At 45.7% G+C, this 72089-nt stretch overlaps 1 protein-coding gene across 1 annotated transcript; it reads left to right on the top strand.

The window, feature by feature from the left end:
- The first annotated feature begins 22969 nt into the window (after positions 1 to 22969).
- On the top strand, positions 22970 to 55440 carry OSGIN1 (oxidative stress induced growth inhibitor 1). The gene is made up of 6 exons (XM_069215573.1): positions 22970 to 23116; positions 37886 to 37991; positions 44486 to 44622; positions 49088 to 49279; positions 50249 to 50340; positions 52055 to 55440. Exons 2-6 carry the CDS (start codon positions 37925 to 37927, stop codon positions 53073 to 53075), a joined length of 1509 nt encoding a protein of 502 aa, XP_069071674.1. The 5' UTR covers positions 22970 to 23116; positions 37886 to 37924; the 3' UTR covers positions 53076 to 55440.
- The last annotated feature ends 16649 nt before the right edge of the window (positions 55441 to 72089 follow it).

Raw genomic sequence — 72089 nt, forward strand, 5'->3', positions numbered from 1 at the left:
ATTACATGTAGGGAAGCTTAGTATATATAAGCCAAAGTTGCGCACTGACACTTTATTTGTGGGTACGAGTGAATGTAGGCATGTGTTTTTGTTTCAGAGTAAATGGACATTTATGTTGAATGGGCAGGACCCTGCGATTCTGGGGATCTATTACATTTGTGGACTTAATGCTGATTACCGTCTTCCAAGAGGATGGTATGGAACATGTTATCTGGAGATAGTATTCCCAAAGATTTACTAGATGGAGGATTTGAAAATGTTTCCGAAAGTGACTGAATTACATCATAAGAGACAGAGGAGGGAGTCCTCTTCTGCGATAGTGGGAGATATATTTGGTGAGGTTATTTATTCAGTGGGAGTTATCCTAAATTCGATCAAGATTCTTAAGTTGTCTACTATTGTGGATAACATGCTGACAAATTTTTCAGGGGCAATACTCCTGATAGATACTGAATTGGCTGCAGATAGAGCTATGACACTTCAAAATCGTCTTGCTTTAGACATTCTTTTAGCGAAGGACGGCGTAGTCTGTAAAATGATTAACTGTAGACATTGCTGCTCTTACATACCTAATAACAGTAAAGAGATAAGAGACTTACTTACTAATCTGACTAACGCGAGTAGTGATTTGAAGGAGTTGAGAGAAACAGGTGTCTGGGAAAAGGATGATAAGGGGTTTACTTCAGTGGGAAATTGGCTTAGTAGTATTTGGAATGGGGTGCTATTGAAAATTATACAGGGAATATTAATTGTTATAGGTTGTATATTAGGAATATGGGGGATATGCAAATTATGCAAAAGAATTAAATTGAAAAGGTCTAAAAATAAGGAGAGGAGGGAAGAAAGAAAGAGGGAAAGAATTTATAGTGAAAACTCGAGGAGAAGACAAAATGTTGAAGAAATAGAACTGTAAAATTATGGGTGGTACATTTGGTGTGATGACATATTTAGTCATCAGAGGAGGGATTGCTGAAGCAGATGTCTTAATTAGAAATTATTGAGTGTTTACGTATTTTTAATGATGACTTATGTAGAAAAATGAATAACATAGAGAAAAGTAATGTGCACGTTTGAAAATGTGACCTCGAAGAATAGCCACCAGTGTTTACGAAATGTACTAATTCATGATTCATAATTTTGAAATATTGAAAATGTATTAGAGTAATGTAGTAATATGTCATACTAAGGGTTATGAATTATGCTTTACCCACGGGCCCAGGACTCCAGCACAGGAGGGCCCCGCAAGCGAAAGGTCGGATGGCGACTGAGCGGAAAATATTGGCCTGATCTGGTTCCCTGGGAACACATGTCAAGCACCGCTGAACAGGGCCCCGCCGTGACAAGCACCGCTGAACAGGGCCCCGCCGTGACAAGCACCGCCGAACTGGGCCCCACCGTGACAAGCACCGCTGAACAGGGCCCCGCCGTGACAAGCACCGCCGAACTGGGCCCTTCAAGACAAGCAGCGCTGAACAGGGCACCGCCGTGACAAGCACCGCTGAACAGGGCCCCGCCGTGAGCACCGCTGAACAGGGCCCTTCAAGACAAGCACCGCTGAACAGGGCCCCGCCGTGACAAGCACCGCTGAACAGGGTCCTTCAAGACAAGCACCGCTGAACAGGGCCCTTCCTGTCAAGCACCGCTCCGCTGGGCCCTTCCTGTCAAGCACCGCTCCGCTGGGCCCTTCCTGTCAAGTACCGCTCCGCTGGGCCCTTCCTGTCATGCACTGCTCCGCTGGGCCCTTCCTGTCAAGCACCGCTCCGCTGGGCACCGCCGTCTCTGAACTGCTCCGCTGGGCCCTTCCTGTCAAGCACCGCTCCGCTGGTCCCTTCCTGTCAAGCACCGCTCCGCTGGGCCCTTCCTGTCAAGCACCGCTCCGCTGGGCACCGCCGTCTCTGAACTGCTCCGCTGGGCCCTTCCTGTCAAGCACCGCTCCGCTGGGCCCTTCATCTCAAGCACCGCTCCGCTGGGCACCGCCGTCTCTGAACTGCTCCGCTGGGCCCTTCCTGTCAAGCACCGCTCCGCTGGGCCCTTCATCTCAAGCACCGCTCCGCTGGGCCCTTCATCTCAAGCACCGCTCCGCTGGGCCCTTCCTGTCAAGCACTGCTCCGCTGGGCCCTTCCTGTCAAGCACCACTCCGCTGGGCCCTTCCTGTCATGCACTGCTCTGCTGGGCCCTTCCTGTCAAGCACCGCTCCGCTGGGCACCGCCGTCTCTGAACTGCTCCGCTGGGCCCTTCCTGTCAAGCACCGCTCCGCTGGTCCCTTCCTGTCAAGCACCGCTCCGCTGGGCCCTTCCTGTCAAGCACCGCTCCGCTGGGCCCTTCCTGTCATGCACCGCTCCGCTGGGCCCTTCCTGTCAAGCACCGCTCCGCTGGGCACCGCCGTCTCTGAACTGCTCCGCTGGGCCCTTCCTGTCAAGCACCGCTCCGCTGGGCCCTTCATCTCAAGCACCGCTCCGCTGGGCCCTTCCTGTCAAGCACCGCTCCGCTGGGCCCTTCTTGTCAAGCACCGCTCCGCTGGGCCCTTTCTGTCATGCACCGCTCCGCTGGGCCCTTCCTGTCAAGCACCGCTCCGCTGGGCACCGCCGTCTCTGAACTGCTCCGCTGGGCCCTTCCTGTCAAGCACCGCTCCGCTGGGCCCTTCATCTGAAGCACCGCTCCGCTGGGCCCTTCCTGTCAAGCACCGCTCCGCTGGGCCCTTCCTGTCAAGCACCACTCCTCTGGGCCCTTCCTGTCATGCACCGCTCCGCTGGGCCCTTGCTGTCAAGCACCGCTCCGCTGGGCACCGCCGTCTCTGAACTGCTCCGCTGGGCCCTTCCTGTCAAGCACCGCTTCGCTGGGCCCTTCCTGTCAAGCACCGCTCCGCTGGGCCCTTCCTGTCAAGCACCGCTCCGCTGGGCCCTTCCTGTCATGCACCGCTCCGCTGGGCCCTTCCTGTCAAGCACCGCTCCGCTGGGCACCGCCGTCTCTGAACTGCTCCGCTGGGCCCTTCCTGTCAAGCACCGCTCCGCTGGGCCCTTCATCTCAAGCACCGCTCCGCTGGGCCCTTCATCTCAAGCACCGCTCCGCTGGGCCCTTCCTGTCAAGCACCGCTCCGCTGGGCCCTTCCTGTCATGCACCGCTCCGCTGGGCCCTTCCTGTCAAGCACCGCTCCCCTGGGCACCGCCGTCTCTGAACTGCTCCGCTGGGCCCTTCCTGTCAAGCACCGCTCCGCTGGGCCCTTCATCTCAAGCACCGCTCCGCTGGGCACTGCCGTCTCTGAACTGCTCCGCTGGGCCCTTCCTGTCAAGCACCGCTCCGCTGGGTCCTTCTTCTCAAGCACCGCTCCGCTGGGCCCTTCCTGTCAAGTACCGCTCTGCTGGGCCCTTCCTGTCAAGCACCGCTCCCCTGGGCCCTTCCTGTCAAGCACCGCTCCGCTGGGCCCTTCATTTCAAGCACCGCTCCGCTGGGCCCTTCCTGTCAAGCACCGCTCCGCTGGGCCCTTCATCTCAAGCACCGCTCCGCTGGGCACCGCCGTCTCTGAACTGCTCCGCTGGGCCCTTCCTGTCAAGCACCGCACCGCTGGGCCCTTCATCTCAAGCACCGCTCCGCTGGGCCCTTCCTGTCAAGCACCGCTCTGCTGGGCCCTTCCTGTCAAGCACCGCTCCGCTGGGCCCTTCCTGTCAAGCACCGCTCCGCTGGGCCCTTCATCTCAAGCACCGCTCCGCTGGGCCCTTCCTGTCAAGCACCGCTCCGCTGGGCCCTTCCTGTCATGCACCGCTCCGCTGGGCCCTTCCTGTCAAGCACCGCTCCGCTGGGCACCGCCGTCTCTGAACTGCTCCGCTGGGCCCTTCCTGTCAAGCACCGCTCCGCTGGGCCCTTCATCTCAAGCACCGCTCCGCTGGGCCCTTCATCTCAAGCACCGCTCCGCTGGGCCCTTCCTGTCAAGCACCGCTCCGCTGGACCCTCCCTGTCATGCACCGCTCCGCTGGGCCCTCCCTGTCATGCACCGCTCCGCTGGGCCCTTCCTGTCAAGCACCGCTCCGCTGGGCACCGCCGTCTCTGAACTGCTCCGCTGGGCCCTTCTTGTCAAGCACCGCTCCGCTGGACCCTTCATCACAAGCACGGCTCCGCTGGGCCCTTCCTGTCAAGCACCGCTCCGCTGGGCCCTTCATCTCAAGCACCGCTGGCCCATTGGCAGGGCCGGATCTGTGTCGGCCAGGGCTTCATGAAGCACTCTGGGCACCATGCCTCCTCCAGAGCCAGTGGAGTCTGTAATCCACTTGATGGACTGTGGCTTTGCACTCCCCAGGATGGATCAGTGGGCAAGCCACCCACTGTAGAGACTTGAGAGACTGTGGCTTTGCACTCCCCAGGATGGTACAGTGGGCAACCCACCCACTGTAGAGACTTGTGAGACTGTGGCTTTGCACTCCCCAGGATGGTACAGTGGGCATGGAGCCCCCTCGTGGATCTGGCGTCGTGGACTCAACTGGCTGAGGTGCCCCCCCTTCCCTTCCCCCTGAGGTGCCTGTAGTTTTACTATCGGATGCCCCTGCAGTGTTCTCTCCAATGGAATCGGGTCTCGTGTGTGGGCTTTGCCCATGTGTTTAGGCCCATTGGCCCACGAACAATGGATGATAACCAATATGGGCCGGACTTTTGACCTATGTATATATTGTTCATGATGTAATATATTTTATTTATATATTTCATATTTCACTTAACTTCAATTATGCTATAATATACTTATTTTTTAATGATCATTTTATTTTGTCTTTGAATTCTTCTGGGGGGGTTGGGGGTGTCACTCTGACTTGTTGCTCTGCATTGATGTGTGTGTTGTAGTGAGTGAGGGTGGAGGTGGGTGTGTGGCGTATGTGTGTCCCCGTAATTTTTTGCCTCCCCCCTCCCCTGTGTCGTAGGTGCAGTACTCAACGTTGTCTTCTGCGCCGGCGTTCGTGCTCCTAGTAGAGGAGCAGGTAGACAATAGCTGGGAGGATGTGCAGTTCTGGTTCCATGCTGTCCAGATTCCTCGTGGAGTGTGTAGAGGTGAGTGTTTTCCCGTTCGTAGTCTGTTTCCGCCGTGTTTTTATCGGCGGGGCTCCCGCCCCGGAAAAGGTGGCGGATTGGTGAGTTGTGATAGGGTGGGCGGTACATTGTCTGCCGCCTGTCTGTTGGCGGTGACCGCCGCGCTGCTTGTCTGTACCGCCGTGGCGGTCGGAGTGTTAAAGTGGCGGGCTGTGTTGGCGGTTCCCGCCAGGGTCGGAATTCCATTTTTTTGGCCGCCTGCCTGTTTGCGGGTTGGCCGCCGCTTTTACACCGACCGCCAGGGTTGGAATGACCCCCTATGTCTTTTTGTTTTGATAGGGAAGTTCTGAGTCAATATTTTGAGGTGACCTGGAGGAGATTGATGAACTGAACTGTCGAAACATTCTGAGAAATATTTTTGAGAAGGAGACTGAGGAAAGTAACTGGAAAAGACATTGATAACCTGATTTGACTTTTTGAAACCTGATTTTGACAAGCTGCTAACTGATTTTGACAAGGGAGAAGGGTTCCTGGAAGTGAAACTGAACTGCTGAAAGAAGAGTTGTCCATTTTTTATTTTTGCTGCACGTTTTCTAAGTTACCTCTGCTTTCTGATTCTTTACAGATCATGGTTGATTTTGATAAGCAGGTTAAGGATGCGAGGTGCTGTAAATATATGAGCATTGGTTTGGCAATTATGTGCGGAATTTTGTTTATAGTATTGATTGTGGGTATGTCTGTTCTTGATGTGAAAGGAGCCAACCATACTTCTGCTTCTGAGACTACTACGCTAATGGCCTTGGAGAGATTTCAGTTAGATGAGAAGTATTTGCATGATTATACTAATGCTCAAGGAGAACTTTTTTCTAATGTTTACCATCGCTCATTGAGTGAGTATGTTGAGACGATGGATGCATAGGATTGTCTTGTGTGTACGCAGATTCCTTCATCAGTCGAGGAAAGAGTCACTAATCATAGTCTTCCATTAACATACGGAATAAGTTGTAGTCTGTTACTAACAAGGTTCTAGAACCAGGACTACATTCAGTATTTCTACTTCAGTCATGACCTCATGTTTTCGTTTGTTCCTATTATTAGGTATATGAATAGAGTAGCTAAAGATAATGACATAGTATTAGTTAGAGGATTCTTTGAACCTACACTTACATTTGGCACAGAATATGCGCACAGAAATAACCTCACATGCTTGCTTACACCTTTAGAGAAAAGCTTCTTAGATCATACTGATGACAGGAGGAAGGCGCTGAAGAAGAAATTAGAAAAAGGCTTAGAGAAAAGGACTTATAAGAATGATTATGCTTACACTGCAATAAAAATGCAAGGGAAACTAGCTTTAGATGCATTACATGTAGGGAAGCTTAGTATATATAAGCCAAAGTTGCGCACTGACACTTTATTTGTGGGTACGAGTGAATGTAGGCATGTGTTTTTGTTTCAGAGTAAATGGACATTTATGTTGAATGGGCAGGACCCTGCGATTCTGGGGATCTATTACATTTGTGGACTTAATGCTGATTACCGTCTTCCAAGAGGATGGTATGGAACATGTTATCTGGAGATAGTATTCCCAAAGATTTACTAGATGGAGGATTTGAAAATGTTTCCGAAAGTGACTGAATTACATCATAAGAGACAGAGGAGGGAGTCCTCTTCTGCGATAGTGGGAGATATATTTGGTGTGGTTATTTATTCAGTGGGAGTTATCCTAAATTCGATCAAGATTCTTAAGTTGTCTACTATTGTGGATAACATGCTGACAAATTTTTCAGGGGCAATACTCCTGATAGATACTGAATTGGCTGCAGATAGAGCTATGACACTTCAAAATCGTCTTGCTTTAGACATTCTTTTAGCGAAGGACGGCGTAGTCTGTAAAATGATTAACTGTAGACATTGCTGCTCTTACATACCTAATAACAGTAAAGAGATAAGAGACTTACTTACTAATCTGACTAACGCGAGTAGTGATTTGAAGGAGTTGAGAGAAACAGGTGTCTGGGAAAAGGATGATAAGGGGTTTGCTTCAGTGGGAAATTGGCTTAGTAGTATTTGGAATGGGGTGCTATTGAAAATTATACAGGGAATATTAATTGTTATAGGTTGTATATTAGGAATATGGGGGATATGCAAATTATGCAAAAGAATTAAATTGAAAAGGTCTAAAAATAAGGAGAGGAGGGAAGAAAGAAAGAGGGAAAGAATTTATAGTGAAAACTCGAGGAGAAGACAAAATGTTGAAGAAATAGAACTGTAAAATTATGGGTGGTACATTTGGTGTGATGACATATTTAGTCATCAGAGGAGGGATTGCTCAAGCAGATGTCTTAATTAGAAATTATTGAGTGTTTACATATTTTTAATGATGACTTATGTAGAAAAATGAATAACATAGAGAAAAGTAATGTGCACGTTTGAAAATGTGACCTCGAAGAATAGCCACCAGTGTTTACGAAATGTACTAATTCATGATTCATAATTTTGAAATATTGAAAATGTATTAGAGTAATGTAGTAATATGTCATACTAAGGGTTATGAATTATGCTTTACCCACGGGCCCAGGACTCCAGCACAGGAGGGCCCCGCAAGCGAAAGGTCGGATGGCGACTGAGCGGAAAATATTGGCCTGATCTGGTTCCCTGGGAACACATGTCAAGCACCGCTGAACAGGGCCCCGCCGTGACAAGCACCGCTGAACAGGGCCCCGCCGTGACAAGCACCGCCGAACTGGGCCCCACCGTGACAAGCACCGCTGAACAGGGCCCCGCCGTGACAAGCACCGCCGAACTGGGCCCTTCAAGACAAGCAGCGCTGAACAGGGCACCGCCGTGACAAGCACCGCTGAACAGGGCCCCGCCGTGAGCACCGCTGAACAGGGCCCTTCAAGACAAGCACCGCTGAACAGGGCCCCGCCGTGACAAGCACCGCTGAACAGGGTCCTTCAAGACAAGCACCGCTGAACAGGGCCCTTCCTGTCAAGCACCGCTCCGCTGGGCCCTTCCTGTCAAGCACCGCTCCGCTGGGCCCTTCCTGTCAAGTACCGCTCCGCTGGGCCCTTCCTGTCATGCACTGCTCCGCTGGGCCCTTCCTGTCAAGCACCGCTCCGCTGGGCACCGCCGTCTCTGAACTGCTCCGCTGGGCCCTTCCTGTCAAGCACCGCTCCGCTGGTCCCTTCCTGTCAAGCACCGCTCCGCTGGGCCCTTCCTGTCAAGCACCGCTCCGCTGGGCACCGCCGTCTCTGAACTGCTCCGCTGGGCCCTTCCTGTCAAGCACCGCTCCGCTGGGCCCTTCATCTCAAGCACCGCTCCGCTGGGCACCGCCGTCTCTGAACTGCTCCGCTGGGCCCTTCCTGTCAAGCACCGCTCCGCTGGGCCCTTCATCTCAAGCACCGCTCCGCTGGGCCCTTCATCTCAAGCACCGCTCCGCTGGGCCCTTCCTGTCAAGCACTGCTCCGCTGGGCCCTTCCTGTCAAGCACCACTCCGCTGGGCCCTTCCTGTCATGCACTGCTCTGCTGGGCCCTTCCTGTCAAGCACCGCTCCGCTGGGCACCGCCGTCTCTGAACTGCTCCGCTGGGCCCTTCCTGTCAAGCACCGCTCCGCTGGTCCCTTCCTGTCAAGCACCGCTCCGCTGGGCCCTTCCTGTCAAGCACCGCTCCGCTGGGCCCTTCCTGTCATGCACCGCTCCGCTGGGCCCTTCCTGTCAAGCACCGCTCCGCTGGGCACCGCCGTCTCTGAACTGCTCCGCTGGGCCCTTCCTGTCAAGCACCGCTCCGCTGGGCCCTTCATCTCAAGCACCGCTCCGCTGGGCCCTTCCTGTCAAGCACCGCTCCGCTGGGCCCTTCTTGTCAAGCACCGCTCCGCTGGGCCCTTTCTGTCATGCACCGCTCCGCTGGGCCCTTCCTGTCAAGCACCGCTCCGCTGGGCACCGCCGTCTCTGAACTGCTCCGCTGGGCCCTTCCTGTCAAGCACCGCTCCGCTGGGCCCTTCATCTGAAGCACCGCTCCGCTGGGCCCTTCCTGTCAAGCACCGCTCCGCTGGGCCCTTCCTGTCAAGCACCACTCCTCTGGGCCCTTCCTGTCATGCACCGCTCCGCTGGGCCCTTGCTGTCAAGCACCGCTCCGCTGGGCACCGCCGTCTCTGAACTGCTCCGCTGGGCCCTTCCTGTCAAGCACCGCTTCGCTGGGCCCTTCCTGTCAAGCACCGCTCCGCTGGGCCCTTCCTGTCAAGCACCGCTCCGCTGGGCCCTTCCTGTCATGCACCGCTCCGCTGGGCCCTTCCTGTCAAGCACCGCTCCGCTGGGCACCGCCGTCTCTGAACTGCTCCGCTGGGCCCTTCCTGTCAAGCACCGCTCCGCTGGGCCCTTCATCTCAAGCACCGCTCCGCTGGGCCCTTCATCTCAAGCACCGCTCCGCTGGGCCCTTCCTGTCAAGCACCGCTCCGCTGGGCCCTTCCTGTCATGCACCGCTCCGCTGGGCCCTTCCTGTCAAGCACCGCTCCCCTGGGCACCGCCGTCTCTGAACTGCTCCGCTGGGCCCTTCCTGTCAAGCACCGCTCCGCTGGGCCCTTCATCTCAAGCACCGCTCCGCTGGGCACTGCCGTCTCTGAACTGCTCCGCTGGGCCCTTCCTGTCAAGCACCGCTCCGCTGGGTCCTTCTTCTCAAGCACCGCTCCGCTGGGCCCTTCCTGTCAAGTACCGCTCTGCTGGGCCCTTCCTGTCAAGCACCGCTCCCCTGGGCCCTTCCTGTCAAGCACTGCTCCGCTGGGCCCTTCATTTCAAGCACCGCTCCGCTGGGCCCTTCCTGTCAAGCACCGCTCCGCTGGGCCCTTCATCTCAAGCACCGCTCCGCTGGGCACCGCCGTCTCTGAACTGCTCCGCTGGGCCCTTCCTGTCAAGCACCGCACCGCTGGGCCCTTCATCTCAAGCACCGCTCCGCTGGGCCCTTCCTGTCAAGCACCGCTCTGCTGGGCCCTTCCTGTCAAGCACCGCTCCGCTGGGCCCTTCCTGTCAAGCACCGCTCCGCTGGGCCCTTCATCTCAAGCACCGCTCCGCTGGGCCCTTCCTGTCAAGCACCGCTCCGCTGGGCCCTTCCTGTCATGCACCGCTCCGCTGGGCCCTTCCTGTCAAGCACCGCTCCGCTGGGCACCGCCGTCTCTGAACTGCTCCGCTGGGCCCTTCCTGTCAAGCACCGCTCCGCTGGGCCCTTCATCTCAAGCACCGCTCCGCTGGGCCCTTCATCTCAAGCACCGCTCCGCTGGGCCCTTCCTGTCAAGCACCGCTCCGCTGGACCCTCCCTGTCATGCACCGCTCCGCTGGGCCCTCCCTGTCATGCACCGCTCCGCTGGGCCCTTCCTGTCAAGCACCGCTCCGCTGGGCACCGCCGTCTCTGAACTGCTCCGCTGGGCCCTTCTTGTCAAGCACCGCTCCGCTGGACCCTTCATCACAAGCACGGCTCCGCTGGGCCCTTCCTGTCAAGCACCGCTCCGCTGGGCCCTTCATCTCAAGCACCGCTGGCCCATTGGCAGGGCCGGATCTGTGTCGGCCAGGGCTTCATGAAGCACTCTGGGCACCATGCCTCCTCCAGAGCCAGTGGAGTCTGTAATCCACTTGATGGACTGTGGCTTTGCACTCCCCAGGATGGATCAGTGGGCAAGCCACCCACTGTAGAGACTTGAGAGACTGTGGCTTTGCACTCCCCAGGATGGTACAGTGGGCAACCCACCCACTGTAGAGACTTGTGAGACTGTGGCTTTGCACTCCCCAGGATGGTACAGTGGGCATGGAGCCCCCTCGTGGATCTGGCGTTGTGGACTCAACTGGCTGAGGTGCCCCCCCTTCCCTTCCCCCTGAGGTGCCTGTAGTTTTACTATCGGATGCCCCTGCAGTGTTCTCTCCAATGGAATCGGGTCTCGTGTGTGGGCTTTGCCCATGTGTTTAGGCCCATTGGCCCACGAACAATGGATGATAACCAATATGGGCCGGACTTTTGACCTATGTATATATTGTTCATGATGTAATATATTTTATTTATATATTTCATATTTCACTTAACTTCAATTATGCTATAATATACTTATTTTTTAATGATCATTTTATTTTGTCTTTGAATTCTTCTGGGGGGGTTGGGGGTGTCACTCTGACTTGTTGCTCTGCATTGATGTGTGTGTTGTAGTGAGTGAGGGTGGAGGTGGGTGTGTGGCGTATGTGTGTCCCCGTAATTTTTTGCCTCCCCCCTCCCCTGTGTCGTAGGTGCAGTACTCAACGTTGTCTTCTGCGCCGGCGTTCGTGCTCCTAGTAGAGGAGCAGGTAGACAATAGCTGGGAGGATGTGCAGTTCTGGTTCCATGCTGTCCAGATTCCTCGTGGAGTGTGTAGAGGTGAGTGTTTTCCCGTTCGTAGTCTGTTTCCGCCGTGTTTTTATCGGCGGGGCTCCCGCCCCGGAAAAGGTGGCGGATTGGTGAGTTGTGATAGGGTGGGCGGTACATTGTCTGCCGCCTGTCTGTTGGCGGTGACCGCCGCGCTGCTTGTCTGTACCGCCGTGGCGGTCGGAGTGTTAAAGTGGCGGGCTGTGTTGGCGGTTCCCGCCAGGGTCGGAATTCCATTTTTTTGGCCGCCTGCCTGTTTGCGGGTTGGCCGCCGCTTTTACACCGACCGCCAGGGTTGGAATGACCCCCTATGTCTTTTTGTTTTGATAGGGAAGTTCTGAGTCAATATTTTGAGGTGACCTGGAGGAGATTGATGAACTGAACTGTCGAAACATTCTGAGAAATATTTTTGAGAAGGAGACTGAGGAAAGTAACTGGAAAAGACATTGATAACCTGATTTGACTTTTTGAAACCTGATTTTGACAAGCTGCTAACTGATTTTGACAAGGGAGAAGGGTTCCTGGAAGTGAAACTGAACTGCTGAAAGAAGAGTTGTCCATTTTTTATTTTTGCTGCACGTTTTCTAAGTTACCTCTGCTTTCTGATTCTTTACAGATCATGGTTGATTTTGATAAGCAGGTTAAGGATGCGAGGTGCTGTAAATATATGAGCATTGGTTTGGCAATTATGTGCGGAATTTTGTTTATAGTATTGATTGTGGGTATGTCTGTTCTTGATGTGAAAGGAGCCAACCATACTTCTGCTTCTGAGACTACTACGCTAATGGCCTTGGAGAGATTTCAGTTAGATGAGAAGTATTTGCATGATTATACTAATGCTCAAGGAGAACTTTTTTCTAATGTTTACCATCGCTCATTGAGTGAGTATGTTGAGACGATGGATGCATAGGATTGTCTTGTGTGTACGCAGATTCCTTCATCAGTCGAGGAAAGAGTCACTAATCATAGTCTTCCATTAACATACGGAATAAGTTGTAGTCTGTTACTAACAAGGTTCTAGAACCAGGACTACATTCAGTATTTCTACTTCAGTCATGACCTCATGTTTTCGTTTGTTCCTATTATTAGGTATATGAATAGAGTAGCTAAAGATAATGACATAGTATTAGTTAGAGGATTCTTTGAACCTACACTTACATTTGGCACAGAATATGCGCACAGAAATAACCTCACATGCTTGCTTACACCTTTAGAGAAAAGCTTCTTAGATCATACTGATGACAGGAGGAAGGCGCTGAAGAAGAAATTAGAAAAAGGCTTAGAGAAAAGGACTTATAAGAATGATTATGCTTACACTGCAATAAAAATGCAAGGGAAACTAGCTTTAGATGCATTACATGTAGGGAAGCTTAGTATATATAAGCCAAAGTTTCGCACTGACACTTTATTTGTGGGTACGAGTGAATGTAGGCATGTGTTTTTGTTTCAGAGTAAATGGACATTTATGTTGAATGGGCAGGACCCTGCGATTCTGGGGATCTATTACATTTGTGGACTTAATGCTGATTACCGTCTTCCAAGAGGATGGTATGGAACATGTTATCTGGAGATAGTATTCCCAAAGATTTACTAGATGGAGGATTTGAAAATGTTTCCGAAAGTGACTGAATTACATCATAAGAGACAGAGGAGGGAGTCCTCTTCTGCGATAGTGGGAGATATATTTGGTGTGGTTATTTATTCAGTGGGAGTTATCCTAAATTCGATCAAGATTCTTAAGTTGTCTACTATTGTGGATAACATGCTGACAAATTTTTCAGGGGCAATACTCCTGATAGATACTGAATTGGCTGCAGATAGAGCTATGACACTTCAAAATCGTCTTGCTTTAGACATTCTTTTAGCGAAGGACGGCGTAGTCTGTAAAATGATTAACTGTAGACATTGCTGCTCTTACATACCTAATAACAGTAAAGAGATAAGAGACTTACTTACTAATCTGACTAACGCGAGTAGTGATTTGAAGGAGTTGAGAGAAACAGGTGTCTGGGAAAAGGATGATAAGGGGTTTGCTTCAGTGGGAAATTGGCTTAGTAGTATTTGGAATGGGGTGCTATTGAAAATTATACAGGGAATATTAATTGTTATAGGTTGTATATTAGGAATATGGGGGATATGCAAATTATGCAAAAGAATTAAATTGAAAAGGTCTAAAAATAAGGAGAGGAGGGAAGAAAGAAAGAGGGAAAGAATTTATAGTGAAAACTCGAGGAGAAGACAAAATGTTGAAGAAATAGAACTGTAAAATTATGGGTGGTACATTTGGTGTGATGACATATTTAGTCATCAGAGGAGGGATTGCTCAAGCAGATGTCTTAATTAGAAATTATTGAGTGTTTACGTATTTTTAATGATGACTTATGTAGAAAAATGAATAACATAGAGAAAAGTAATGTGCACGTTTGAAAATGTGACCTCGAAGAATAGCCACCAGTGTTTACGAAATGTACTAATTCATGATTCATAATTTTGAAATATTGAAAATGTATTAGAGTAATGTAGTAATATGTCATACTAAGGGTTATGAATTATGCTTTACCCACGGGCCCAGGACTCCAGCACAGGAGGGCCCCGCAAGCGAAAGGTCGGATGGCGACTGAGCGGAAAATATTGGCCTGATCTGGTTCCCTGGGAACACATGTCAAGCACCGCTGAACAGGGCCCCGCCGTGACAAGCACCGCTGAACAGGGCCCCGCCGTGACAAGCACCACCGAACTGGGCCCCACCGTGACAAGCACCGCTGAACAGGGCCCTGCCGTGACAAGCACCGCCGAACTGGGCCCTTCAAGACAAGCAGCGCTGAACAGGGCACCGCCGTGACAAGCACCGCTGAACAGGGCCCCGCCGTGAGCACCGCTGAACAGGGCCCTTCAAGACAAGCACCGCTGAACAGGGCCCCGCCGTGACAAGCACCGCTGAACAGGGTCCTTCAAGACAAGCACCGCTGAACAGGGCCCTTCCTGTCAAGCACCGCTCCGCTGGGCCCTTCCTGTCAAGCACCGCTCCGCTGGGCCCTTCCTGTCAAGTACCGCTCCGCTGGGCCCTTCCTGTCATGCACTGCTCCGCTGGGCCCTTCCTGTCAAGCACCGCTCCGCTGGGCACCGCCGTCTCTGAACTGCTCCGCTGGGCCCTTCCTGTCAAGCACCGCTCCACTGGTCCCTTCCTGTCAAGCACCGCTCCGCTGGGCCCTTCCTGTCAAGCACCGCTCCGCTGGGCACCGCCGTCTCTGAACTGCTCCGCTGGGCCCTTCCTGTCAAGCACCGCTCCGCTGGGCCCTTCATCTCAAGCACCGCTCCGCTGGGCACCGCCGTCTCTGAACTGCTCCGCTGGGCCCTTCCTGTCAAGCACCGCTCCGCTGGGCCCTTCATCTCAAGCACCGCTCCGCTGGGCCCTTCATCTCAAGCACCGCTCCGCTGGGCCCTTCCTGTCAAGCACTGCTCCGCTGGGCCCTTCCTGTCAAGCACCACTCCGCTGGGCCCTTCCTGTCATGCACTGCTCTGCTGGGCCCTTCCTGTCAAGCACCGCTCCGCTGGGCACCGCCGTCTCTGAACTGCTCCGCTGGGCCCTTCCTGTCAAGCACCGCTCCGCTGGTCCCTTCCTGTCAAGCACCGCTCCGCTGGGCCCTTCCTGTCAAGCACCGCTCCGCTGGGCCCTTCCTGTCATGCACCGCTCCGCTGGGCCCTTCCTGTCAAGCACCGCTCCGCTGGGCACCGCCGTCTCTGAACTGCTCCGCTGGGCCCTTCCTGTCAAGCACCGCTCCGCTGGGCCCTTCATCTCAAGCACCGCTCCGCTGGGCCCTTCCTGTCAAGCACCGCTCCGCTGGGCCCTTCTTGTCAAGCACCGCTCCGCTGGGCCCTTTCTGTCATGCACCGCCCCGCTGGGCCCTTCCTGTCAAGCACCGCTCCGCTGGGCACCGCCGTCTCTGAACTGCTCCGCTGGGCCCTTCCTGTCAAGCACCGCTCCGCTGGGCCCTTCATCTCAAGCACCGCTCCGCTGGGCCCTTCCTGTCAAGCACCGCTCCGCTGGGCCCTTCCTGTCAAGCACCACTCCTCTGGGCCCTTCCTGTCATGCACCGCTCCGCTGGGCCCTTGCTGTCAAGCACCGCTCCGCTGGGCACCGCCGTCTCTGAACTGCTCCGCTGGGCCCTTCCTGTCAAGCACCGCTTCGCTGGGCCCTTCCTGTCAAGCACCGCTCCGCTGAGCCCTTCCTGTCAAGCACCGCTCCGCTGGGCCCTTCCTGTCATGCACCGCTCCGCTGGGCCCTTCCTGTCAAGCACCGCTCCGCTGGGCACCGCCGTCTCTGAACTGCTCCGCTGGGCCCTTCCTGTCAAGCACCGCTCCGCTGGGCCCTTCATCTCAAGCACCGCTCCGCTGGGCCCTTCATCTCAAGCACCGCTCCGCTGGGCCCTTCCTGTCAAGCACCGCTCCGCTGGGCCCTTCCTGTCATGCACCGCTCCGCTGGGCCCTTCCTGTCAAGCACCGCTCCCCTGGGCACCGCCGTCTCTGAACTGCTCCGCTGGGCCCTTCCTGTCAAGCACCGCTCCGCTGGGCCCTTCATCTCAAGCACCGCTCCGCTGGGCACTGCCGTCTCTGAACTGCTCCGCTGGGCCCTTCCTGTCAAGCACCGCTCCGCTGGGTCCTTCTTCTCAAGCACCGCTCCGCTGGGCCCTTCCTGTCAAGTACCGCTCTGCTGGGCCCTTCCTGTCAAGCACCGCTCCCCTGGGCCCTTCCTGTCAAGCACCGCTCCGCTGGGCCCTTCATTTCAAGCACCGCTCCGCTGGGCCCTTCCTGTCAAGCACCGCTCCGCTGGGCCCTTCATCTCAAGCACCGCTCCGCTGGGCACCGCCGTCTCTGAACTGCTCCGCTGGGCCCTTCCTGTCAAGCACCGCACCGCTGGGCCCTTCATCTCAAGCACCGCTCCGCTGGGCCCTTCCTGTCAAGCACCGCTCTGCTGGGCCCTTCCTGTCAAGCACCGCTCCGCTGGGCCCTTCCTGTCAAGCACCGCTCCGCTGGGCCCTTCATCTCAAGCACCGCTCCGCTGGGCCCTTCCTGTCAAGCACCGCTCCGCTGGGCCCTTCCTGTCATGCACCGCTCCGCTGGGCCCTTCCTGTCAAGCACCGCTCCGCTGGGCACCGCCGTCTCTGAACTGCTCCGCTGGGCCCTTCCTGTCAAGCACCGCTCCGCTGGGCCCTTCATCTCAAGCACCGCTCCGCTGGGCCCTTCATCTCAAGCACCGCTCCGCTGGGCCCTTCCTGTCAAGCACCGCTCCGCTGGACCCTCCCTGTCATGCACCGCTCCGCTGGGCCCTCCCTGTCATGCACCGCTCCGCTGGGCCCTTCCTGTCAAGCACCGCTCCGCTGGGCACCGCCGTCTCTGAACTGCTCCGCTGGGCCCTTCTTGTCAAGCACCGCTCCGCTGGACCCTTCATCACAAGCACGGCTCCGCTGGGCCCTTCCTGTCAAGCACCGCTCCGCTGGGCCCTTCATCTCAAGCACCGCTGGCCCATTGGCAGGGCCGGATCTGTGTCGGCCAGGGCTTCATGAAGCACTCTGGGCACCATGCCTCCTCCAGAGCCAGTGGAGTCTGTAATCCACTTGATGGACTGTGGCTTTGCACTCCCCAGGATGGATCAGTGGGCAAGCCACCCACTGTAGAGACTTGAGAGACTGTGGCTTTGCACTCCCCAGGATGGTACAGTGGGCAACCCACCCACTGTAGAGACTTGTGAGACTGTGGCTTTGCACTCCCCAGGATGGTACAGTGGGCATGGAGCCCCCTCGTGGATCTGGCGTCGTGGACTCAACTGGCTGAGGTGCCCCCCCTTCCCTTCCCCCTGAGGTGCCTGTAGTTTTACTATCGGATGCCCCTGCAGTGTTCTCTCCAATGGAATCGGGTCTCGTGTGTGGGCTTTGCCCATGTGTTTAGGCCCATTGGCCCACGAACAATGGATGATAACCAATATGGGCCGGACTTTTGACCTATGTATATATTGTTCATGATGTAATATATTTTATTTATATATTTCATATTTCACTTAACTTCAATTATGCTATAATATACTTATTTTTTAATGATCATTTTATTTTGTCTTTGAATTCTTCTGGGGGGGTTGGGGGTGTCACTCTGACTTGTTGCTCTGCATTGATGTGTGTGTTGTAGTGAGTGAGGGTGGGGGTGGGTGTGTGGCGTATGTGTGTCCCCGTAATTTTTTGCCTCCCCCCTCCCCTGTGTCGTAGGTGCAGTACTCAACGTTGTCTTCTGCGCCGGTGTTCGTGCTCCTAGTAGAGGAGCAGGTAGACAATAGCTGGGAGGATGTGCAGTTCTGGTTCCATGCTGTCCAGATTCCTCGTGGAGTGTGTAGAGGTGAGCGTTTTCCCGTTCGTAGTCTGTTTCCGCCGTGTTTTTATCGGCGGGGCTCCCGCCCCGGAAAAGGTGGCGGATTGGTGAGTTGTGATAGGGTGGGCGGTACATTGTCTGCCGCCTGTCTGTTGGCGGTGACCGCCGCGCTGCTTGTCTGTACCGCCGTGGCGGTCGGAGTGTTAAAGTGGCGGGCTGTGTTGGCGGTTCCCGCCAGGGTCGGAATTCCATTTTTTTGGCCGCCTGCCTGTTTGCGGGTTGGCCGCCGCTTTTACACCGACCGCCAGGGTTGGAATGACCCCCTATGTCTTTTTGTTTTGATAGGGAAGTTCTGAGTCAATATTTTGAGGTGACCTGGAGGAGATTGATGAACTGAACTGTCGAAACATTCTGAGAAATATTTTTGAGAAGGAGACTGAGGAAAGTAACTGGAAAAGACATTGATAACCTGATTTGACTTTTTGAAACCTGATTTTGACAAGCTGCTAACTGATTTTGACAAGGGAGAAGGGTTCCTGGAAGTGAAACTGAACTGCTGAAAGAAGAGTTGTCCATTTTTTATTTTTGCTGCACGTTTTCTAAGTTACCTCTGCTTTCTGATTCTTTACAGATCATGGTTGATTTTGATAAGCAGGTTAAGGATGCGAGGTGCTGTAAATATATGAGCATTGGTTTGGCAATTATGTGCGGAATTTTGTTTATAGTATTGATTGTGGGTATGTCTGTTCTTGATGTGAAAGGAGCCAACCATACTTCTGCTTCTGAGACTACTACGCTAATGGCCTTGGAGAGATTTCAGTTAGATGAGAAGTATTTGCATGATTATACTAATGCTCAAGGAGAACTTTTTTCTAATGTTTACCATCGCTCATTGAGTGAGTATGTTGAGACGATGGATGCATAGGATTGTCTTGTGTGTACGCAGATTCCTTCATCAGTCGAGGAAAGAGTCACTAATCATAGTCTTCCATTAACATACGGAATAAGTTGTAGTCTGTTACTAACAAGGTTCTAGAACCAGGACTACATTCAGTATTTCTACTTCAGTCATGACCTCATGTTTTCGTTTGTTCCTATTATTAGGTATATGAATAGAGTAGCTAAAGATAATGACATAGTATTAGTTAGAGGATTCTTTGAACCTACACTTACATTTGGCACAGAATATGCGCACAGAAATAACCTCACATGCTTGCTTACACCTTTAGAGAAAAGCTTCTTAGATCATACTGATGACAGGAGGAAGGCGCTGAAGAAGAAATTAGAAAAAGGCTTAGAGAAAAGGACTTATAAGAATGATTATGCTTACACTGCAATAAAAATGCAAGGGAAACTAGCTTTAGATGCATTACATGTAGGGAAGCTTAGTATATATAAGCCAAAGTTGCGCACTGACACTTTATTTGTGGGTACGAGTGAATGTAGGCATGTGTTTTTGTTTCAGAGTAAATGGACATTTATGTTGAATGGGCAGGACCCTGCGATTCTGGGGATCTATTACATTTGTGGACTTAATGCTGATTACCGTCTTCCAAGAGGATGGTATGGAACATGTTATCTGGAGATAGTATTCCCAAAGATTTACTAGATGGAGGATTTGAAAATGTTTCCGAAAGTGACTGAATTACATCATAAGAGACAGAGGAGGGAGTCCTCTTCTGCGATAGTGGGAGATATATTTGGTGTGGTTATTTATTCAGTGGGAGTTATCCTAAATTCGATCAAGATTCTTAAGTTGTCTACTATTGTGGATAACATGCTGACAAATTTTTCAGGGGCAATACTCCTGATAGATACTGAATTGGCTGCAGATAGAGCTATGACACTTCAAAATCGTCTTGCTTTAGACATTCTTTTAGCGAAGGACGGCGTAGTCTGTAAAATGATTAACTGTAGACATTGCTGCTCTTACATACCTAATAACAGTAAAGAGATAAGAGACTTACTTACTAATCTGACTAACGCGAGTAGTGATTTGAAGGAGTTGAGAGAAACAGGTGTCTGGGAAAAGGATGATAAGGGGTTTGCTTCAGTGGGAAATTGGCTTAGTAGTATTTGGAATGGGGTGCTATTGAAAATTATACAGGGAATATTAATTGTTATAGGTTGTATATTAGGAATATGGGGGATATGCAAATTATGCAAAAGAATTAAATTGAAAAGGTCTCAAAATAAGGAGAGGAGGGAAGAAAGAAAGAGGGAAAGAATTTATAGTGAAAACTCGAGGAGAAGACAAAATGTTGAAGAAATAGAACTGTAAAATTATGGGTGGTACATTTGGTGTGATGACATATTTAGTCATCAGAGGAGGGATTGCTGAAGCAGATGTCTTAATTAGAAATTATTGAGTGTTTACGTATTTTTAATGATGACTTATGTAGAAAAATGAATAACATAGAGAAAAGTAATGTGCACGTTTGAAAATGTGACCTCGAAGAATAGCCACCAGTGTTTACGAAATGTACTAATTCATGATTCATAATTTTGAAATATTGAAAATGTATTAGAGTAATGTAGTAATATGTCATACTAAGGGTTATGAATTATGCTTTAGAGTATTAATTGTAGGCCTCAACTTAGCGAGTGTCTTGGCCTAGTTTTGCCAGGCCTCATGCAGAAGCTGTATTTCTTAGCGTTTAATAGGAAATGCTGACAGAGTGAACTAACTGTGAAATGCTCATTGTTTTATCAAAATGCTTAACCAAAGCTTTCTATGGGAACCAACGGACAGGAGATGAGGTCTCTCGTAAAGTATCAGAATGTGTGTAATATGTGCAAGAGGTTCTTTCCCAGGGTGTGAACAATGAAGACACTGACTGGAGACGAAGATGCAACAAATTCAATACCTGACAAGCCGGATGATGAGAACATCATATGGCAGACCAATCAACGACGTGCGAAGTGTGAAATATTAAAATTCATAAATTTGTTATATGGATACTACTGGATAGAGTAATAATGCACGATTAATTGACAATTGGGAATTAGGGGTTACTTTGGGTGACTTTGATATAACAACATGACAGAGGGAAGAGACTTCAGACCTTATGCAGAGATTTTTAGGCAGATTGCTGTTGAGAAGAAGAAATTTAGAAGAGATTTGAGATTATGTCATTTGGCTCATACTCTCTGACTGAGAGCCTGATGTGTTGCTGATCAATTGCTGACCTGAGGACGAAGACTGATTCTTTGCTGACCCATACCATGGATATGTAGATATGACAATATGACTGAATTGCATTTTCATGCCTTTTATTTCTAGGTACCAACTGCGCTGTTCTATTAGTTTTTCCTAGGTAGATGTTTCCTAAATTTGTGCACTAAATTGTTTTGCATAAAGCTCCACATGCTGATGCTAATCAGGGTTAGTTGGGGCTATTCACATGACGACTGACAAATTTGCAGGGACAAATGGTTGACAAACTATTTTTCTGAACTCTATGGATCTTGCAGTATTATTGAAATTGGTTTTCCTAATGATTTGTACTGATGCTTTAGAATGTATTGTAATTCAAGCTTTGATTAGATCATATTTTGTGCGCCTTTTTGGTTAACCAATATTATTAATTGCGTTTGATTTGATTTGGAGATTAATCGTCATGACTTTAGTATTGTTAATATAAGAGAAATAAACGTACTAAACTTTTACTAACGGTTTGGGTTCATTGACCTACACACATCCCCTTGCAAGTTTACTTATTAAGGGCTGATGCGCTAACAACACCGTATGATGATTTATTCTGTAACTTTTATGTTTTTTACATCCCCACAATTTCCCTGCCCTGCATCCCCCTTTGCTCAAACTCGAAACCTTCCCTCAATAAGCTATGAACCTTGCTCCTCCATCCTGATGGCTAGGGACCCGAAGCGTTTTTTGAGTGATTTTTGCTTAATAAAAAATTAAATGCATGCAATTTTGCTCCAAGCTTTATTGGTTCCTCTAGTTCAGTGATACTCAAAGTACGGCCCGGGGCCCGCATGCAGCCCTCCTGACCTTCACATGCGGCCCCCTGCTCAACAGCAGGACTGGGCTACTGTTTAATCAGCTCTGCATAATGATTACAAATATGTTAAATAAAAGGCAAGCCTTTAAATGTTAATCGGAGGCAAAGAAAGTAAGTAACTATGTTGCCCAGCACCTGTATGAACACCTTCATTTTAAAAGACATGCTACACCAAAATTGTAAAAATATAATAAGGGCTCTTCAAAAATCAAAAACTGTTTATCATTAACATGCAGAGTTGTTTCAACATAGTACATCAGATTATATCAGTGCATGGAGAAGCATTTTCTTTTTAAGTGATGGTTTTCAAACATAAATCCAGAAACATTAATTCCACCCCCCCTTGAAAACAATGCCAACACTGAACTAAGAGGCAAATTGGTTTTCATATTCACTGTTTGGGTGGCCTGGGTTCCTATTACACATGAACATTATTATAGTTTATTAAATCAAACACAGGAGAAGGTTTTGTACAGCGTACATCCTGAAGTCATGTATTTTGAGATTCCCTGATATGCACTAATGAAGAAAAAGGAGGGAAAGTGAAATAAAATAATTGTCTAGGATCACACATTCTGTTAAAGGGGGGGAAGCCAGGATAGGATTCATAGCAGGTTTTCTGGTTTCGCATTATGCATTTCAGCCACTAGATGTATATGCTTCGCTTCTCCTACACCACCATGCTGCACACCCCCCACTGCCCCAACCCCCCCCAACCTCCGCGCCGCCACCCCGCTAGCATAAATGCGGCCCTCATTCAGATCACAAACCAAACTTTGTGGCCCCTGGGAAAATTTTGCGAGTACCCATGCTATAGTTAAAAAAAGGTGAGGTGTCATTTTAATATTATTCTAGCCCTGGTAAAAAAAAAAAAAAAAACTTCATTTCACTTGGCATGGCTGGTCCAACACCTAATCCAGGGCATTGTTTTCAAAAGGGTAGACTAAGGACATCATTTCTGCCAACCCAGTGAAAGTTTGATCCTTTGTTCCAGTGTCTGTAGCTGTCCTTAATACAAACTCGGTAGCTCTAAGATTGCCTTCTCATTCAGTTTGGGCAGTATGTCGGAGTAATGCGCCCACAGCTCATTCATCGGTTTGGTAACGCGCACGCTGCTGAGTCATGCCTACATGCGTAATTTTCCCAGACGGGCCCCGCCCCTCGCTCGAGCCACCTCCTCCTCCTCTATAAACTACTGTACCTGTCACGGCTGTACTTAAGCACGCGCTGCGCGGTTACAGAAGCGAATTTCAGCCCAGGCTGCAGCGGCGCGAGCTCTGGACGGACTGCAGCACCAGCAGGCGCTCTTGCGAAGATTTATTTGTCCCCGCAGTTGTTCTAAGGTAAGAGAAAACTGAATCCGAGTGTGAATAAGCGGAGCTCGCACAGCACATTTCGGCCTTTCTCTTTAAGGCCTGCGAAACGAAATAGTTTCTTGCATTTGCCGGTGGAGCTGTGAGTTCATGGGGAAGTAGGGAACTGGATTTAGTCTGCTTCAGATGCGGATGATGCAAGCAGAGCTTGCGTCTATGTTATTCAAGTTGAATCCGGTCCGGGGTTTGTAGCGCACTTTCATTCATACAGGCTACCAGAAGCCGGTAAAATAGTTCAGCTAGTTATGGGACACGGGAAGAGAGGATGTTATTTATTTGTGAGTGGTGATACATTATTTATTTTCTAAATAAAGCATTAAGGGACTATAATCTTTCAGAAAAATATAAGGATCACGTATTTCAAAATAGAAAATTGTAAATATTTATTTGAGTCTCCACAAAGCGCACAGAGATCCTCGAGGGTGATTAGCTCCGCTTTACAAACAAGACATTAAATCTTTACTTCGTATATCCATTTAACACAGTGACTAATACATTTCACACGTTCTAACATCCATGAGCCAATAGTTGTCAAGATGTCCTGCAGTCTACACGCGTTTCGCCATTCCTCCCCTCCTCAATGCCCAAGTGGGAAAGTTGTGGTATGTAGAGCTTTTCTATCGACGATCGCAATGGATGTTTGAAAGAAGAACACTTGTAGGCAGACCAACACCAAGGGGTTGGAGGGCGGTGGGGGGAGAAAAGGAAAACAAAGAACACACATTTAAACTATTTAGCAAACCCACAAAATCAACAAAACCTAAAGCTCTTTATATCAATTCCTTCACAAATTTGTGATTCGTATATCTCATTCCTAAAATAGTTGTGTGTCATCACAGACACGTACATTCGTGTGACAAGAATTCTCGGTTATGTAGTTTGTTTTAGTTAAACTAATGAGACTAATACACTTGATAGCAATGTAGCAATGATTTGTAAGTAAAAAGTCCAAGAGTGAGTGAGACGAACACCCAAGATCCTTAGACTTGCAGATTTGACTAACCAGAACGTTGCAGGGTTACATAACATGGGGACCACGGGTGCGAATAAATTAGGTGTGACCCCAGTGGGGTAAGAATAAATAACATGAGGATTATAAAATTGATTAATTTGACATTTGTGTTCTGATTAACCCCAAAGTCGCTTACTTCTCTATGCTCAAAGTTTCAAATGGTCGCAGACTGGAATAATATCTTTCTTGTAACTGTAACGAGTATTGCAGTCACAGCTTTAGATAACCTAAGGCACACTGGTGCAAAATCCTAGAGCTCTGTTCGTGTAAATATTACCTCAGTCGTAGGAGTGTTTAAGGTCAAGAAATGCAGGTGAATGATTTGAATAATCTTATCATCAGATCTGAAAAAAAACCCGAACTGCATAGTTAGGGTAACTGCAGCGCTCCAAGTAAGATTCACATCTGGGTCAGTGGCAAATGATCCTATTCTTGTGTGTGTGTGTGTGTGTGTGTGTATGTACATGTGTGTGTATATATATATATATATATATATATATATATATATATATATATATATATATATATACATATACACACACACACATCTGTTACTGTTATGTAGGGTTGACAGATGACTCCACTAACTAATCTCCAAGACGTGGAACACTCTTCCCACCCACCTGCGTCAGACCAAGGACCTCCGTACCTTCAGGAGACTTGGCTGTTCGAGTAGCTCCCCCCCCCCCAGTCTCAGCATCTTGAGACCCTCACAGGTGAGTAGTGTGCTCTACAAATTCCTTGATTGATTGAATCTCAAAAAAACTATTAGTAAAAGGAAACCTTGTCAAAATATAAATCACTTAAGGCAGAGCCTGAATCTCTTTTGAAATGTTTGAAAGCAACATGTTGAGACATTATTGACTATAATCTCCAGAAGAGATAATATTAATTGTGAGAAATAATAGTGACTAGTAACATACAGAGGTTCAACCAGTATCCCCTCTTTCTTGCGCTATGCTTAAAGTGCTTGTACATCCCGACTTTGAGGGCGTTTCACATAGCACTCATTGGAAATAAATTGAACTCATGGTGTAGTCAGGTTGCAAGGCTCAGTCAGCTGGCCACACATAGCAAACCCGTCTGCAGAAGGTGCATCGCCGATCGAGCTGTCTCATTAGCTACATACTGGCTGTGACGTGGAATAGAAGACCATTAGCTCATATCTAATATATATTATGATCATGTACATATTTAGTGAGTTTCTGTTTTTTTCTAATTTTAAATCAATCGAAATGTGTTCAGTACAAGCACACGTCTGATTAAAATAGTGGAGATGCTGTGACACTGATAATCACCAAAGCTGAATGCTACATTTGGTTCTCTGATGCATTACTAAATATCTTCTGTTTTTGTGAAATGCTAATGCTTGTCAAGAAGGGTGGTCTTTTTTTTAGGCAGTTCTTAAAACAGGGGGATATATGGGCAAGAGTTAAATGTACGGTTATTTGATGAATTTTTGGCATACTGCAGCAGCCGCCTGCCAGAAAGAGCACTGGGACAAGCAGGACATTTCAGACACCACAGCCTTTGAGGACTGGGTTAGATAGGCCCCAGGCATTGCTAACTTGACTGTTTGTGTTCCTGGCCTGTACACACCTTAAAAGTTTCGAGTTTTTTCATTGTGGCCGTTGGCGCCACATTGTCTCTACAGTTAGACTGACGGGTGTCTAGAGCATTCATCCCTGATAAAGGTGTAAAAGCTCAGAAACAGCCAACTAGGCTCAGTTGTCTAAGTCAGATTTCCAGTGCTGCTTACAATACAAAGTGCTATTTTTTGGGGTAAAATTTGTGAAGCACTTACTACCCTTCTCTGGAGTAGTAAAGCCCTTACCGGCGCAGATGGGAAGCTACACCATGCGGGTGTGTGGTTGGAAGGGTGCGTTCTTTGTGGGAAGTAATTGTATGTTGTGCATGATGGCCACTGAAGCACATTTATCGTGGTAGGTGATAGTGTGCTTGGCGTTGTTAAGGATAATAGAATGTTAGAGTTAAAAGCACATTTTATAGATTTGTGAAATGCTGGCAGTTCTGGTTAGCTCTGCGTTTCCCCTTTTACTCTATACAATATACCATAGATTTAGAGAAGGGCAACCCGTTTCATTTAATAATAGGTAAGTAACAGATTCACAAAGGAGTGTAGTACATTTTTCCAAGTCTAATGAACATAGGTAGCTCTGCTGCATCCTTTACTTCTATATACCACCCACTACCAGAGTACGCCCCCATTATGATACTTGTCTCTTTGTTGCCACAGATGACCCACTTGTGCTCACTCTGTTTCATGGGAGACCTTGGGCCTGATTTAGAGTTTGGCAGATGGATTAATGTCTGAGAGGGCCATGGAGTACTTCACACTGTGGCCCTGAAGAACACCCCTTCCGCCAAATTTAGAGGTGTTCATTTGTCTCCCAGCGTATGAGAGTCATTGTTGTTTTTTTCATTTATTAAATTTTTTTGTTTCCTGTCCCTCGCCACAGTTTTTTCCAGTCTGTATCAAACAGGGGGGACAAAATGGCATTTCACTGTCTACCCTTAATAAGGTGGATAATGTAATGTCTGTTTTCTTAACAGTCTATAGGGCTGTTGGAGGGAGTATAATCTGACTCATTTGCGACAGAGTACCCTTCCTGCCAAACTTTAAATTAGGCCCATAGTCCTTGCCACTCTGTACCACCCTTTCTTACAGAGCACACATCATTTGCCACAGTATTTCAGCCACTGCAGGACATTACTTTTACTTGTCACTGTTTAAAGTTCCAATACAGGTATAATCCTTTGCCACATTTTCCCATTCTTTGCTACATTGTTCTGTTCTTTGCCTGTTCTTTGTCTAAGTGTTTTTTTTTACCACCAATGCCACATTTGCCCCATTCTCTGGTAAGGTTTAGCATCCTTTGCACAGAATCCATTTATTTACCATAAAAATCATTTTTTTGCTACAACGCTCCTTTACCACATTATTCGTTCCTTTGTTTCAGAACGCCAAACCATTGCCACAGTGTTCTATTTTACACCACAGTACGTGAGTTCTGTGGCACATTATTCTACCTTTTACTATATAAATCACATATTTTCTCATAATAGTCAGCTCCTTCCCTCTCTTCTCAGTCTTTTAACACTGACATTTACCACATAATATCACGTCACAACCCCTTCTTAACCGAGTATGGCAGACAGTGTGCTGTTTGTGGCCAACAGCATGCCAGTTATTGCAATGATACAATATTCCTTGCAAACTCAATCCACTCTGTCTTAACAGGGTGCTACTGTTTGCTTTAGCATGGACCACCTTTCCCACTGTGCACTAGATAGCTCCACACCATATCATCTTTTCCACATTGAACCCATTATTTGGCATGCTGTTTTATCTCTGCTATTGCAGCACCCCTTTTTGCCATGTTATTGCTTTCTTTGTCCCTTTACCAGCAACTTGACCCTCACCAAGTGGTTATTTGCCATTCTATGACAAAAGTTACCACAGTGTACTTGTTCACTGCCACATCATTTCATTATTTAGCACGTTATTACTTTTTTTGCTTTGGTAGTCCCACCCTCGTGCCATTCTGAATCAGAATGCGTATTCTGCCTATTCATTAATTTACTACACTTTCCACATATTATCTGAAACATAATTTGAAGATATAGAGGAACCCATTGCAATTGTGTGTGTGTGTGTGTGTGTGTATATATATATATATATGTATATATTTTTTTTTTTAAATCGACCAATTTCCCAACTACAGTGCATGTTTTCTGAAATATTTGGCAGAGGATAGACTGTGTCATGCCCTCCGGACCGAATAAGGCATTCAAACCCAGCGGACTGCTGTGTGAAGCATGTTAGGCAGATATTCTAAAATATACTATACTTTACACAGAAGATCCCGTTTAAAGTTTTACTCATTATGCGAACAAAATAATTGATTTGGTCGTGTAGATCGATACATTGCTTATTTGTTTCTGCATTTTAACAATGGGAATGGGTGTATGAGGGAAACAGGCTGCCTTTCTTCTGGCGCCCTTATGCCAAAGTAAATAATGCCCAGGTCTTGGCAGAGAAGACCGTCAGCCAGGAGGTTGGAACACCCCGTCACCACTTGTTGGCGGACCTCTGATGTACACAGTGTGGACAATAGGCCTCACGGACAGTGAATTTAAGAGTAATATCGAGCGCCGTCTTGTGTACTGCGAGGCTATCGGCAGGGCCTAAGCAGCGAGTTACGCCAACTATTTAGAAAAAAAGGAGCTTCTGCAGCTTTTTTTTTTTTTTAACAGACTGGTATGGGGCAGGCCTGAACTTATGCTAGTGGGTGCAGGTGGTTGGCACTGGAACTCATTTTTAAGGACATCAGACTTTACCTAGAGCAAGAGAGAAAAGAAGGGGAGTGAGGAAGAGAAATGATAAAGGAGAAAGCAAGGATGAAAAAAAAAAAACGCAAAAGTGAAATAAAGAGGCAGGGAGTGTGGCGTGTTGTGGGAAAGAGGTATGAGGTGGAATCCAGACTAAGCAGCGATGGTATTTATCAGTCGTGGCATTGGTAAGAGTCAGTGGTGGGCTACTAAAAAATCTTTGGGCCCATGCACTTAACCATAAATTCAACCCTTACATGGGTACACCAGATGTGTAAGTTGAGGGTTACCAGGTATGTCTCTCCTCACTACTGTATCCAACTTTTAATGTGTGTAGTGTTTGCGTAACGCAAACCTTAATCAAAAGGCGGCAGAGCAGTGTACAGGACCAAAGGCAGCGATGCAGCCAATGAGAGATGGGAGTGAATGTCATCAATCTATTTCTAGCAATAGTCACATAGATACCAAGGAGGTCCCTTTGCTTTGTGACCACTAAAGCCAGTCCTGCTTTCTTCAGACTGCAGCAGTTTGCCCGCTGGGAGTTGTAGCCGTACAAATTATGTGTCAAAAAGTTATTACCTCAGGCTGATGGCATCACCTGTGACAAACAGGTCCGTTCAGTTTTCATCATTGTGGCCAAGCAGGTGGCAGGTGTGAGAGGTTGAATGAACATAACCACACATACATAGCCCACTGCCACAAGGGCGTCTTCCGCCCAGAATAGAATCACGAAGCTCAGCAGAATCTGTAGTTCCTCTTTTCCCGGTAAAATATATGCTAACACGACCCAGAATGCTTAGCGCCGATGACTGGCGGTCTAGAGGTCGCTGCAAGCCCGATTCAGGACATGGGGCTAGTTGCGAGCAGTGACTGCACTGTGTCTGATATGCGCATGCTAATGGCTGGGCCCCGCCGATAAGCACGCGCCAGCGGCACGCTCTACTAGGCACACTGCTTAGGTTTTTCAATATTCCCCGTTTGCCGTGCAGATAAATGTGCTTTCGTTAATTTTGCCACACCCTGCTAGATAAGAGGGAGCTCCCACTGACAGGTTAGCTAGAGGTGGTGCAGAACTGGAAGTGGAGTAAGAATGAGACAGCACTTCACAGCCCTCTGGCATTACATGCCAAGCTATGCTCTACTCCGAAATGTATGACTGAGCGTGACTAGGCAAATAACTTGTTGCGTGTTATGGAACTCTGCTTTACTTGTCAATGAATCCCATTCGATTAAACTGACACAAAGGGGAACCTTCCCTCCTATTGTGTACACATAACTGGCCTCGGGCAGAGACTCCTTGCAAACAAGCTCTCTTGGTCTCTTGATTACACAAGAACCAAGGACGCGTGGGGAGAGGCCTGTCAGCGGTGGGAATTATGTTTTTACTACAAATATGAGCAAGACCCATATGGCCTTTATCCAGTCATAACATTTGCGGAAAGGGAGAATAGTTTGTCTTTCTTCTTTGGAACTAGTGTCTCATATGCCATAGAGGATTTGTTGCTTTCCTACAGATCTATACTAGAACATTCCTCAGGGACTGGCTACTTGAGAAAGTTAAATGCGATTACACTCTGTGTGTCATTGTTCTTCTTAATAAACACATTAATGTTTTTTTCAATTTAGAAACAGGCAGAACGTGTTACAATTCTCAGAAGTAAAAGGCAGCAGTAATCAGGGACGGGATAACACAACGGGTTGTAAATAGTGTTGAAGGCACCTCATCTTTCTGTGTTTGTGTGAACATAGCTTTGCCTGGCATGTGTGCACACCTGTCCATCCCTCTGAGCTAGTGCGTGTTTGGTGAGGCCTTGTTGCAGTGCCAGTAACATGCAGTGTCCCTTTGAGCCAGTGGGTACCCTACTCCCACAAGGGTACAGGTGTGGCGTATGCCCTCCCAATCCCTTGTGACATCCAGAAGCATGTCTTCGGGTAGAGCACCACATGGGCATCCTAGGACTGTGCCAGGGACCATTCTGTTGACTGTCACTGTGCAACTCCATGTTACATGGGGGAAGTCGCATTCATCCCCCTCGCAACTCAGACAAGCAGGCGAGTGAGCCTCAGCCCCCCCCCCAACCCCCATCTTCTGCAGTTGGGGGGAGTTTAAAGGTATGTAAAAGTATATGTGTAGCAATTTAAACTGGATTAGATCCACGCAAGCCGAAATTGCAAATTCTGGGAGGACCATCTTGGCCTTTGTCAATTTCTCGTCTCCCAAAATTCCAACCTCCTTCCTGTAGCGAACGTGCGTTCAGGTACTGAGTAGTGCATTTATTATTAGCTAACAGTTGATTCCTGAGATCCCACGTCTGCAGTGTTATTTGAGCCACAAGCGAGCTGAAATCTGGGTGGCCATTGGCACTCTGTGGTACTCTTTCTGGGTGTGCTGTAGTTTTACATATTTGAAGAATAGGGTTAGGTAAATCCTGAACTCTTCAACATTGTTTCAGTGAATTTCAGGTCCCTCGGTATCTCTCAGCTCTGAAGTATCGGTGAAGACACATTAACGGAGGGACCCCTGTCAGTGATGCCACCCATATCAGCCATGTAGTCTGCCACAAAAGTGTCTCGCACGTCAGTCAGCACTGCCAACCGATCCAACTCAACAGCTTTTTCTAACAACTGAGTGCCACTTTAATGGCGTGGGTCAGCAGTTCATTACTGCTATGTGCCCTCAACGCACTTGCATTTCATACGAGATAAGTTTAATATCATGGAACTCTAATTTCCCTATCTAGTATTCGCCGTACCATTTCAGTTGTGACCATATCAGTTCTTAAAGGAGCAATAAGAATTCTGACAGACTAAGGGCCTGATTCAGACCTTGGCGGACGGCGGAGGCCGTCCGCCAAGGTCCCGCCGACAAATGACCGCACCGCGGTCAAAAGACCGCCTCGGCCATTCAAACATTTCCGCTGGGCCGGCGGGCGCTCTCCAAAAGAGCGCCCGCCGGCCCAGCGGAAATGCCCCTGCAACGTGGACGCCGGCTCAGAATTGGGCCGGCGTAGTTGCAGGGGTGCGACGGGTGCAGTTGCACCCGTCGCGTATTTCAGTGTCTGCAAAGCAGACACTGAAATACTTTGCGGGGCCCTCTTACGGGGGCCCCTGCAGTGCCCATGCCATTGGCATGGGCACTGCAGGGGCCCCGCGGCACCCCCTACCGCCATCCTGTTCATGGCGGGTTTCCCGCCATGAACAGGATGGCGGTAGGAGGTGTCTGAATCCCCATGGCGGCGGAGCGCGCTCCGCCGCCATGGAGGATTCAATCGGGCAGCGGTAAACCGGCGGGAGACCGCCGGTTTACCCTTTCTGACCGCGGCTGAACCGCCGCGGTCAGAATGCCCTTGGGAGCACCGCCAGCCTGTTGGCGGTGCTCCCGTGGTCGGTGACCCTGGCGGTCACCGGCCGCCAGGGTCAGAATGACCCCCTAAGTCTGTTCGTAAATTAAAGACCGCAATCTCAACTGGCTGTTTCTAGTAGGTTTTTGCCTTGAAAAAGTCATAAAGGCAGGACAAAACGCATGTTGGCTGTGGTGCAATGTACATTTCAATAGATTGTTACCGCTTCAATTATGGTGGTGGTTGGGATATATTTATGAAACATAATAGACCTTTCTGTCAGTTCCAAAGACTGCCAAGTGAAACCATAAGAGTAAATTACCAATCACGCTTCTCACTTGTGCGGATAATGGGGTGCAGATAATAGAGTATATGTCAAGTGCAGTGAGTTCCATAATTATGTGGAAAACACTGTGGCTACAGAACTGCATAATTCCAGTGAGGCAGACAATAACTGTTGGTGTCCTACATTCGTCGTTTAAAGATGCGGAAAGAGTTGATTGCTAGAAAATCTGGGTGTGCTTGCACCGTCCGTCAACCGTGTCTACTCTTGGACCACCAAGTAATGGCCATAGTGGTGGGAGCCTGACAATGGTGGGTGATATCACTTGTAGAGAGTGATTGTTGTCTTGTAACCCCTCCCGGACCGCATTGAGCTGGTCTAAACCTTGCAAAGACAGGTAGGAGCTCCTTAAGGCTGACTGGCCTTGCGCGGCTCACAGCTAGTGAGGAGAGGGGAGGACCAGTCTCCACGCCGAACAGCACCTTCATCCGTCTGTTGCGATTCCAGGTAAGGTGTAATCATGAGGTACCAAGGCATTGACCTATCAAAGTAAAGTGATAACTTGCGCCATTGTCTCCTGGATGCACCTGTCGGATGACAATGGCTGTGGGACAGGACGTCATCATAGTCCGACGCCACGTGAATCACAACCCAAGTAACAATAGCGAAATGAAGCCGTCCCGACCCGCTCCTTCAGAATGGCGTCCGTGGCCTCCCCAGGGGGAGAAGTAGACCCTCCCTGCAGCTTCCGCGATGCAGGGGGCCACCCCGGGGTCAAGGGCGCCTGCTCACCCTGAGCTTTTTGAATATTTGTGAGGCAGCTAGTGTGAGTGACACATTACGGACTTCTCTACATGACTCCAGGAAGGACCATCATTTTGCGGCGTACTTCGCTGGCCTCGACCCTAAATACCGGATACCGTAACACACAGGTCCCTACAAGGGCAGCATGGTATGATGTGTGTGTTATCACCGCCCACACTGGAATCTGAACGGGCATGCAGTGCTGGCAGCCCTTGTAATGCCGGCTCCATTTCACACGTGTAAAGTTTTTTACGTGTTCCATATGCAGTCTCCCTGCGTCACGTGCTCCACGCCTCCTCGAGACCCGGGGGTCTCCGTGGAAAACGCCGCGCGCCTCAGTGATTGCACGCTCCGTTTCACATGTGAACTTACGCAACCAGCCCTCCATTCTCATCCACCACTAACCCAGGCCATCTCTGAAATAATACTGCGCCTGAACTATCCCTTGAACTGAATTAGTACCGGCAGTTTCTAGCACGTCCCCGCTGTGGAGTTGTCAGCGCCACAAACGCACCCATGTGGCCTGTCTCAAGAAGGACCGCGGGCTATGTAACGTGGTTAGTTTCGGGAGGAACCGAGTCATGTGAAAGACGCTGTGCAGAAGCTTTACAGCTGTATGGACTTGCCTTCCTCCATGGCCTCTTCTGTTAGGAGGGGTTGCCACATCGCTCCATCATAGTTCCAGTCCCAGGATTTCATTTAATTGCCCAATACGTTCTGGGTGTTGTAGACTTGATTTGCTTCAACTGAACGAACATATCTGATATGTAAGTGAAAAATGCAGGACTTGACACAAGTGTTCCCCCCCCCTCCCTCCCTACCAGAGATGGAGTTGGTAATGTCTCTCGTAGTGTTCTGATGACATGAGGCGTAAGCCCTAACTCCCCCTCACCTCTTCCTTGTGTTTTGTTAAAAGGTTACGCCCCAGATGTTGCATGAATAACGTACTGTTGTGACTCAGTAACCTCTTCTGTCCTGCACACCTGGACCAGGGTCTCCAATGAAGGGTGGTCTGCTCATTATTTTGAAGTTGCCTTACTCAAGCAGTCCCTCTATTTTACATATACCAGCCTGTGTTTACGTTTATTTTGGTCACTCCAAAACCCCACTCGCCTTATACTCACCAATCCTCCCAATATACCAGTTTCTGTGAACTCACCTGTAGAAAGGATGCTGGTGAAAATAAAATCTTCAGGATGTGGTCTTCGATCACAGCATAGCAAAGCTTTCAACGACAAATCCTGTGGGGGTGAGGCAAGCACTAGAGACATTCCAGTTTCACAGGGGCAGCACAGCTTCCTACTGGGACGTATGGGGAGGACTGCAATGTCTTTCCATGCAAAGACACAAAAGAATGTCCAGGAGATCAGTTGCATCAATACAAGATCCAGGTCCGTTTTCAAAGAAGTTCTCATTCCTGGTCTGAGGTGCAAAGTTTTTCTGTTTTGCATTGAAAGTTTCGGTGAAAACTGATGATTAAAGTTACTTGGCACTGTTTACAACTCAGTTGTAAAGCCTGGCCCCCTTAATTTCCATTTCCATGCTGCATATAGAAAAGTCTAACTCTTTGGGGTCCAGAACTTTTTCCTTGTGCAGTGTGTTTCCATAGAACTGTCGTGCAGTGCGTTTTAATCGAAGATTGAGACCTGTATTTGACTTTTGCACAACTTTTTATTGGTTTCGAAACTACAACTGTGTGTGTGTGTGTACACACTGTGAACATCTCCCTTCTAATAGCACGTTACACATTTGCCCCACCCTTATGCGCAAGAGGAGGCCCTCACATACCACTGGCTGCATTTGCACAGCGCCGACACAGAAAGGGTCTGTGCGTTTCTTTTCCATGCCTTCTGCACATATATTAACACTCTGAGTTAGTACATATGCTGCTGACAGGTGCTTTAAATTGAAATGTAGAAGTGCAGGCACTCGCTATCCCAGAGTACCTGTTTGCTACTGAGAAGTGCCAGTATACTCCCATTAAAGGTATTACACCAGCCCTGAAAAGTGCAGGTACTCAGTACATGACAGAACCTGCCCATTAAAAGCACTGCTGTTCATGTTTCCAAGTTATGCTGATTGCAGCCTATGCACTAACTTGTAGAGTATTAAAGTTAGTATATGTGCTGTAGACAAAAAAAAGGAAATGTGCACACCCCTTTCGTATCAAGGCAGTGCAAATAATGGAAACATGCTATGGCCCACGGACCCGTAGTATAGATGGGACTTGCTGCGCTGGTCATCGCTGCGGTGCATCTTCAACTGGACTCAAAGGAGCATGTCGTGCACAATCACTTGCATACTTCAGAAAATATACTGCATGTTCTGAATGTTCAGGCACATTCATAATCCAAGCTACCTTACCACCTCAAGACTGATTCTTGGCACCCCCAAAACTGACGGCGCATTACACACACTGGTATCCCAGATACATGTATTAATGCAGATTCCAGACGCGCGCCAAGGGTTAAAAAGCCAGTTTACAGTTTTGCCCTATATGAATACTGGTAACATACCACAACTTCAAAACTATGAAATTATCAATACCTACTCAGCCTAGGTATGGCTGTTTATGGGACTAACATTAGCCAAGACCTTTTGATATTATTAAAAGAAGAGCAAACATATCCTAAAAGGGTCCTCCACACGCACTATGAGATACTCGTGCCAGAGAATTATTTAATAATGACCAAAGGCAAGAACTTTGTTAGAGTTTTCCAATTGTACTCCTCTCTTAGAGGTCCTTGGCCTAGGAGCTATCTTTGTCCAAATGCTCCCTACAGCTTGCTCATGGTTCAAGATTAACTTTGGAGCAGGCCAAGAGGCCTTTCAGTAAACACTTCCGCGATTGCTCATGTCTGTATTATAATAATTGCATTACAATTATTGTATTATAATTATCGTAGTTATTGTAATATTGCTTCCACCCTCTTTATGACATGGGGATTGGCTGCAGAACTAACAATTAAGCTTCAGAACCAGCATTAACGTATATTAGCTCGCATTGGTTTTAACAGATATTTTTTTCTTAAATAGTGGGGCCCAGATAACACTTTCAGAAATCAGACACCTTGTTAATCATAGCACTGCACTTCTTCGGGACATTCTTGTTAGATCCAAAATAACTTTCTGCAATTTCTTTCTTGGACTTTTACAGGGATATAATCGATTGCTAGGCTGTTGGCTTGGCAGTAACCTGAAAAGCCTAAGAGGCTTTCTGAATTGTTTTCAGTTTGTGCCAGTGAAACCCATCCTCTGCATAACCTGTTCATTGGTCAGGATAGTGCTAGATTTGAGGAATTGCGTCCAATGAAATAGGTGGGACCATGCTGGGGCCGCTGCATACCCATTAACCCGTAATTCCAGCAGAAATTGAGTGATTTTCCCGCTACACTGCCTCAAACTGTATCCTGAGCGTGATCACTGGGTGGAAGCTGCAAGCAGTGGCTAAAGCTTCAGTCGGACATTTTGGAAGCCCGACAGCTTTGACCTAGTTTTAAATCAATAGATAATATACTGTTCAATGTGTCCAAGAAGCTTCTTATCCTTGCCTTGTACTTTCAAAGCCTTTGACTACGAGACCTGCCTTATCTGTCCAAGAAAAAGCTTATTTATTCTCCCAGACAGCTTGACCACATCATAAATTAAGTTAATGGTGCAACATGATCTTGGTTCACTCCTCTTCCCTTTCTTGTAAGTTGACACACCTGCATCAAAGACTGCAGTACAGATCCCACTCGAGCCTTCACATTAAAAATAGAAGTAGATACTGGAGGTCTCATCTGAGGCTGTGCTCGGAATAAGCCTCCCTGTACAAGGTCACAGTTGGATGTCTTACTGCTTCGCTGCACCCTCGCGGCTAGGAGAACCACGTTTCGTTTACTCACATTAGTATCTGATGAAGTGGTCTTCTAAAATCCAGTCTTCCTGCATGTATTATCCCACTTATGCACCTCGCGCAATGCCAGTTTGGCATATAAAAAGTACAATATATTCAGCTTTTATGCAACTCTTGCTGCATGTTTGCTTCTTTATACTCATGTCAATAATAGGTAACATTGTATATGTTCATTTATTGCAATATACTAAAGTTTCCTTTAGAACCTTTACTTCAATAATAATGTTACCCTTCTACTACCATTTTAGCATTACTAATTTGCTCAAGATTTCTAACTGATTGGGAACCAACAATTGATCACGTCATAGTTTTATGCTGATCCCACTGCCCTCACTATGGCTCTGACTCGAAGATTTAAGAAACTTTAGGAATGCTGATTTTATAGAAGTATCAACATCTGCTACCTTTGAAAAATACCGTCAGGCCTGCCAACTCGCAAGATGCAGCCGCTTGAACCATGATTACACCTCTCACCATACAGAACCTGTACCATATACTAACACATGAAGAGCTGGAAACCCTTGCGCTGCAGAGCTGGGCGCCATTTGACACCTCCCCAATGTATGGGAGGCGGCTTCAGGTGAGTTCCTTCTCGCTGTGGAGGAGGGCAGGTGTCCTCTTTAGCCAGTTCAGTGGGTCCAAAGCACAAGTCTTTATACCCCAACCCCTTGTCCCTGCAGGCTCACAAAATGGAACTTGTTTCAAGGTTGGCAGGTCTGTATCCGTTCAATGACTTTTAGCTCGCTGGTGGTACAATCTTTCAATCTTAAAGGAAAACCATCATGGAATAAAACTATACATATGCACCCAGGCTGGCTAGGGGTGTGACCCTTTTGTCGTATATTTGCCTTCGTGGAAAAGGATGGCAGTGAGGTTCCTCTAATAAATATATCAGTTAGCATCTAAACCAAGGAACTGAAGGTGTTGAAGCAGTATCCCACGGTGGTATTATTGGTTTGATAGAACACTTATTGTAGTTTTGAATTGTTGCACTGAATACTTTCCCAAGCTAAGCATTATAAGTGATTGTGTCATTTTTCCTTTGCAGAACTCTACATAAGCTGCTGGCAACTCATCAGGAATCAACATGTGTTCATCTGTCCTTGAGTATCCAGTCTTTAATGAATACAATCCCCTTCCTGTCATTATAATAGGTAAGCCTTTTTCTGAAAACTGGCCTAAAGTTGTAAGTCACTTTTTTTAAAACCCATTTCACACCAACCGTTGCTCTGTAGAAACCTTACAAAAAATGATACTCCTTCTATCTTTGTAACCTTAATAATTTCCAACATCAGCTTTATTTCTTAAGCAACAACTTCGAACAATAGCAGTGGGTATTGTGATCCTTTAAATAAAAAAACAAAACGATAAATGATTAACACAATGAGTGCTAACTCTTCATGATTAGATGCAATATATAAAAGTGACGATAACATATCCCAGCATGTAAAGCGGCGGTGAGTTAGAGGACAGCACTTTAAAGGCAACATATCCCAGCATGTAAAGCGGCGGTGAGTTAGAGGACAGCACTTTAAAGGCAGACTGGGCAGCATCCAGGAGTACCACCAAGTTACCCACTTTCAGTTTAGCTCTGTTTAGGACTGGATGTGCATGTTTGAAGTAAACACTGCAGAATCTTCCTCGCTCTCACAATGTCGAGTCTCAGATTGTATCCTGCACCTAATGTTCAGAAATGGAAAAGGGCGAGAATAAGTTCTTACTATCATGTGACATGGCAGACTGGATTTCGACATTGACTTATTTTGGGGTCTTAACAAGATTGAGAGTACAAGTGAGATCTTTATCCGGACAATCGTGGCCGAAGGATGTTGTCAGACCGAGATCTTAAGTACATCCCGCTTTTGCTTTCCCCGTATTATGAGCTACCCTGCTGCAAAAAGCAAATTATAGGTTTAAAGACTAGAGTTAACCAATTACAATCTGGGAGGACATCCTCTGTATCACCCTCAGGATCAGCAGACAGGTGGAAACTTCAGCTGTTGGGCAAACTCGGGGTCACCAGCCAGCCTAATGGCTCGTGGGTCTGACGCTGACGCAGATGATGTATTGCAGTTTAAATCCAGGCACAAATTGACGCTTTTGAGGTTAATAAATCTTATAATATTAAATCGGGTAATGGTAACGCTTGTTATTTACAGCTACGTTGACCAGATTTTGAAAACTAAAAACCAGAACATCTCATGAACATGGAAGTAGGACTACAAATCAGAATAGACTAAGGGGCATAGAATAACTTAGTCGACAGCGCTCATCAAAAGAGAACACGCAGACCATGATGTGCTAGTGGGAAACTAACAATTTTTACACAGATTATTGTCTGTGTTAGCAAAAGTGCATACTGCTTTGTTTTGCTCTCAAATACGTTAACACGTATTTCCCTGTGTGTCTCGTAGACCCTCGCTAAAAAACAAGACGTGCTAAATTGCCTAAAAGTTGCTTGGCCCAACAGTGGGGGGAAAATAAATTGTCCTGGCAAATCCACGACCCCTGGTCGCCTCATTTACAGCTCCTCGAAGTGACAGAAGTATGATATGAAGCGACAACTACAGACTAAATCCATAATCTTACGAAAGAAGTGAAACAGACAAAGCGCATCATCCGTGTGCACCTTGTTCATTTAAATTCTTATTTTGGGCGGTGGACAGGCTTTTCAGAAAGAAGCCCGCCTGTGGGGGGTTGTCTTTCTTGAGTCTTGTTTTAGGAGTAAATGGGCTGAAGATTCCACTGGACAGCCAGCCATAAACGCCGCCTGGGGGAGCCTCGCAAAAGTTTATTGTAGTAATACTACATATATACATTTGCAGTTTGTTACTGTGATAGTCGCCGATTTTGATACAACGTGAATCATTGGCCATTTTTTTACACTTCCGGGAAGGGGGCGCATACCAAACGCTATTGGAGAAATAAGGTCCGGCTCGACTCCCCCTCTTCTCCTTTGTTATGGGACTGGCATTTTAAATCGGGGCCGGCTTTTGGCATGGGCAGGTTGGACCCAGGCCCATTTCGAGCAAGGGCCTGCTCTGACTTCAGTATTGCCCAGACAGCTTTCAACTCCCCGTTCCCGCCTGCATAATTCAAACGCACATTCATTTCCCAGCACAGCGACGCAGGCTCCAATACTGTTTGTTTTTAAACACAGTCGCGGCATTCTTCGCAGTGATGTGTGTGTATGTGGAAAGTTTTCTGGTGGAGATTTTCCAGCGTGTTTAATATTTTACAGCCCTCCACGGGCTCTGCGTGAATCACTGCTTTTCACCAGAGTATGATTAATGGAAACAGTAATAAAAGAGGCCAGGAGGCCAGTTGACATAACAAAGGCTACCGCGGTGCGGGGGAGCTCCATGGGGTCCCCTCACCACAGCACCTGGCCTGACTGAGTCCGGAGGGGGCTCCCTCCATGTAATTTGCAGCGTGATCCTCTCCAATTTCGTTACTCCAGTGACAGTGGGTAATTTGGTGTCAGCGACCCCGTGCTGCGGTGTCTGTAGCTGGTTGGAAGCTTAAACTTTTTAAGGAATGAGCGACCTGGCAAAAAATTGACAGCAAAAGGAGAGAACATGTGGGTTTCGCCTGGACATTTCCCCACTGCCTCCGTGTCCAAATCAGAGGGTATGACCTAGTTCCAAAGACCTTCTCTAATCCTGGCATGTATGTTTCACAGACCGCTGATAGTGCTCACATGTTAAACATTTCACCTGTGGTCTTTTAGGAACACCTTCTTTAATATGTAGCGCTTCATATCACACTTCTGCCCTTTCTATGCACTGTTCACGTCGCCCAGTGTAATGGTATTCGATTTACTAACGTCGAAAATGTGGAAGGCTGTTTCGATCCTTTGCCTGGATTCGAACTCGGCAGATGACCACCCGTGTCAGTAGCGATCGTTCAAATGACTGAGCTTTTCTGCTGGCTAGTGACCTCTGCTGAGCTGCAGGTGAGGCATCCTCCTGTCTGCTGATCCTTGCACTGATAGAGAGGCTGCCCCCTCAGGTTATCATCGATTAACTTCAGACCATAAGTCTGAAAGTTGCTCAGTGCAGCAAGGTAGCTCATTATGCCTGTAAAGCGGAATGTAGTTCAATCAATCAATCAATCATTTCATTTGTAAAGCGCACTATGTACCCGTCAGGGTTTCGAGGCGCTGGGGGGGGGGGGGTGAGCTGTTAGCGGTCGAAGAGCCAGGTCTTGAGGAGTCTCCTGAAGGTGAGGAGGTCCTGGGTCTGGCGTAGAGAGGTGGGGAGAGAGTTCCAGGACTTGGCGGCGAGGAAGGAGAAGGATCTGCCGCCGGAGGTCTTGCGCTGGATCCTGGGGACGATGGCGAGGGCGAGATTGGCAGAGCAGAGTTGACGAGTGGGGGCGTAAAAGTTGAGTCTGGAGTTGAGGTAGGTAGGTCCGGTGTTGTGTAGAGCCTTGTGAGCGTGGGTGAGGAGTTTAAAGGTGATCCTCTTGTCCACGGGGAGCCAGTGGAGGTCCTTCAGGTGAGGGGAGATGTGACATCGGCGGGGTATGTCGAGGATCAGGCGGGCGGATGCATTTTGGATACGCTGGAGTCGTTTGATGTCTTTTGTTGGGATGCCTGTGTAGAGTGCGTTGCCGTAGTCAAGTCTGCTACTGACGAGGGCTTGGGTCACCGTCTTTCTGGTTCCTGTTGGGACCCACTTGAAAATTCTGCGTAGCATTCGAAGGGTGTTGAAGCAGGAAGAGGAGACGCGCTGACCTGTTTGGTGATGGTGAGGGCGGAGTCCAGGATGAAGCCGAGGTTTCTTGCGTGGCTGGTTGGGGTGGGTGGGGGTCCGAAGTCGGTGGGCCACCAGGAGTCGTTCCAGGACGAAGGGGTGCGCCCGAGGATGAGGACTTCCGTCTTGTCGGAGTTGAGCTTCAGGCGGCTGTCGTTCATCCACTCGGCGATGGCTTTTAGTCCCTCGTGGAGGTTGGTTTTGGCGGGGAGTGGGTCTTTGGTCAGGGAGAGGACGAGCTGGGTGTCGTTGGCGTAGGAGATGATGCTGAGGTGATGTTGGCGGGCCAGTTTAGCGAGGGGGGCCATGTAGACGTTGAACAACGTAGGGCTGAGGGAGGAGCCTTGGGGGACGCCGCAGATGAGGTTGGTGGCTTTGGAGCGGAAAGGGGAGAGTCGGACTCTCTGGGTTCTGTCGGAGAGGAAGGATGAGATCCAGTTGAGGGCTTTATCTTGGATGCCGGCTTCATGGAGGCGGGTCAGTAGGGTGCGGTGGCAGACTGTGTCAAAAGCGGCTGATAGGTCGAGGAGGATGAGGGCCGAGGTTTCGCCATTGTCCATTTGAGTTCTGATGTCATCTGTGGCGGCGAGGAGTGCAGTCTCGGTGCTGTGGTTTCGTCTGAAACCGGATTGAGAGGGGTCTAGGATGGATGTTAAGATGTCTGATAGCATTCTTTGTGCATGATTTTCCAGATAAGCACGTGAGTCACTAAACTCTCAACCTTGTTGAGAGGCTAAACAAAAGTCAAAATCCTGCCTCTAAGAGAGCCCCATGATGGTGTCATCATCTAAAAAAGTGACTTGGTTTTTCATGTAGTGCAAAATCCACTTTTGGCCTTGATACTCCCTCATATATTTCTGCCACTCATCCTGCAAAAGTACTCATTAAGAGCTTTGTACACGGAACCCCTTTCTCTCCGTCATGTTGTGTAACCGGAAGTTAAACTTTTGTGACTAGAGATGGAGTTAAAACACATGGGTCAGAGGCTAGGCCTTTGCTTGCCTGTTGCTGGAAGTGGCCCAGTGCCATAACGCAAAATATGGTTAGTGGCCTCCCTACAGAATGTGGTTAGAGGCCCTTGAGATTCCCGTAACTCACAGATATTCACAGTTGGAATGAAAGGGGGCGTCCCGAAGGATGGTGACCTCATGTGTTACGCCCCTGGAGCTGGAAATGCCCACAAGGAGATAAGCTTGTGGATTCAGTCCCACCACAGTAATCCTGTCACACTGAAAGCTCTCAAACAGGCTTCACACCAGTCTGTGAATGCTGGACACACATTTCGGAAAAGTCAGTTTTTGTCTAACAGATGATTTTAAACACTTTGCTTTAAATCATGATATTTTTATAAGGTTTTGCTTTCTAAATGAAGGCAAGTGTGGTGTTCAAACGGTAATGGAATTAATTTATCTACTGTTGCGTACCAAGGTGGGTGTTTTTAGTATTATTTTTACATGCCATAGTATTATGATTGTTTTGTTTCTTAAGATGAACTATTTTCGTGGCATTCTGTGTGCTGAGATGTATCTAGAAATGTCCTAAGGTTGAGCAGAAGAATGCAGACTGTTGGCTCCTGTGCTTTGTACCTCATCTGCCAAACTCCTTGGATTCCTGCCTTCAAACCAAAAGTTGGTTACCTGGCTACCTACCTCCTGGCTGACTGGAATCAGTGAACTAATCATTGACAACTCATATAGCCTTAAAGATGAATGGCAGATGCCAGCAAAGCACTGTGGTGCTAGAGCACGACTTTTGAATACTGAAAAACATATTGATGTGCCATCACTTCCTTGCCGTAAGACTGGGGTCTCTAGCCTTTTCTTTAGAAAGAACAACTTTTCAGTGAAAGCTATTGCGAGCTACTAATATTCGTGTTGTAATAGTGACTGTAACAGACAAGACTACCTTTGTGGCCACTGTATATAAGATGACCATTAGTGATCACCTCTGTTCATCAGGCCCCATTGCCAGAACTAATGTAAAAAAATTATTTCTCAGTGTGGAATGCCTCTCTGTGGGTAATATATAACCACTACAGCTGCAAAGGCCCCTGGTGCCAAGATAGTAATGTCTCCCCTATGCGCCCTGACTTATCACTCAAGTAGCAGCTCTAAATATATTTTGGAAATTCAGCCATTTTTCCATCATCATCATCTTCTGGATTCTGAAAGTACACACATTTTCATCTCAAATAAGTTTTTAATGTTATATATATTTATTTATATATATATACATTCATTCATTCATTCAACCAAGCAAAAGCTCTTGATTTATTATACTGGGCTGCACACAGGAGAGCTACTTCTAAGTAGGTGCGGAGCTACCAGTAGCTTGCCAGTTACTTGGAGAAGCCTACTCTAAGAGCATTCAGATCATTGTTGATATTATCCACAGTCACTGCCGACCATCTTATTATTTTTTTCTACAATGGAGAATCGCTTGCCCCTACTTGAATTGACATTCACTCAATATGTACATGTATGTTTATTTGTGAACTATAAGTGTCCTCGGGCACTACCCTTTAATATTTCATTGTTAGTGAAATGTTAAAGGGTGGATGCTTGCTGCCAGAGTAAAAATACGTTCTGTGAAGGGGAATGCTTTCCATGGGCATGGGGTTAAAAAAAAGATTTGTACTTTAACCAACCAACTGCTCTCCACTCGATGAGTTAGAACAAGGGTCTCCAAAATAGGTCCCAGAGGGCAGAATTCATGCCAGATTTTCAGGATTACCAATGCTGAGATTTGCTGTCTGTAATTTATCTTTTGTGAATCGCCTGGAAATCTGACAAGACCCGACCCACCTCGATCCAAGTTGGATACCTAGGCTTTAGACAGGTAGTTTAGAATCGATTCAACATCAATAAATCTTCCTTCTTTCTGCTTTTCAGGAAATGGCCCTTCAGGAATTTGCCTTTCCTACCTCCTGTCTGGCTACACACCCTACATCAAAGAAGAGGCGACTCACTCAAACCCCATCCTGCAGCGGAAGCTGGAGGAGGCTCCCGAGCTCCCCCTTACAGACCAGGTGCGTAGAAAGAAGGGTAACAGACATTCAGCAGCACGTCACTTCCACCTCTGCCTCTCTCTTGAAATTCAATTTCTATCAGTGAACAAAATGTGAATCACATGTGAGGTTGACTGTGCCTAGCTCTGGGTTTTAGTGGCAGAACCTTTGGTCTAATGGGGAGGGAACTTTATTTTGAAGCTTAATGGTCATGAGATGAGATGAGAGGTGCATCTCCCACTTGACACACTTTTGCTCTGTAGCTCTAGGCCTCATTTGCTTAGCTGTAGACTGTAAGCGGAGCCAGTTGTGGGTTCATGTGGAGTCACATGGTCTTTTACTGTAGTACGATCTCGCCCAGGAATACCAAAAACCATAGAGCTTCTCACATGTATCCCAAACCGCGCTTTAAGATGGAAGAGTTCACCCATGAGTACCACTGCCGTTTCCTCAGGATCGCAGATGTAGTGACGCCGCTGTACAGAAGGCTTGTTATGACAGAAGGTTATGGTGTCTGCCAGTGTCGGTGCATACATCGACCATGTTTTAAGGTGACACAAATGCAGGAAAACAGATTTCAGATGACAGAAAACAGCCAGAAACAGGGCACGCAGACACTTGTTTTTTGCACTTTAGCTCAGTTTTTACGCTGGATTGTTTTTCTATTTTTTTAAACGTTAAGAAATTGTTCAAGTTGGTTAGAACAATGAGCTAGAGTAAGCTGGTCCAGAGTGCACTTAACTTCGTTAAAATGATTGCGTTGTAAATTAGTTTGACTGGACATCGACGAGTTCGCTGCTTTTTCTCTGTTGAGTAGCTAGAAACACCATGACTCACAGCAGGTCTTGGCACACCTCCCAGCAGGCTATTCATTACCCACGACCCGGAATGAAATGGAGGTTAATGTTCATTAGCTTTCAGTCTGACAGCATGGCGAAATAGCGTTCTGCTGCAGAGAGGTCTTGTCACCTAAACGCAGTTGCAGCGGAAATGACATCACGTTCCCTTGATTACATGAATTTGCATCACAAGACTTTTGATCCAAGTGGCTTGACACTCCGCATGTGTTTAGAACATGCTGTTGGTACAGTACCATTCACATTTAACTTTTTTAAGTTTTAGGTAGCACAAACTTGGCCCAGGACCAAAAGAGTGCTTTACAAGAGAATCAGACTACGTTACACATTTTTAAGCACAGGGAGATTAAGTAACCTGCACATAATAGTGAGCCAAGGCCAAGATTCACACCGAGATCACCAATTCCAAGTAGACAAGTCTAACCGGTAGGCCTCCTCTTCTCCTATGGGTACTGCTAGGACCCTCCTCTTAAAGTGAAACAGATATAGCTCCTGTGAGTTTCCACAATCACAATATATTAGGAACATTGTATGTCCTTAAGGCAGATGGCCGTGGTGTCTTTAAATTCCTCGTGGGTCGAGGTGACAACTTTTGCACTCTTTAGAAAAAAACACTTACTGAATTTTCAAAATTGTAATGAGTTGAAACTGTTTTTTTAATTCGTCAATAACCACTGAGACCTAGGAGCGAGAATTAAATGTCTAACTGGTATCAAAGTTAAGTTTATTATGTCAGTGGTGTCGCCCCCTGTGTTTGAGAGATCCGAGATAAGGCGATTGCTTGAGCCATTCTTTCAAGGCCATACGGTGAAAAATGTGATAAATACTTGCCCTCAAGTTTTGGACCTTTGCTTCCCACTCACGTCGGTTTTATTTCAGCTCCAGTTTCAAGCTTCAAGCTGCCCTTGAGCCTCACCTAACAATATCTGAATGGAGTTTGTGTTTTAGACCTCTGTCATCGCTCGTTGTATATGTTGAATCTGAGGGTGTGACGTTTTATTATCAGACAATAGGCTTGAAAATATAAAAAAAATTAAAATAAAGAAAGGCACAGTAAGTATTAAGAGTTAGGAGTAATTTAACTATTTTTAATAACAAATACAAGGTAAAGGACACATAAAATAATTTTAAAAATCTGTGAATAACTACGGAATTCCTGAGAATTCACAAGGTTTCAGCAAAAGTGATGAAAAGAACAAGAGTCTGGCACTACTGACAGCAAACTCCCCATTAGAGGAAAAAGTATCACCTTAAAAATAAAGTATCTATCCTTTAAAATGAGGTTATATGGGAGTTTTTCCTAAAAAGTCCCAAATCCACACTCTGCCTCCTCAACATGAAGTGTTGTTTATGTGTGCTCACATATCAGTCAGATATTGAAAAGGTTGTGTTTTACCCTTTAGGGTTCTGTTCCTGCCCTTGAAATTATAAACAATCAGTTGAATTCCGTGTCATACAAAGTCTTTTTATGACTCCAAATCACCATTAGTGTTGCTTTGAAAGACTATGGTTAAAATGGGTTCTCCTCTTCATTGCTATATATTATTACGAAAAAAATACTATTGGCACATAGGTGACATCGTTTCCAAAAATGGTTCCTATGATTGCATGTATGCCCAAGAAACATACTTCAAGTACTGAAGGGCCTATTTGTGTAATACTTTCGCTACAGCCCCTACGCTTTGAAATACTTGTTTAAACTCCTGCTTTTGTGGTGTCCTTTTTTTTTTTTTTCTTTTGCCCTCAACATATTAGCCATTCAATGCACTAAAGTAATAACACCTCTGTATCCTTCTAAAAGATATGTAACACAGGTGTTTTTAGTTTTGTTGATGTATCTAGACTTTCTAAAATGTTTGACAACTTCACATCAACCAAAAGAAGACATACAAAGGGAGAAACACTCGTTAAACGGAACCAAAATAACAAGCCCTGTAGACTTACAGGGTAACTTCTGGCTAGCACTTAGCAGCGGTGGGCATCCATTGATCTCTGAGCTCATTATGCTCCTTCTTCAGGTCCTAGGTGTCCTTTTACCAGTGTGAAGTTCATGGCTAGTTTACTTTGTTTGTTAAACTGAATTATTTTATGCCAATCATTCACTCAATTGTAAGGTATAACCTTCCCAGAAACCTAGCTAATTTAAACAGTCTAGCAAAAAAACATAGGTTAGTCCTACTTCAAATGACAGATAATGATTAGTCCTCTTGGAAAGGTGTCCCTGACGTGCATGCTTCGAGGTGTGGAGAGGTGACTACAATAAACCCTCCTTTTTTTTTTTTTCTTTTTTTTTTTTTTTTTGTATTAAGAAATTATAAAAATGTGGATGGTTCATTTACTGTAAAGGAGGACATTTACGATCAATGAACCATCTGGTAGCATTCTTAAAAACTGGCTCTGCTAGATTCCATAGTCCACATGTCATTTTGTGACGAGAGAATGACAATGCAAAGTTTATACTTCTGTAAGAATGACTCCGTAAAAACTCATTCTGTTGAAGTAGACAAACCAGCTGAGGCTAATGCATTGTGCTCCCGCAACGACTGTGATACAAGAGAAAGCATATATCACGAAGTGGCAGCTAAAGCCATGTTGTGAACGGGATGCAACCTTTCTGGACAAGTTGCCTCCTTATAAGGAAGATAATTGTGCACTGATGGTTGTTAAATTACCTAAAAAACATAAACACCTACAACTTCATTCTTTCACTTCTCTTTGCAGAGCAAACCGTGTAAGGCTCTATTGGACAACCCACCAACATGTACATTTACAAATGAAAGTTGGATTTGATGTTGACAAGAAACCTCTAGAAACCATGCTGAGTGCCAGACATGGCAACAATAACTCAAGAGACCCAGACTACCTATATTTATAGTTCCGTGTGAAACAAAACTCTGTGTGTGTGTTACCTGTTGTGTAGACCGGAACTCAAAAAGGGAGGTCTTGTTTCTTTTTGACAATTCAAAAGCTTTTTTATTTGCTTTTGAGCTGGTTCATTGAGTCTCTTTTGAAGTAAACCTATAAAAACAATGTCGAGCAAAAGGTCTCCTAAGGCCAAAGTAAACTGTTTAACAGCGAATCATTTTTCAGGCACTCCTAGAATATCACTTACCAGTGAATTCACAACCTTTAACAATACAATATCGCTTGCAATTTACCATCTTCAAGACAATTTTTACAAAAATATTTCAACCAGTTTACTTTTCCAAAAAATCTCCCACGGGTCAGTTTCCGTTCATACATTTTCATCCAAATGTTCGAATCCCCATTTTATCTCATCGAATAGATAAAACCACGAAATTCTGTATATACATTCATACAAATTAGCATAAAGAACAAGCTGTTTAGAACAAATGCCTGTGTAAGGACAATCAGGAAACGACCGGTACTTGACAAATGCAATTGTATACTAGTTTCACTACTCTTAGGGCACATTCAGTTTTTCCTATCCTACATACCTTGGCAATGCAGAGTTTACCTTTTCACTCAGTGCATGGATGCTGCACGTGTCTACTTAGCTTCTGGTTCTCTTTCTTCTCTGGCCCGCTGATGCAAAATGTCCATATAAATGAATTTTGCTGATTTCTTTTAGGTGCATCTTTTTGAGTGACTCTTGTTTCTGTTTCCAGGATCTGCAGTATCTCTCGGAAGGCCTGGAGGGACGATCTTCCAGCCCTGTTGCTCTTCTTTTTGATGCCCTGTTGAGGCCAGACACTGATATGGGTAGCAGTGCGGAGTCCACGCTGACCTGGTGGCATGAGCCTGAGCGGGCAATTCCACATCTAGTCCTGGGCCAGAGTCCTCCAGGCGGTGCTTGGAATGTAAGTAACCCTGTGGGACTATTGCAGCACCTACATATTCAGTTGGAAGATCCATGGGTCCACTAATGTTTTGTGCTTAGATGTGCTTAAATTGTATTTGTCACAAAGAATTTGAATGCTGTGATAGCATTTACCACATGTTTTTTTCCTCAGACTGTTAGATTCTCCAAATTGATTCTCATCTAATAATTTCTGTATAGCTTGCTTTAGGAATACATTGCACATAGAGCCTCAAAATGTTGGTTATTTATTTTGCTCCATTATTCATATTCACTGCGCCTTTTTGGCCTAATATGTCTATGCAAAGTACCTCTTCTAGTTCTTCAGAATTCTAATTGTTTTATTCACCATATTCCTGTATTTGTATATGTGTCCATTTTCCTCCTTAGCCAATACGTTTTACTTTTTGATTTTGAAAATTAATTATCAATTGTTTAAAGCTGCCTTCTGTGCTTTCTTCTGGCATAATCTTTCTGGAGTTAATTGATTAAAGTTTTGCGCAGTTATTATACAGAGAGGGCACTGTACATTCCTGTTCTCCATATTTCTCAATTTTGCACATTCTCTCTCTTCCTTATGAACATGTTACTAAAACCTTTGCTACTGAGGGTGCTTCAAAGGGGCATCCCAAACACAGTCACCCTCCTAAATTAGTAATTCAACAGCAGTGGTTTGCACACAACAGCAAGTGCATGTCAAAGACCTAGGATCGAAGTGGCTAACCTAAAACAACCTTATATTGTGCATTATGTAATGTTTCTGGAGGTCTGATTTCAGTTGTTCAGTGGGGTTGGCATTGCTATGAATCACTCCGATGAGAGCAGGAGTACTCGGTTGCATGCGGCTCAGAACTGTATCCGTGGTCTCTCTAGGCATGCAGACTAGGATGAAGGCTGGGCTAACCTAGAAGTGTCCAAACTACAGAGGGTTGACCTGAGAATCTGATTTGTGATATTTGTTTTATTGTAGTCCATTGAAGGATCCATGATCACACTCAGCCGCGGCGAATGGATGGGCCTACCTGATCTACCCTTTAAAGACTGGGTCAGACGAAAGAGAAGGTAAAGTCTCCCTTTAGATGTTTCATCTGAATGAAGCATATGGTTTATGCTAGCATGATTTACACGTTCTAGGTACAAGATATGATAAATTGTTTCTTTGAGGCACTTACAATATTCCAGTGTAGAGGAGAGTAGGAGAGCCAAATATTTTGAAGATAGCAGAATAGGCCACGACTTTAGACATAGGATACATAAGCAGTATAAAGCTATCAGGCTGATGATGAAATTAGTAATTATCACTCTAATCCACACTGAAACTACATATAGTTAACCTCCTGGAAATATTGCCACTTGAAAACACTTTATGCTGGTGTCGTCTACATAGGACATGGAACATAGGTGTTTTTGGAGCAATAGCATTAAACTAACAGCTTAGCTGGGCTTTCTAGAAAGACATCTGAAAGGAAGGGGTTAAGACTGTACTTGAGCAGATGCCTCAAGGCTGCAGGGACAGTATTCTGTAAAAATAATCTCACGAGACTTCCTGTAATATGGTGGTTCACAGGCTAATATAGGCTGCTGCTTTAAGGAAAAGCAGAACTGGGAGCGAAAGGGATAGATAGGTTTTACCCCCTTTTACTGCAGCATAGTTGAGCGAGTTACTGAAGTACTTCAGAGAAAGTTGAGCGTGTATTCATCCATTATCAGTAACAACCGAAACTTGTGGGGATTTGGTTTGCCAGTGCACCTGCATTTTTTAGTGTTTGGACCTCACATTGGTGCCAATGGGAACAATTCTAAAAGGTCGTCACCCATGAAGATTGTGCCCGCTTTTACAAACCATAATTTCTTTTAAAAAACTGAAAAGGTTTGCAGCGTGTTGTTGCCCTGGGAGTAGCAAAATTAAATTGTAGCAATAATTAGTTCATCTCTCCAAGATTGATAGACTCTACAAGAGGGTTTGCACAAAAGAGCATATTGTGCCCTTGTTACACATGTTAAAATAAAGTCCACATTGTCAACGAGATCAAATGTGTTATTTATTTGTTTAATGTCAAATATAGATCTCTGCCAGCAGTTAGGTATGATTTCATTTCAGTGTAGTGGGTCTGTTAAGACACAATGATACCAGAGGGTATAGGAGTTCTCTTAATATAAAGCAGTATATATGATTGATATATAATATCAATCATAGAATAGCTGATAGTGTGCATTCTTAGCAATTCTTTGGATGTCTTCTCTTCCACAACTGTGAACTATACTGTGTATGTTTTGGAAATGAGACCAGACTAATGACAGATGGGCTTAATGCTATGTTAGGCAAAAATATAAGCTGAGATTACCTAAATATCTCTTTCTTCTGGCCACCCAAAAATGCCACTTTTCCTAAGTAACCATTCCTGCAATATACCTCTTTGGGTGTGAAATATTCCAATGTCTTGGAGAACCTGGCCCTGTTGAGTCTTGCATTTTTGATCAGCCTTTTCCACCTCAGTTCACTTCAAGTGTTGCGAGAGGTTAGTACTTTGACAGTTGAGATTTCTCCAGGTGTGAAATAAAATAGAAATTTCAGTTTCATACCGATTTGCTTGTTTGGCCTTTGTTCACATTTAAAAAACATTTTGTCTCTTGAGGCCAAAAAGGTTAGCAAAACACAAACTACTCCTTTGGACAGTATCATTCATCACTTTTTGATTGCTATTTTGTTAGATCATAGAGTGTTCTTGTGTGGTACTTAAACAGTGTACTTTGTCTTCTCTATTTTTTCAAATAGGCACCTGAGAAATGACAGAGCTACAGCAAGAGACATTGCTCAGTATTATCAGCATTATGTTAAGAATAAAGGCCTGCAAGAAAACTTCATCTCAGGAAGCGTGGTGACTTCAGTTAGGAAAGTCCACACCGGTGCTAACTTCTTGTACAAGAGCGAAGATGCTCACGCTGATCTCAGCTCCACCTTTGATCTGGAGGAACAATTCAACAATACATCCAGTGCAAACAAGGACAGGGGACTTTTTCAGGTTAATGGATTCCTGAAGACGGAGAGTGAACGACAGCAACCCTTCTCCATATACGCCGAGAATGTGGTCTTAGCAACAGGCATGTTTGACAGTCCCTCTCGGCTCGGCATCAAAGGAGAGGACCTTCCTTTTATCTCGCATCAAATCTCCGCCCTGGAAGACGCTGTGAGGAACCAAAGTGTTAGTCCAAACTCAGACCCTGTCCTGATAATCGGTGCAGGGCTGACTGCAGCTGATGCTGTTCTCTTTGCACACCATTGTAACATTCCTGTGATCCATGCTTTCCGCAGAAAGGTGAACGACCCAGGCCTCATCTTTAATCAGCTACCCCAAATGATGTATCCAGAATATCACAAAGTTCACCAGATGATGAAGGAACAGTCCATCTTTGACTCTGGGCCGTATGAAGGCTATATCAGTCTTCCCGAACATTTTGTTGTGCGTTTTGAAGATGACAAGAAGTGTGTCTTTCAGGACAAAAGTGGGCATCACGTGGTCTATAACATTTCTATGGCACTGGTTTTGATTGGGTCCAACCCAAATCTCTCCTTCTTACCGAACAATGGTACCCAATTGGCAGTGGATAATGAGAAACCAGCCATCTCGAAAAGAAACCCTATTGACATTGACCAGTTCACATATGAATGCACTCGGGAAGAAGGACTTTATGCTGTGGGTCCCTTGGTTGGAGATTATTTTGTGCGTTTTGTCCAAGGAGGGGCTCTGGCTGCTGCCAGCTCTTTGTTAAGAAAATCTAACAAAAAACCACCTTAACAAAGGGGGATCGTGTACAATCCAGTGATATTTATTTTTGTAAGAAACAAAACAAGAAATTGGAGCAGTGCCCTGCGATTCTCGGGGGCATCATTCTCCACCATATTTCCAGGCTACTGTATCACATGCTACCGGAGGGCTCTTAGGCACCTAAGGCCTCCTAAACCACTACTGGGGGTCTCCATGCACCATGAGATCCCAGAGTACCTATGAACTCCTTGGCTTTTAGACCTTGTGGTTTTATTCCAAGGCTTTCATACCAGCTGTACTAGGCCTCACTTATTCCACAGTACATAAGAGCTATTATGCCCTTCAGTGCTCAGGGGGCGGTACTACCCCCCACAGTACACGAGTGGCCTTAGACCCTTTTGTACCCTGTGCTTTCATACCACTAGGTACTGTATGGCTCTCATACTTCTGGGTACCAAAGCGCTTTCTCACCCCAGACTACCTCAGGGCTGTTAGGACATACTTTGCAATGTTCAGTGGTTCGCATATTACCAAATTTCTCACATTCCAAATACTGCTGGTGTTGAGAATATTACAAATGAGGTTGACAGTTGTTATTAATGCAAGAATTTCCTGACTTTGGGTTTATTATGGATTTCCTGTTTTAGTAGAGCGTCCGTGGTGCTTGCAACGTACAAGGAAAGAAATGACTTTACATCCCAGCACATCTTGATCTGAGATGAAAGTGTCTCCCTCCAGAGAATAAATGGAAAGTATGAACATGTACAACATGAGTGCTCTGCATCCGCTGTCTGCAGATTAATGAAACAGAGTGCATAAGTAACCGTAGGGACAGTAATGCTCAAAGCATAGTAGATGGGAGGAGAAGATCAACTATCTTGAAAGTGAATGAGCTTCAGTCGCACTTTTCCGAAGTCTCATATCTGGAAATATAAAACATATGTCACATATGAATGTCCTGCAACTATATATATATATATATATATATATATATATGTGTGTGTGTGTGTTCCACTTGGCCCTGATCCCCAGCAGGCAATAATGAAGTGTCCTTCTCCCAGGAAAGTGGTGATTTTTCGTGGTAGTCTACTGCTGGCTGAAGATAAAGTATAATAAGCTAGGTGGCAGGTCGCCCCACCGCAGACCCCCCCCAACACAAAATACTGCATTGAAGGAAAGAATAAGATGGCACGATTGTTGGCTTGCCAAATCTCAATTTATGGCAAAGGCAGAACAGACACAGCTTTTCAGCGAATGTGGTTTATAATTTTTAGCCCTCTTATTCCTAGGCGTCCTTGTCTTTTTCCTAATTCCACTCTGCCGATACTTCACCACATTGCACTTAATGCGCCAACCTGATACTTTAGAGCAGGGAGATCCTAATTAAGGCTTGACAAGAAATGTATTTTTTGTCAAACTACTTCTGTGTTTTTAAAATGTGGTAAGAGAAATGCTTGCAGATTTTTATTGTATTTGACATTCAAATATAAAATATTTGTAAAGTATAATTTATGTCTACGACCTAAAGTAAACCCTGTAAGATCCATGTTCCACAGCTAATGCTGGATATATAGAGGGTGTTCCCAGCATGAAATGGCTCCCGAGGGCCCAGCTGAGTCACCACCGTGGTGGACGGTGACTGCTGTGCAAATACCTCCTCCTTCAGTGCACCAGGTATCAGAGTAGGGCTGCAGGCACCCCCAGGATGTGTCAGAACTGGAGCCTGCTGAATGTAGACTGATACCTCTATTGGCTCTTTACCTTAAGACGCCGCTCACATTTTTCTACATCTTGGATGTCTGAGTTGAAGTTCCTTTTAAGGTCTGTAATCAGCCGAGTTGTCTCCTTTAGTGTTCTCAGAAAAGGTGGTAGCAGAACAGCCTTTGACATACCAGGTGACTTGTCAAGCCTTGGCATTCACGCAGATCACTCGAAAATGAGTGAGTATATGACGTTCCCAGGGTGGACCATAACATCTACAAAATCTCACTCTCGTCCACCACTACGGTGACTCCATCTAGGGCAGCGTCTCGAATCCTCATGATTTGAACTCTGTCCTTCATTCGTATGAAAGACTGATGGTGTACAAGACATGGTAGAGCAACTTAAGGAAGGTGATCCACCAGGTGTGTTCTGGGTACCAGGGTGCCCAGATTGGCGCACGTCTTTACCTTCATTTTGCTTAATTCGTACATTGACAAATAGTCAGTAGACAAAGAAAATGTGACCGTTGTGACAAAAGGACACAGTATGAACTGAAGCCTTGATTCTTAAGTGAAACCAATGAGTCTGTTTCAAACTTTTCATCAACTTAAAAAATACCTGCGGGCAAGTAGGGAGTTGAGCAAATATTTTATTAACCAATCAATAAAATACACTATTTAGTTTAAAAAAATATATATATATATATATATATAAGACAAGAAAGCTAGTAACCTGTCTTGCAAGGTGAACACCTTCATTTTAGATCAGTATAGGAGACTTAATCAGAAGGTTATCACACAGCGGAAAACTTATGTGATAGTTAGATGCGATAGTTAGATGGCCCTCAAACCAAACACCAAAGGAATGCGTTTTTGGGGAGATAGCATACATTCTGTTTACCTTATGTTTTTCATTTGTAAGCTTAAAATACATTAATGGAAATGCTTGAAATAGTACAATTTGTTTACAATAGTTAATTGAGCGTTTCTGTTAAATGGGATAAATATGTGTAAAACCATGTTTTTTGGAATACATTTGCAAGGTGTGACTTTTATTTAAAACAAACAAGGCTACCTTACGATCCCCTATTTAAAACATTTCTCTGAAAAATGGCGTGTGCCTGTTTTGTTTTTTTCTGCATTGCGGATTAGTTTATAGTTCACCTTTTGAAACATGCCCTGCTAAAGCTTAACAATGTTTTTTGCTAAAATGATGGGGTTTTAAAATGTCCCCTTCTTGGTGAATGCATTCAGACTGTTCTAATTATTCTTTTGGGGGTCAGAGGGCTTTACCTGCCATCAGAAAACTGTCGCTCATTATCCGCTGCTTCTCAGATCTCTAAGCCTCAAGAATTAGGATTGAATGCAGGACCTCAGGGCAGCTGAGGAACGTGTTTCTACATCTGACCTCAGCCTGCACGGAAACGCTTATAATGAGCACGAAACCACAGAGAACAGGGTGTTGGCCACCTCAGCACTTTGGCCAAACCCTCTTTTAAAAGTGGAGATCTCATCTCCGCCAGCCACTTGGCGCATACCGTGGTAAAGCGAATCTACTTATTACCAAGGTGGTTCTTGAAATGGCCTTTAACACCCTACTCCCTATGTCTTTTCCCACACCTCACATAGGTATGTGAATCCTTTGTCAAGCCTGCACACCCATAACGTAATTCCAAAACAAGAGGTGTTGCTCTGTCTGATCGCCATTTCTCCTGCATCTTACACTGCCCAGTTACCTTTAGTTCAAAGTTTTGAAGTCAAAGAGAGGAGGCGCTTATCTCTAAATTTGTTTTTGCAAACTGTTGCCTCTCCCCCACCCATTAGGGCCACCTGCACTACCTGCATACTGAAATTAGTGTAATACCATTTTCTTGCAACAAAAAAAAAAAAAACTCAAAAGGAGTTAAATGAAGTATTCCAAAACACCTTGTAAACTGTATTAGGTGGCTGGGGCTCATCTGACAAGATAGACCAGCGGGTAACGTGGCTACTGCAGACTTTTGTGTAATGTGCAGGTCGCTTTCCTATGCAGAAAAGGTTTAGGTTGATAATACGCACGCCGTTGAATTGGCAATCATTTTTGTAGTGCTTGGCTATCCATAAAAAGGACACAATTTTATGATTAGAGGAGGATCAGGAAGTTGTGACCCCCCCTTTCGCTCCTCACACTGTACATTTTGGGGCGCAAATAGAGCTGCAAGAAAAATTCCAAATGCATGTATTCAAGACAGGCACATTTAATTATTTAATAATTATTTGCGCAGATCCCAAAAAATGTAAGGCTTTTCTAAGTTCTACGACTTGCTGGGTATATCAGATACTCCTGCGCTTGCACTTCTTGCTATACCGGTTGCTGCAGAATTTATTCTGTAAAATGCACTACAGAGATGCCAACGCACTTTTTATGGAGATACGATTGAATTGGTAATATGTAAAGTAAGTAATAGTTACAGTTTGATACTTTTTATGCTCAAAGAGATTATAAAGTTCTAATTATGAATCTGAATGCTACAGTATACATTTGTTAATTCTATAAAAGTATCTATATTTTATTATTTTATACATTTATTGTTCGTACTTTTATACACATTTTTTAAAATAAACATATGCTTATCTTATTCCAGAGTATGGACTTTTTTGTGCTGTGCAGTGTCTTACGTTTGTAATATCCATGAATCAAACTAGAGCATTTAGTAGGTTTGATAAAACTACTATGACACGGGCTACTTTTGAATATAATACATGATTCAGTAGTAGCACCTAAAGAATGGATGAGAAGCATTAATGTTAGTCAGAAACCAAGAGAAATCATGTACAGTTCTTTTTAAAATGCATTCAATTTTACAAAATGGCTTCCTTCTTGTGCCAACACTTTGGAGAACTGTAATGTAATGTATTACGTAGAGACAAGATATACTTCCTTCTTTATTTGAAGTGACCAAGGAAAAGCTTGTCTCTATACTTGACCTACGTAATGGGGGAAAAAGGTATTAACTAGGCGAGAGAGCAGATGGTAAAAGATCGGAGATTGGTATATGTGGTTAGATGGAGCCTAGACCATTTAAGCATAGAGGTATGATGTGAAAACTGGAACATCCTTTGTTTATCAGGACACCTGTGTCAAATGATTGTTTTAACAGGCACTCCTTACTCTTGCCATTCCTGGCCTCTGGAGTCATGAAAACCGGGGCAGGAGAAGGAAGTAACTCTTGCCATAAGAGCTTTGTTTACTTACTACTATGTGCTTGCCCAGCTGCGGAAAATAGGAGGCTGTTGAGGGGCTAACGAACAGTCAGAGGCTTAACGATGTAACATCATTAGATACCTTGAATGCAGCAAGGACATAACTTTGTCTTGAAAATGCACTTGAGGGTATTGGATCCAGCCGACTGGCTGTCAACCGTTAAATAAGACACAGATCTGATATTAACTAAGGGATTTTACCATTACAGTCTTTAGATGTAGCATGTTGTGTCCAACAGAAACTGTCATGGCTCAGGCAACAGCAAAATGCCCTGCAAAGCACCACTAGCAACCACAAGAACCAACACAAGAAGCAAGGTTCCACTTTACAAGACAAAAATACTAAACCAACATTCCCTTTTTAAACGGCAAGCTCTGGCAGTGGGCCCGAGAACTGAACATTTGCAAAAAGCCACGCTTGCTTTTACATAGCCCAAATTTCTAACTTCATATTTAATATGGACAAATGGGAGTCATCTAAATGATTGTTCAGTCTTCTAAAATCTTTCTTCCAATTAACCATCTTCAATGTTTGATCCTAGTGTATCATTGTGGCCACAGTAGCACAAAAGGTACTCCTTGTAAAAGAAATGTTTTAAATAGGAAACTATCTTAGTACACAGGATATTCACACTTTTGGGTGGATACATGGAAAAGTTGAACGGATTTAAAGTAAGGTGGATTTTAAAACTATAACACAATGATACATATATGTATCTTACGTACATATGTATAAGTGCAGAAATAGTGTGGAGTTAAGATATTAAGTGAGTTCCTTGTCGGGGGGGGGTCTTTATCGAGCGCAGTTTTGAAGGATGCAAGCTGAGGGATTAAACAGTTCTGGAAGATCTGATAAGTGAAAGGGCAGACCCCTGATTCTGCACAGAGAGGTTTGGATATGTCTAGGAAACCTTTAATGGCTGAGCTTCAGTTGCGAGTATTGATGTATCTGCTCAGGTTACTGGTAGGTAACTTGTAGCAGAGCCTCTCTTTTAATGTACTGGAAGACTAGGATGAGTAGTGTGTGAAGCGCTCTGTTTTCAACTGACAGCAATGTGGCTTATTGATGACAGAAAGATGGAAGTGTGAGGCGTAAGACTGTAATAGGTCCTTGACACAAAATGTTGAACCTAGTGCAGGGGAGTGAAAGAATGGAGGCGGAGACCTCATATTAGACTGTTGCAGTTTGGTAAAGGTTAGTGATGAGTTCAGTGCCTCTGTGTAATGAAACCTATGCTTGAATTATCCCTATGTTCAGTAGCTTTATACTAGCTGCTGAGATTGTGTTGGCAATGAAAGTTTCAAGGTGCATTGAGGGATTCCAGGGTACTCCAGGGCATCTGTCGAAGAATGTAATAATCTGTATTTGTAATTAAAGTAAGGATGATGAGTAATTTAGGTCCAGCACACACTCCCCAACTTTTACAGTAGTATAACCAAGTTGGCAGTCCCCTGTCAACATCAGGGTACCCTAACTTGGTGCCCAAGACAGACTTGGTCAAATGGAGTATTCTCTTTCAGGCTCTTGCTCCTGAAGGAGATCACTTTGTAATGATCTGTGTGTCTAAGGGAGAAAGGATGGCACATGCAGGGAGGAAGGTGATGATGCAGCAGGAAAATAGATCACTTCAGTTTTGTGTGAATTTAACAAGAGTGACCAAACTGCCATCCAGAGTGTGGTGGCTGTGCAGCAGTTTCAGATTTTTGTTTGGAGATTGGTAACCAAGGTGGAAATTGAAAGAAAGATTTGTGTATCATCTTCATGGAGATAATATGATAAAAAAGGAGATCAAGGTGTTACCAAGAAGAAGAAGAGCAGACGAAGTACTGAGCCTTGTGGGTAGAAATGTGAAGGTGAAAAACAAGGGGACCAGAAGGCAGTAAAGGACCAGTAAAAAAGATGAAAACTAGTTGACACCAGAATCTGTGGTTCTAAGGATGGTCAGGGTGATTTGTGATGCGCTGTGAACTGTAGTGTCAAAGGCTCTCTCGAGAAGTAGAAGAGGTGATTGTGCTGGGTATAGGTTATGTAGATATAAATGTGAGAAAACACAGCTTTTTTGGGGTGAAACACATAAGATCAAGTATGTTGTGAGTATAAAGTACGGTGAGAGACAGTTCTAGACTAATCATTCCAGAACTGCTGGAAATGGAGCAGACAGGGCAGTTAGTACTTGCAAGGAGGTAAAGGGCCAGCATTTGTTTTTTCAAATACGAACGATACCAATGCACCCCTAAAACAAGGAGGTTTGGTTCTTTTTGTGGAAAGAATAATAAATAGAGATGTCAGACAGAGTAGTAAATAAGAGAAGAGTGCCGGTGATTTGGGGACTGAAAATGTCAGATGGTGTCCTAGAGGCTGGGAGATTGTGGAAACGGAATTAATTCACAGGGAAATGTGTGAGAGAGGGAAGGGATAGTGGTGGGGTAGAAGTACTAGAAATGTAGAGACATGTAGGAGGGAGAAGAGAGGTTTGGTAGTATTGTTGCAAGAATAGTCCTTTGTGGACAGAAGGAGCAAAGTTGTCAGCAGACAGGGAGGAATGTGTGATAAAAAATTGAGGGTGTAGAGAGAAGTATACATTCTGCAGGCATGTCATTGATGACAAGAGTGTAGTGAATCCTAGTTTGTTTTAATGGGATAACAGGAGTTAGCTTAGCCTTTGGCTTGCAGACTCGTGCCCCAGTCACCCAGTGACTTTTAACCTACTTAGCTTGCTCTATCTTAGCCATTTATTTAATTCATTCTTCTAAGATGGCTGCCTTGTTTATAGTTAGGCCATTTGTTTAGCTTCATGTTATCAGTGCCACTGCGCTAAGGCGTCAACTCATGCGACAAAGACAAACAAACATTAGGTGTTCACATTAGGTACTTTCCCTCTATGAGGGAATTGTTTATATTAATTACCATCCCAAGCATGCTGTGTTAGCTATTGTTTTGGTACAACCTACGTCAGGGGTCCATTAAGAGCTGTATAAATACATCACACTTTAGACAGATAATCAGAGGGAACCCGACCGGATACCATCACTGCTATCGATGCTGCACGTCGCCTTGACGCTGACCCGGACTTCATGTTCTTCCGGAGTCTGAGCACGAGACCTCATTCCAAGGTAACAAGGGTTGAGGGCTCCTTCCAGGGACATGGCATTGGCAGATTAGGTTTAACATACCCAGCTCTCCTCTAGGTAGAAGGTTAGGCCTAGTATGATAGGGTACTAGGACATATTATACACTTTATGTCTTTCGATGTTATCGCAAGATGGTGGAGGTCTTCATAATCACGAGTCTTGTCTTTACAATTCTATCTCTTGCACTGTTCATTATCCTAATCATTGCAGCCCATGTGATTTATTAAATAAAAGTCATTGAAACATTACTGCATCTTCGTTAATGCCTGTATTTGGTTGAGATATGATGTATCTGTGAGAAAGGGGTAATCTCCGTTTAACCATGACACTCCCTGAGATGTCATACCTGTGGGTCCATGCGTAAAGGCTGCCACGAATCACCTTTAACTGTTTGGGTTTTTGGTGAGGTACTGCTAGTGAGCCGGAAGGGTTGGGACTACAGTTGCAACTTGTAGGATAGGCATAGTCTCCTACAAACATAAGTACTGTCATCCTTGAACCAGCAGTCTTGCCCAGAGCACGACATGGCGCCACCAACGATGGTGTTTAGGCACTAATTTATGGGTACCAGGACTATCACTGTCTCACAGACAACAGGTACCCTAAGTACCATTACACAGAGACGTCCGGGGTCTTTGGGAAAATCCTCTCAGCTGAACAGGGAACACCTAATTAGGCTGTAGGTTATTCAAGCTTGAACTCTTTAAAAAAAGGACTTTACTCCCTACTTGGTGTTCCATCTCGTCACTCATTTTACAAATATGGCTAACGCCATAGACATTCAATGCCAGACAAGCATTAACATAACACCTAGTAGCGCATGGGATTACAGAAGAGGGGGGGACGTCACTTTCATAGTGGAAGCTAATGAAGCTTACCAAACAGAAACATTTTACTCTTAGGTCACCTTTCCGGAGGAAGAGCGCAGAACAGTTACATTTCACACATAAACAATTGCTAATGTACCACAGCGGTACCAGTTTCATGAAATACCGCTCACTTATCAGGAGCATCAGAACTGGTTTGAAGGCACCCTACCACATGTAATACAACGAGTGAGATTAGGTCCTTTAAGTAATGACAGACCACGTGGCCTATGTTTGCCACATACACACCTCACTCAGGTATGCAAAATTTACAAGCAGCAGATCTGCGAAACGTATATAATGAACTAGTAACATTATATAGATGGCTTGTTCAGTTCGTAATGTGGACTTTGATCACAACACCAGCGCGTCCAGCACCACCAGCACCTGCTGGATACCAATTGGCTACTGGGATTAATCCACAAACAGTGCATACTGTTATGGGTAAAGTACCCACAGAGCAGGAGAAAATACCTTACTGGATAGCCCAGAAAACAAATCCGCTGTAATCTGTTTCCCCATATGGGACCACAGGAGAAACATAGAATTCTAACAATGTGCTTGCCCTTTGGGATGGTTCCCTCGGTGGATGACTGTGCCACATGGGGTACAGTCTTCGCTGCAATATATACTACTACACATGGTACCCTGACACTTGCCAATTTACCGGAAGTGTTAAAACAAATACAGAATGAGCATGCAGCAGCACCTGCCCTAGATTTGGGGATGAAATTAATGTGTAATTTTGACGCAGTATCCTCGATAATATTCAGCAACATTAAAGGGGAAGCGGTTGCACTGGGTATATGCCAGCGTCTCCGAGAAACTACACATTTGGATCAAGAGAGACGGCTACCAAAAATTATTTCCTATACCTATACTAGTATAGGACTGGATAGTCTGGGAGCCAAGCCAAAGAAACTGGAAGTGCAGAGTACCACCCCTAAGGAAGGTACGAAACAGACACAAGAGGGTTCAAAAAAGCGCTGGGAGAAGCTAAGGTAATTTAAAGACAGACAGAAGCAGAAAGCAGACTCTCCGCATCCGGAGAGCTCCAAAAGGAGATATTCTCTCAGAAATAGGGAGAATATTAGAACTCTTGATAGATATACTGATTCACGTCCCTCTTTCCTTTCAGGACGCTCCGGATAGGTGTAGCGAGAGAGGGGGCCGTCCTGACCAATGTCCTGAATACGTGAAACAAAAGAAAGGCTCCATGCAGTCTACAATAAAAAAAGAAGAGAAGACTTCACAACAAAAGCCACAGTTTAAAAAGAAAAAGGTGGCAGCAATATCAGTCAAAAATGCCAATACGCTTGAGAATATTGCTGAAGAAAAAGACGTGGGCAGTGACACTGCTAGACAGCGCAGCAGAGGTCACGATCTGTCGCCAGAGTCTGAAAGATCATCTGGATGCGACAGCAACTAGCGATTTTATTGCAGTTGAAACTGCGGACGGGCACGTACTCCCACTTGATAGACATGATCTGAAGATCCAAATTGAGAGAGACATGGAGCGCACCATCGGTGTGATTTTTTTGGGGTGAACTTAATTGTGACATCCTATTGGCCGAAAGAGATTGGCCGCCCGAACACGTCCGTAAGCTCCCACATGGAGAAAATTTAATTTTGCCTTCTTTCTCTAATCTTGTTCCAGAGGCGGAAAAAGAAGCCTATGATGTCAGATGGGCTCTAGCGCAGGCAACTGCATTATACCGCAATCATGTGGGTTGGGGCAGGGATTCTCTGTGTCATGTAATACCTATCAGGTCTACACCACCGCCTCAGACACAATATCCAGTTAAACACAAGGCTAAAGCTTCAGTGAGGGAGATCCTCACTCAGCTAGAATATCAGGGGGTAGTTAAGCCCTGCACCTCTGCAGTGAATAACCCGTTTGCCCGGTTGCGAAGCCAGGCCACTCCTATAGAATAGTCTTAGATTACAGACATTTAAACAGCCATACACGTACATATGCTATAGAAAATTCACATAGCACGGCACTGATAAACAATACAGTGCGCAAAAAAAAAGAAAACAACGTTGGATATTTCCAACGGGTTCTTCTGCCAGAATTTAGCGGAAGAAAGCCGGGACCTGAGTGCATTCTCATTTGGCTGACAAAAACGCTTTTGCCGTTTACCCCAGGGTTATAAGAATAGTCCAGGGATATTCTCAGCCCTAGTAACATCAATATTACATGATATTGATCCTGAGGTGTTACCCTATGTGGACGACATTTATCTCACAGACGACCTGAACAATCATTTTGAACGGGTCGATTGAATAATTTTGGGGTTTGCAGAAGTCAGTTATAAATTCAACTTTAAGAAAAGTAGCATTGCCTTTCTCAGTGTATTGTTCCTGGGATACGAGCTATCGATCGAAGGAAAGAGCCTGGTCCCGCGCTTCCTAGAGAAGTGTGTACAATTGCACCCACTAAACACTCTGAAGAAACTACAGTCTCTACTTGGTTTCTTCAATTTTGGGAGAACATACATTCCTGACTATGCACAACGTATCAAGCCACTATATGACTTACTACGTCCAGATTTTTCTAGCGGACACTGGACAGTTGAACACACACACATCCTTAGGGAGTTACAACAGGACATGATGGAAGCTAAACACTTGCACACATGTGACAATAAAAAAATTTGGTTATCAGAATAATTGCTGGTGTCATTGAGTTTACTTATGTCACCTTCAATGAGGATGACACAGTGCCCATAGCATATAAATCACATTTATACTCCAATGCAGAGCAACGCTGCACCAACAGAAAAAATTCTAACTGCAGTTCAGATGGCTGTCATAAAAGAGAGGCCACTTGCCCAAGGGAAAAGCAGCATTGTCGTTACCCCGGTGCCAGCCTTAGAGGCGGTCACCAAAGCGAGCATTCCTAACGCTAAAGCATTACATCCATGCTGGATTCAGTGGGCGACTTCTCTGACAGCTACTGATGCTGATTACATTTTTGATCCGAAACTCCAGACACAAGAATTTCTCCAATACGAACAGGAATGCCCCGCTCCTCTACATCTTTTGCCTTTAGACAACTACCATACTATTATTTATGCTGATGGCTCAGCTCAACCAGCTGTAGGTACCAAACATCAATACTCAGCCGCTTGCGCAGCTTTGAGTGGAGTGATGAAGGAATGAAGGATGGAGTCTTCCACCCTCATAACACCTACACAGAGACCCTAGGGGACTGCACAGCTCAGTTAGCCAAACTCAAAGCCCTTATTTTAGCGCTAGAAAAAAGAGAGACAGGAAGACTTACTTTGATAGTCTGTGATTCATATTACTGTGTTCAGTCTTACAATGATTATCTTAATCATTGGAAACTGAACAGGTTTGGAGATTCTAAAGGGAACACAATAAAACACAAGACATTGTGGGGGAGAGTGGCTGATCTTAAGGATAAGCTACCATGTGTCCATGTAGTACATACATTGGGCCACCAACATGTAAGAGTACACGTTATCGGCAATACTTTGGTTGACGAAGCAGCCAAATCCTCAGTAGCTACGGCTTCTGTGTCTGCAGTGACTCGTTCCCATACGAGAGTGGATAATGAAATAGTGACTGCTGTGAAAGCTCCGGCTGAAGGCAAGTGTCTCCCGAAAGGGTACCCTACAAAAATATTCTTACCACATCAGTGCACAGAATATTGCTTATTCAACACTTCCTGGGGTTGGAGATCGAGCAATCCCCAACCAAGACCAGCGATTAGACCTAGTGAAAGCAGCTCATGAGGGTGTCGCTTCTGCTCATGCTGGTATTTCAGCCACAGTAACGCTCTTACTGTCAGGAATAGAACCATGCGCGGTCCAGGTCCTGCCCGAAACATCGCTGCGCGGCTCTGCGGCACTTTCTGCGCACCACTTTTCATCCCCTCTTGCTCCAAAGGTGGCCATCAATGTTGTCTGCCCTGTGGCAAAGCTCATAGAGCTGCAGTTTCAGGTCATTGGTGGACAAGATGCACTTATCAGTGCTATTCCATGAAGGGACTACAATTCCCATGTTTTTAGAGGCAGCAGCCATCTTGGGGTGTGGCAGGCCTATAAAGCCCAGTCACACCCAAGCACATTGCTCACTATTTTGAAGACTTCGATGCAGCCAGACCTTGTGAGGATTTCTCTGGAGAAGAGCAGAGTTCCTGAATGGCAGAGTGTCATCCAACCGAAGTATCCTTGTTTCCATGGTGCATTCAAAAACAAGTAGGTCGTACTCGTAGCGGTAAGGCCTTGCTGAAACCAAGTTTGAAGGAAGTAGTTACTTTCAAAAGGTAAAGCGCCCCTTAGCATAACGAGCAAAGCGTTTTAGGCCACACTGGTAAAGCGCCCCGGGCATGACATTTTAAGCGCTTCAGTTCACAGGAAATAAAGCGCCCTTCGCACAGCAATCAAAGCGCTTCAGTTCACATGAGTAAAGCGCACTTGGCATGGTATTCAAAGCGCTTCAGTTCACAGGAGTAAAGCGCACTTGGCAGGACATTCAAAGCGCTTCAGTTCACAGGAGTAAAGCGCCCTTCACACAGCAATCAAAGCGCTTCAGTTCATAGGAGTAAAGCGCTATTGGTATGATATTCAAAGCGCTTCAGTTCACAGGAGTAAAGAGCACTTGGCACGGCATTCAAAGCGCTTCAGTTCATAGGAGTAAAGCGCCCTTGGCACACCATTCAAAGCGCTTCAGTTCACAGGAGTAAAGCACCCTTGGCACAGCATTTAAAGCGCTTCAGTTCACAGGAGTAAAGCGCCCTTGGCACAGCAATCAAAGCGCTTCAGTTCACATGAGTAAAGCGCCCTTGGTCCAATAATCAAGGCGCTTCAGTTTACAGAAGTAAAACTTTCAGGGCTAAGAGGCAAATGTGAAAACATTTAAAAAATAAGCAAATCATAGTTTCATTGTTTTTGGAAGCATAATATGTGAGATACATATTTGTCTTTAATGATATGTGAGATACATATTTAAGTCTTTGCGAATTTCTAGACTGAGATCAAACGTTTTATGTTTATGAATGAAGCAAATCATAGTTTCATTGTTTTTAGAAGCATAATATGTGAGATACATGTTTAAGTCTTTGATGAAATGTGAGATACATATTTAAATCTTTGCGAATTTCTAAACTGAGATCAAACGTTTTATGTTTATGAATGCATAGTAGTTGCATGATTGATGTTCAGAGTATGTTGATGGTCCAAACTCTTGCCTTATCAAGGTTCAGAGGTCTCAGTTTGTTCTTGTTCCATGATTCAGAGAAGGGCCACGCCCAGTTTTGTCTAAAGTTCATGACATTCTGAAGTATCAAGATTTTACTAATTGTTCTTGTTCCATGATTCCGAGAAGGGCCACGCCCAGTTTTGTTTAATTCTCATGACATCCTGAAGTATCATGATTTTACTGATTGTTCTTGTTTCATGATTCAGAGAAGGGCCACGCCCAGTTTCGCTTAATGCTCATGACATCCTGAAGTATCATGATTCTACCAATTGTTCTTGTTCCAAGATTCATAAAAGGGCCACGCCCAGTATTGTCTAATGCTCATGACATCCTGAAGTATCCTGATTCTACAAACTCTTACACCCACGGAGACGCCTTTGTCTATTCCAAAAGGGTCTCAACACTTACACACATGGAGACGCCTTTGTCTATTCCATAAGGGTCTCAACTCTTGCATTCACGGAGACGCCTTTGTTTATTCCATAAGGGTTTCAACACTTGCATCCACGGAGACACCTTTGTCTATTCCATAAGGGTCTCAACACTTGCACACATGGAGATGCCTTTTTCTATTCCATAAGGGTCTCAACTCTTGCATTCACGGAGACGCCTTTGTTTATTCCATAAGGGTTTCAACACTTGCATCCACGGAGACACCTTTGTCTATTCCATAAGGGTCTCAACTCTTGCATTCACGGAGACGCCTTTGTTTATTCCATAAGGGTTTCAACACTTGCATCCACGGAGATACCTTTGTCTATTCCATAAGGGTCTCACCTCTTGCATCCACGGAGATGCCTTTGTCTACTCCATAAGGGTCTCAACTCTTGCATTCACGGAGACGCCTTTATCTATTCCATAAGGGTCTCAACACTTGCACACATGGAGATGCCTTTTTCTATTCCATAAGGGTCTCAACTCTTGCATTCACTGAGACGCCTTTGTTTATTCCATAAGGGTTTCAACACTTGCATTCACGGAGACACCTTTGTCTATTCCATAAGGGTCTCACCTCTTGCATCCACGAAGACGCCTTTGTCTATTCCATAAGGGTCTCAACTCTTGCATTCACGGAGACGCCTTTGTCTATTCCATAAGGGTCTCAACATTTGCACACATGGAGACGCCTTTGTCTATTCCATAAGGGTCTCAACTCTTGCATTCACGGAGACTACTTAGTCTATTCCATAAGGTTCTCAACTCTTGCATCCACTAAGACGCCTTTGTTTATTCCATAAGGGTCTCAACACTTGCATTCATGGAGACGCCTTTGTCTAAATGTATAATTGAATGTTAATGCTGTTATGAACAAGTATATACATACATGCTTAACCATCTTTCCTTTTCAGATCTCTCTCCCTGCTGTTCCCTGCCCTAATTCCCTTCCCCTCGACTAGCTCCACCATAACTCTGTGCTATAATAGGTTTCTGAGTAGGTGACGCCGGAAGGTGGGCCTGTTGTTCGGCGGCGTGCAGATCCTGAGGAAAGGACACTGTGACACTTACAGAAAAGATTCTGGTGGCCAGGTCTATAAAAACAGACCACATTTGCCAGCAAATAAAGGGCTCCAATACCAAACGCCCACCACAGACATCCCTCATAGTGTCCAGCAGGTCATTAAAACACTCCAACCTGATGGTGCATACAAATACATCTTAGTCGCAGTAGATTCTTGTTCTAGATTCCTGTGGGTATGGCCGCAGCGGTCGGCTGATGCTCGAACTGTTATAAAAGATTTGCTGGTCTTTATCAGTACAACGGCGGTTGCAGCAGTCCACTCGGACCAGGGCCCTGCGTTTGCCTCTAGGGCATTCAGGGACACCATAGGAACGATGGATGTTGAACTCCATTACTCCTCACCATACCATCCTGAGGGAAATTTGATTGTGGAGAGGCGGAACCATGATCTAAAGCAGTCCTTAACAGCTAGAGTATTAGGTTCTGGCCGCAGCTGGCTTCATCACCTAAATGGGGTCCAGAGAGCACTGAATAATCTGCCAAGACGGTCATAGGGGGACGAACTCCCTATGAGGTTCTCTTTGGGATACCTACAGATCTTGATGGTTCTGTTATGGTGGCAGCAGAATCACCTTTTGACATAAATGAACGTCTCACTGTCTTACAGGAGCTTCAGCAATTTTGAGATGATAAATCATCCACCAGTGCTGCCACTTTAGGAATAAGGGATATACCAACAACTTCCACTGGCTGAATTCTTAAAGTTGGGGATCTGGTTTATGAAAAGATTGCTGTGAAGAAGGAATTCGGTCCATCCTACAGAGCACTGGTCACAGTCCTTGGAATACAAGGTACCAGAACTGTTATCTTGCCGCCGTTGCCTGGTTCCTGAGGAAACAGATTTGTTTCAATTGACAACGTCAAACTACACCATGTGGCCGATCCTGCACAGTAGACCCAGAGGTCGCTTGGGTAGTTCCTTATCCCCTCTCACTACCCAACAGAATATACCTCTTCAGAATAGAGTGACCAACACTACTGTGGACTATGCAACAATGTCCAACAATGCTATAAATTCCTCCTCGACCATGGGGAGGGTGGAAAATGAGCTCTTGCTGATTCTTGTTACCACTTCAACGACAACACCTGTACAAGACTCGGCCGTTTTATTACCAATACGACACAGACTGATGGCACCATCTACTATAAGCCTCCACATGAAGTGGACCCATCCACAAGTACTGCACTTGCTCTCATCTTTGCAGAGACTGGCTCTGGTTACTTCATTGACATTGATGACTTTTCTTCAGACTCATCCACTCCAGTGATTGGAAATGTTTCAAAGACACGCAAGCTATATCTATTGCTCAAAACAAATGACTTGATATACCCCTGGAACTATTTATGGTGCTGTATGACATTTTCTACCTTATTTCTATGTATTGGTTTTGTTATTAATGGTCATTACATTCCTGAACGCGCCCCTGTCGCCCCAGTGGATGAAGTCTTAACTCTTAATTTCAGCTGTACCCATTTCTGATGGGATTGTGCGGGACAAAGTTCCATTAGAAATAAACGGGCCTACTGAGATTATCCAAATACCAAATGTATTTAAAATATCTATGACAAATGTTATTACACCCAGTGTTGTACCTGATGATTGGGATGTCCGGACAGTTGATTCTATGTTACCTGAAATGAAGGACTATTCAGTATTTGAAAGTGATGATGTATATGCAAATACAATGAATTATGGGGAAATGTTCTGCTACAATAATTGGGGATATTACTACCTGCACCCTGCAACTAGACATAGACTGGTACTTAATTACACACGGTGGGAACATTGTTTGACACCACCAGTGGGGAGCCCGAAAAGTTATTTCGAGAAATTCACTTATTTTTCTGGGTATGACACAAGAAATTCCCAGTCATATTTTTTCAAATTGCCGCCTTCAAAAATTAGGAAAATTTTGCTAACAGATACAAAACTGATATATTCAGATTCCTTTGTTTCCCTTCTTGCCATTGAAGGTTACGATCACTGGAAGAAGAATATTGATTTAAAGAGTGCATGGGGAACACAAGATTGGCAAACACAGGGTAAGGAAGCCTTGTTCAGAGCATGCCTGATTCTTGTACAAATGAGTTTTTTTTTTAATGACACTGTTTAACAGACGTCCTCCCTAGGGTTAGCAAAAATAAAAGAAATGAACACACCCAGTATCCCCACACCGGCCAAGTTTAATGATTGGCAATTCTTCCTGAATAACACCGAAGAAGAGCTAGATGCAAAGATTCAGGCTGGTACCTATATTCCTTAACTTTCCAGTCCCTGTGGGTAGTTAGTTTGGCCAATACACACCAATGGACGTGAGGCATGTATTTAAAATTCCTCAGGGGGTTTTAAGATTAGCCGCCCAGATCCTCGCTTTATTTCAGGTCAACACACTGGGATTGTTTCTACATACAGTGTGGGTAAGCTGTGTCAACAATGGGTACAGTCTAACATGTTAGCCACAGTTAAAGAACACCTTAACACACTTTATAGACATGCAGGACTTCTTGTTAGGTCCTAGGAAACAGCGCTCTAAAAGATTTATCTATGCTATGTATAATGAGATATGGAAACTTTCTCAGATAGAAGCTGCTGCACGTTTAAGGCAAATAGACAAGGAAAACTTAGAAAAGACTTTGGCGGTTGTTGATAACGGCATGAACATCCTGTCCAACAGAATGTATTCACTAACAAACAGTGTCGTCTACGATAGATTTCATTCAGACAGACATGTCCTGTTTATATCATGGACAAAGTCAGCTGTGTTCTATTATGCAGCTTGGTTGGACGTTACAAACATAAAAAAATGGCCGTATTCCAGCGAGGTACATTAACGGTAGTGAATTGTTCACTGCTTTTAATTTATCTAGGAAAGAACAGACAATGGCTAAAAGGGAAGCGAGTTTCACCATGCTTCATATCGAGAAGTTAGAAAAGTTGCCTTTTACAATTGCAGATAGTCCTTCGACTGTCTGGCTCCAACATGGCATCATTAATTTGCCCATATCCACCTTTTCATTTTTCGAAATGCCTGAAACATCTTGCGGTCGGCATGTACGAGCGTCTGGGCGATAGCTATATTAAGGAAGAGTGGGAGTTGCCCTTTGATTACAAATGTCTGAACGACGAAACAGAGGTCTTTCTTAGCAGAAGCGAATGTGAGACTACTGTTAGCCATTCAATGATCTGCATACAGGTGTCCCTTCACAGCCATTGCAATGCGAGGGTCGCAAACTTGGCCTGTTTCCTGAAGGGTATTCCCGTCTCTTTGATTCGACCATCATTTCATGTACTTTCCAATGGTAGTTATGTGATGCAGAGCGATCAAAGCTGTTGCGGCAGTGCTTAATTCGT

Source organism: Pleurodeles waltl, chromosome 12 (genome assembly GCF_031143425.1).
Source record: "Pleurodeles waltl isolate 20211129_DDA chromosome 12, aPleWal1.hap1.20221129, whole genome shotgun sequence".
NCBI lineage: Eukaryota > Metazoa > Chordata > Amphibia > Caudata > Salamandridae > Pleurodeles > Pleurodeles waltl.

Bases quoted from the DNA above. Each gene is read 5' to 3' on its own strand.
- OSGIN1 (XM_069215573.1), top strand. From the start codon at position 37,925: ATGTGTTCATCTGTCCTTGAGTATCCAGTCTTTAATGAATACAATCCC. The intron at 44,623-49,087 runs GTGCGTAGAAAG...TTCTGTTTCCAG, and splicing joins AGCTCCCCCTTACAGACCAG to GATCTGCAGTATCTCTCGGA. The intron at 49,280-50,248 runs GTAAGTAACCCT...GTTTTATTGTAG, and splicing joins CTCCAGGCGGTGCTTGGAAT to TCCATTGAAGGATCCATGAT.